Source organism: Callospermophilus lateralis, chromosome 13 (assembly GCF_048772815.1).
Source record: "Callospermophilus lateralis isolate mCalLat2 chromosome 13, mCalLat2.hap1, whole genome shotgun sequence".
Taxonomy (NCBI): domain Eukaryota; kingdom Metazoa; phylum Chordata; class Mammalia; order Rodentia; family Sciuridae; genus Callospermophilus; species Callospermophilus lateralis.
The window spans coordinates 60,288,449-60,360,537 of NC_135317.1; the positions used below are offsets into that span (position 1 = coordinate 60,288,449).

General features: G+C 37.6%; 3 pseudogenes; all 3 read right to left on the reverse strand.

Annotated features, from left to right (window-relative positions):
- Positions 1 to 2,278: 2,278 nt before the first annotated feature.
- LOC143412080 (sphingolipid delta(4)-desaturase DES1-like) lies at positions 2,279 to 15,044 on the reverse strand (annotated as a pseudogene).
- Positions 15,045 to 24,982: 9,938 nt separating this feature from the next.
- On the reverse strand, positions 24,983 to 26,326 carry LOC143411996 (zinc finger protein 639 pseudogene; annotated as a pseudogene).
- Positions 26,327 to 60,198: 33,872 nt separating this feature from the next.
- LOC143412004 (lysine-rich coiled-coil protein 1-like) lies at positions 60,199 to 60,971 on the reverse strand (annotated as a pseudogene).
- Between the last annotated feature and the right edge of the window lie 11,118 nt (positions 60,972 to 72,089).

The window sequence follows — 72,089 nt, forward strand, 5'->3', positions numbered from 1 at the left end:
AAAGCTACAGAACACTAAAGAAAGAAATTGAAGAAGATCTTAGAAAATGGAAAGACCTCCCATGTTCTTGGGTGGGCAGAATTACTATTGCCAAATGGCCATTCTGCCAAAAGCACTATGCAGATATAATGCAATTTCTAGTGGAATTCTGATGTCATTCTTCATGGAAATAAAAAAGCAGTCATGAAATCCATTTGGAAAAATAAGAGGCCCAGAATAGCTAAAGAAATCCTCAGTGAGAAAAGTGGAGCAGGAGGCATCCACTTAAATTATACTACAGAGCTATTGTAACAGAAATGGCATGCTATTGGCATAAAAAGACATGAAAACTAATGGAACAAAATAGAAGACACCGAGACAAACACAAACGCAGGTATCATACTAGACAAAGGTGCCGTGAAAATACATTGGAGAAAAGATCCCTCTTTAACAAATGGTGCTAAGAAAACTGGAAATCCATATGAATGAAATTGAACCCATATCTCTCACTCTGCACAAAACTAAAATGGGTCTAGGATCTAGGCATTAAACCAGAGACCCTGTGCCTACTAGAAGAAAATATAGGCCCAACTCTTCATCATATTGGCTTAGGAACTGACTTTTTCAATGAGACTCCTAAAGTGCAAGAAGTAAAATCAAGACTCAATAAATAGGATGGTATCAAACTGAAAAGCTTCTTCACAGCAAAGGAAACAATCATGAACGTGAAGAGAAAGTCTGCAGAATGGGAGAAAATCTTTGCTGCCTTCACCTCACGTAGAGCTTTAATCTCCAAGATATATAAACAACTCAAAAAATTTAATACCAAAAAAATCCAAATAGCCCAATCACTATATAGGCAAAAGAAACTGAACAGACACTTCACAGAGGAGATACAAATGGTCAAGAAATATGTGAAAAAAATTTTAATATCTCTAGCAATTAGAGAAATGCAAATGGAAACTATACTGAGATTTCATCACACTCCAGTCAGAATACAAGTAACAGGCCTGGGGTTGCGGCTCAGTGGTAGAGTGCTTGCCTGTCATGTGTGAGGCACTGGGTTCAATTCTCAGCATCACATACAAATAAGTAATTAAAAATAAGGTTCTTCCACAACTAAAAAATATACATAATTAAAAAAAGAATATAAATAACAATAAATGTTGGAGAGGATGTCAGAGAAAAGGCACACTCATATATTGCTGCTGGGTCTGCAAATTGGTACAACCACTCTGGAAAGCAATATGGAAATTCCTCAGAAAACTTGGAATGGAACCACTATTTTACCCATTTATTGCACTCCTTGGTATATACCCAAGAGACTTTTTAAAAAAAATACCTTTATACTATTTATTCATTTGTATGTGGTGCTGAGGATCAAACCCAGGGCCTTTCATGTGCTAGGTAAGCACTCTATCGCTGAGCTATAGCCCTAGCCCCACCCAAGGGACTTAAAAGTAGCATACTACAAAATTGCTTCCACATCAGTGTTTATTACAGCTCAATTCACATTAGGTAAACTATGAAACCAACCTAGATGCCTATCAACAGATGAATGGGTATAGAAAATGTGGTATATATACAAACGGAATATTACTCATCCATAAAGAAGAATGAAATTATGCCATTTGCCTGTAAATGGACGGAACTGGGAACTATCATGCTAAGTGAAATAAGCCAGTCCCAAAAACCTGAATGCCAAATGTTCTTTCTGATATGTGGATGCTAACACACAATGGGGGAAAGGGGAGGGAAGAATAGAAGTTAATTGAATTAGTCAAAGGGAAGGAGGGGGAATGAGAATAGGAATGACAATAGAATGAATTGGACATATATATGTTTATATATGAATACATGACCAGTGAAACTCCACATCATGTATAATCACAAGAATGGGATTCTAATTAGAACAAGTTATACTCCATGTATCAATAATGTAACAAAATGCACTCTACTGTCATCTATATCTTTAAAAAAAAGTGAAAATAAGTAAAGTGTAGCAATGGTATAATTTATGTTTTGTGTATTCTACCACAATATTATGAAAAAAGGAAAAAAATCTCCAAAATTATTCAGACCAAAGTTTGGACATCAAGCATTAACTGCTATAGTTTGGAACCATTGTGACCTAACCACTTGCTGCTGGACCTGTCCCAAATAACAGCTCCAATATCCCCTGGCAATGAGAACCAGCACAACTAAAGCCCACCCAGGGCAGAAAGAGCTGTGTCTTTCTCCTGTGATCTCCAAGCCAGGACACAGCCTGGGAGTAGGCTGGCAGATAAACTCAGAGAACCTACCTGCTCCAGTCACACAGGCCATGCAGATCCCGTCTTTCATCCCCATGGCTGCTCTGCCTCCGACTGCACTCACAGACCAGAGCTCTTCCTGTGCCCTGTGACTGGGTTTGACTGCTGAGGCTTGTTAAACAGCAGCTGTCATCCTCCTGGTCATGAGGAGTCATCTGGTTTAGGATCTCACAATGTACAGCTGTCCACCTTTCTTTCTTGTTGACAACCTGGGCCTCCCTGGTTTGGCCTCTTTTCCTGGCATGGCAATTGGATGACGGAAACTTGGCTTTACAGACCTGTGGAGTTTGGAAAACCCATGTGTCTAGGCTAGATCTGAAAATGTTTGGTTAAATGTGAGCTCCAGGCCACAAGCTCCTGATCTGACTTCTGATTCTGTATTTTCTGAGCAATTGAGTGTGGAAAGAGCTTGGGGAGTTGACTGCACAACCCATGATACACTCTCACCCTTGCTGAGAGCCATGGCTGGCCTGCTGCCCTTATTCCTGGGAATGGTGGAACTGATACTATGACTACAAAACTCACATGTGCTGGAGTCTTTAGGAAGAATACTCTGAATTTGAGGAAAATGTTCATTGTCAGATCCTTTCTGCAAATTAACGGAGTTTAAATTTCGACCCTGGATTTGAATTATAGCTATTTGGCTTTAGACAGGTTGCTTATTCTTTCCTATTATTTTCTTTGGTTGCATAATGAGGATAATACCTGTGTGAGGGTTAAACAGACCATAGGTAGACTGACACAGTGGTTGGCACAGGGTAGAAGTAAGGTACTTGAGTTCCCAGTTAAAGTTCTTTGAAGATAAGCTGCACATTTCTGTACCTAGTGCTTTAGTTAAAATAGTTTGGATCTTTAATATATAATTCTGTGAGGTAGGTTAAAGTTCTCTCTACACCCTTGTTATGTATGAATTTACTCAGCAAACTTTTCCAGAGCCAAGGTAACCTTCAGGGCAGCCAAGTCCAAACAGGCCTGGAGCAGTGTCACTGTTTTTCCTCCATTGCAGCCATGAGCTTGAGCTGGTTACAGGGAATAGCTCACTGTATCTCCTGGACTGTGGGAAGACAAACAGGAGTGAAGGGGCCCAGCCCTCACCACAGAATATTCTCCCAATTGTACCATTTCTGACTGAAACTTCTCGATTCCCACATGGATACATTATTGCCCAACTCCTCACTGCATACATGAACAGACCGAGGTTCTTTGTAGACACAATTGAAGGGGGATGTAAGAGAATTTTGGCAAGGGCTTGGGCTTAGAACAGGGTGGTTCACTTCATGTTTGGATTCTGCCTCCAGCGTCAGATCAAACTGGCAAGTAACAAATTCTTGGATTCTTTCTTTAAAGGGGGATAAGATAATTTATTTTCTATTATATAAATTAAAAAGGACATAATGGTGCTAAATTGGATTGAATTAGGATGGTCATTTTCCTATATATGAGTACACCTGTCTGAATCTGTGAAAAAGGAGACAACAGAGGAATTAAAGGGATGCATCCATATGGTTCTCCTATGGTCAACTCAGGGAGCTTCTCCAAAGTGTCCAGGGGATTATGACTTGAGTGTGTCCAGAAACACATAGTCAGGTAACTCCAAACTGATTTGCTAAGAGCCAACTCATTTCCCAAAGGACTGAGGTTTCTGAGATTTTCCTATAACCCTCTCCTCTGCCCAGCCCCAACTCCTAGTGGAAACAAAGGGCTGCAGACTGCTTTAAGCAGTCAAAATCTCCCCTGATGGTCCCAGGGCTGGGCTGGAGCTGAGGAAGGACAGAAGCAGGTGCTCTGAGGGAAAGCACACCTGGGCACACAGAAAACATCATGCAGCAGGGATATGAGGCCTGAGGGGCAATGTTCATGTGGGTTGAGTTTGTCATTTAGTCTTGATTTTTGATGACCTGACTTGTTTTCACATATGTACTTTTGAGAAGGTAACAGGAAATAAAGAATTGCTATTACAAAATTGAAGGGTGTTAGAATTAAATTAGAATCTGAAGTTGTTCTTTTCACTCGAAAAGAGTTCTCAAAGTGTTTGTGGCGGGGATTGTGAGGAGATGCCAGACTGATGTATGATCATGTCTCTGTAAAGTTAGCCCCTCATGATCCGGGGTACTTTCCTGGGGCCTCTGACCCCTTGGGTTGAGAATCCTTGGATAGTGAAGTGTAAGGAAGATTCCCCAGGGACTCCACTCTGGGAGGCAGCGGTGGGTGCAGAGGGAAGAACTCAGCCCTGAGAGGTGGGGATTCAGAGTTTAGTGAGTGTGGACAGGGAGGCCTCTAATAGGGCTGTGTGAGCAGGCAGGGCCTTCTCCTTGTTGGTGCTGAAGCAGACATGAGCTTAAAAATAGGAGAGATCACATGAGTGTGTTTCTTCTGAAGAAGATAGAAAGGAACCCACTTTCTGGCTTATGGAATGCCCAGCCTGGAGGGGAAACAGGTTTCTCAGTGTGTGGTTATGGCCAAGAGGGGGATTACTGTTCAGCATGGGAAGGGAAAAGGGGGTGGGGTGGAGAGGGTGACACCCTCTTATGCCAAAAGAATTCTTGGTTGCTCATGTGAGGCTCACACCACTACCTGGACAAATGAAGGGTCATTCTGGGTCTTATGAAACTCTCCCCAAAAGTTTGTTGGGGCAGCCTTTGAGAATAAGCTCACAGGGGAGGGGATTACAGAGGCCCTGCTTGGATTGGAGATTGCTGCTCCACAAGGATTTAACATCTCACTGTTGACATTTGGATTCCTCCATCTTTCACACAGTGTCCATTCAGTCCTTTCCCCCAGGAACTGCAAGGACAGAGATGTGTGCCTACTAACCAGTGGTCTGCTTGTGATATAGGGCACCTTGTGTTTCCTTGAGTTCCACCTTCCTTCCCAGAAGGTGCTGTTTATACTAGCAGCCCCACCCAGCCACAGTTCCTGAGGATCTCCTAATTGTACTTAGCCTTTGCATTGGGTCTTGTCGCCAGTTCACGTTTGTGAGAGCCACTGCCTTGAAAACTACAGTGAGGTGTCCACTCAGTGCCACCTGAAACCTCCCCTTGGTGGATTCCAGTTACTGGCTTCCTGAGCCATCTGTCAAAACAGTTGAAACTTGGCAGAATTAAAGTTGTCCCTTTTTGGATGATACTCCCAATTCTTGTTCCTGTGTTATTAGTAGCTTTCCAAGCAAAGCAAACAGTACCTCCCTGATCTGACCTGTATATCCACATATTGTCCAATCCTACACCTCTTCCCTAGTCAGGAATCCCCAGCTGTCCTAATTTTCCGTTGCTAATGCTCCCCACCCACTGCTGACACTATAGCCACTGCAGGGCTCTTAGCTAATCAGCCTCAGGCCTCACCTCCAGGTGGTTCAGTGCCCTCTCTTCCCTCTACAGGCTTCTGCAGACTGGTCCTTAGTCTCAGAACTGAATACAGAAAGGATCTAAGGTGATCGGCACACTTTTGGGTTTCTTCCCAGCCTTAGGTCATCAGACTGTTCTTGCTTCATTACAAATTATTGAAGCTCCAGGAAGATTTGCCTAACAAGAAACAGCACATTTCCTTGTACAATGAAAGTCCTTCCAAGTCAGCAGGGCAGGTAGCATAGAAGAGGAGTGTTAAGGTTTGCCAGACATGGGTTTTGGCCCTGGCTCCCATCCTGTGTCCTCAGGCTAATCACCTGTCCATAGAGCTTCAGTTTCTTTAAATGGAAAGTGTGGAGCTAGCTTATTAGTCTGACAGGAGTTAGAATGCTAATCTATATGTACTGGCTGGCAGAGAACTAGGTCCAGATATGCACCCTCCACCCCATCATAACCACATGTCATCTCTCCCTTTTTCGTGAAGTCCCTTATTGCTGAATTCTGAACAGGACATGCATTTCCCAGCACTAAAGCCTCAGTTCCTTTGTTTGGCACCCCCCTTTATGTTCTCATTCTCTAGTGCAATATTTGGTGAGGAATATACAAAATGAATGAATGAATGGATGTGCTTTTACTATGGATTCAAACATGACTATTTCATAGTTGAATTTTATGTTTGAAGGATATTAAAATAACATCCCCAAAGACAACTCCCAGAGAGAAAGGAAGACATTGTGGCCTGGGAGGAGAGAGGGGGCGATGAATGCAAATATTCATCCCTTCCCATTGACGATGAGTCCTGAAGGAAGGAGTGAATATTGAACACTGGGCCCTGAACTCTCACCTTTTCCCATTGCTGATGAATCCTGGAAGGAGAAAACCAAATAGTGAAGCTCTGGGTAACAGTGGATCCCAAAGGAAGAAGGTAAGCAATGAGCTTCATGCTCTGGGCTTTTATTCTTTCCCAGTAACATTGAGTCCTGAAGGGAAGGCAAACAAATGAACTCTGGGCTCTAAATTTTTACCCCAGGGACAATAAATTTCAAGCTTTTATAGTTGTTTTCCTGAGTTAAATTTTTAATCTGCACAACTATTCCTGACTGCCTAATTGCATGTCTGCAGTCTCTAATGATTAAGTTACACTATTTAGTGTAACTAAATCTGCTAAGATTAACTCTCAGTGTAACCTATGAAAACCCAGACCCCTTCTGTTGTAAGGGTCGGGCGAAGCGTCGGAGGGAGAGACCACAAGAGACCGGCTCCATGCAATTGGCAGAAGGGGTTTTATTGATTCAGCATGCTGAGGCTCCAGGCTCACTCAGGAAGATAGAGCAGCCCAGAGCCCAGAGCAGAGGTCAGGCAGAGCTTAAGTACACTTTTTGGAGAGGGCGGGGGGCTTTGCATACATCAGAACAAATCATCATGAGGCGCGGGAAAATTGAACAACAACTCTGAGACCTGATTAGTAGATTCATTGGCGGGAACAGATTGGACAGGGGTGATTGGTCACTTCTAAGCGGGGTGCACATTCAAACTGATTGGTTTTAGGTTCTGCGATGCCTCCGTGCCAGCTTCACAGAACCCCAGGTTATTAGACAACCAGAGGAGTCAGTGAGAATATTTACTGGGCAGTTCGGGTATTGTCCTAACAGCTACAGAGATTACAGGTTCCGGGGGTAGCAGAGGAATTTAACAATACTTGGTCTTTTACTTTTTAACCCAAGCCTTGCAGCCTAGAAACTTCACAATGTCTGGTCTTTTACCCTTTAACTTGGGCTCTGCGGCTTAGAGTCAGCTTAAAAATTTTACCTTTACACTATAACCAGGGGTCATTTTCTACCCAGAAAGTGAGCCCCTCTGATGTCTGACTTTGCTGATGAATAAAAGGCATTGCTGATCCATGAAGTCTGCTCCTGTCCTGGTTATTTGTGCTTTCATTATGGTATCGAAACTGTTTTGGTTATTTTTGCTTACAACATTGTTAAGCATTGAGGAAAAAAACAGACATCTATACAGAAATGTTTTTCTATGGGAAGTCAGTGGACTGAGTACCTGTTTGATAGTGGGGCATGTGTTTGATCATCTTTCTCTTTTGTATGGGGCTTGGAAATGAACCCAGGGGTTCTCTATCACTGAGCTACATCCTCAGCCTTTTTTATTTTGAGACAGGGTCTCATTAAGTTGCTGAGAACGTGGCTAAGTCACTGAGCTGGACTCGAAAATTTTATCTTCCTATCTCATACTTGCTGGGATTACAGTGGTCAGCAAGGCAGTGGGAATGAGCACCTATTTAGTAAAGAACATGAGGTTTTGATTCTCTTTTCCATTCCCTGGGCTAACCAGACAAGCCATGGGGAGCCTGGTCAAGAGTTTTGATTTTGGAGTCTCAGTGTGATTTTCAGATTCTGTTTCTGCAGAATCTGATGTACTCAGTGTGACCTTGGACCAGTTACTTACTCTCTTAGCCTTGGTATTCTCATCTACAAAATGAAAATATTAATTCATCATAGAATTGTTGAGACTTCAATAAGATTATGCAGGTAATCACTTGGTATAGGTGAAAAGTAAGGATTCTCCAGAAATCTCTGTTGTTTTTAATATATACCCTCCGTTTGGACTGTTTTAGATAGAGCTTCTCAAGTTCAAGGACTCTCTCTGGTGGTCTCAATCATTTATCAAGCAATTACTCCAAGTCCAGCACTGACCTTGTGAGGTTTCAAAATAGAGAAACAGAAGATCCTTCCTTCCCTTGAGGAGTTACAACCTCAGGGGAAAACAAACAATGTCTATTTACAGAAAGTGTGGTTGAAGACAAGACAAAAGAGATGTAAACATTGTCCTCAGGGTCCAAAAAAGTGGTACCTGCTGTATGGTGGAGATGGACCAGGGAAGGCCTTGAGGCTTGAGACAGGATAATCAAACCAGAAATGGGGAATGAAGCTGAGATAGAAGGGAGCACTAGTGTACAGCCACTGCATGATTTCTCAAGCCTTGTTCCTTAAAGGTGTCAGGGCCCAGCCTTCTCACTGCCCCAACTGGCAGACTTGAGTTGGCATGGGATCCAAACTAGTTAGACCTGGGAGAAACTCTGAAACTTCCACCCATCAAGAGTGATAATGTAAGGGGAAAAGAAATTATGAGCAGGTATGCTAACGTACACTATGTACCTAGCAGGTGGTGGAATTCAGAGAGATTTGGGAGTTTTCAGCACAGAGAATTACAGTAGTTATTGCCATTGACTAGAGTTTTATAGGTGAGGGGAATCGAGGGGTAGGGGAGAATACGATCTGTTTAAATGTAGTAGTAAATCCATGGATATGTTTCACAGATACCTTTTTAGTGACAGAGTAAATCTGAATTGCAAAGTTGGTTCTATTAGTCTTCTATACTTTAGATCAATGGTTATTTAAGACTCAATGTTTCTAGGAATTTCCCTAGGCTAGGGAGTAAGGAAAGGAAAGCAAAGCACTTAGGCTGAAACTGGTCATGTAAAGCAGGTTTGCTAGTTCCTGGAGGATTCTACTCTTCACACTCAGCTGCCTGGGAGTTGCCTGCCACTACAGGAAACCACAATTAGCTGATATATATGTAATTTTCTAAAGATATTTATTTTTTAGTTATAGTTGGACAAAATACCTTTATTTTATTTACTTTTATGTGGTGTTGAGGATTGAACCCAGGGCCTTGCACATGCTAGGTAAGTGCTCTATTATGAGCCACAACCTCAGCCCTAGCTGCTATACTTTAACAATAGTTTCCCATATTATATTATATTTACACAAGTGACCCATCTGAGAAAACCAGGACTGCTGGTCTAATAGCCCATGATACTGGCTCCTTAAACTAAATACCTGCCATCAGCCTACAATCAGTTAAGCCTTTACTAATGTGTGAGAGTGTCGGTATATCTGAAAGGAAGTTGGATGCTGGCCATGATTGAGTTCAGTAAGTTCTTTATTCATGAGTTAGACTGTACAGAATTCAGCAGAATCTAACTGAGTTCTCATGTACAACAATGAAAATTTAAAATAAGTAGCTCATCTAGGTTGGCTCCACAGTTTAGCTATTGTGAATTGTGCTGCTATAAACATTGATGTGACTGTGTCCCTGTAGTATGCTGTTTTTAAGTCCTTTGGGTATAGACTGAAGAGTGGGATAGCTGGGTCAAATGGTAGTTCCATTCCCAGATTTCCAAGGAATCTCCATACTGCTTTCCATATTGGCTGCACCAATTTGCAGTCCCACCAGCAATGTATGAGTGCGCCCCCCCCCCACCGCATCCTCTCCAACACTTATTATTGTTTGTCTTCATAATAGCTGCCATTCTGACTGGAGTGAGATGATATCTTAGAGTTGTTTTGATTTGCATTTCTCTAATTGCTAGAGATGATGAATACTTTTTCATATATTTGTTGATTGATTGTATATCCTTTTCTGAGAAGTGTCTGTTCAGGTCCTTCAGTGGATGAATGGATTAAAAAAGTGTGGCATAATACACAATGGAATTTTACTCAGCAATAAAAGAGAATAAGATCATGGCATTTTCAGGTAAATGGATGGCATTGGAGAAGATAATGCTAAGTGAAGTTAGCCAATTCCCAAAAAACAAATGCCAAATGTTTTTTCTGATATAAGGAAGCTGACTATAGTGGGGTGGGGAGGGGGAGCAGAAAGGAATAGATGAATTCTAGACAGAGCAGAGGGATGGGAGGGAAAGGGAGGGAGAAGGGGATTAGCAAGGATGGTGGAATATGATAGACATCATTATCCAAAGTACATGTATGAAGACACGAATTAGTTTCAACATACTTTATATAGAGAGAGATGAAAATTGTGCTGCATACACTGTAATGTAATTGTAATGCATTCTGCTGTCATTTAAAAAAATCAATAAAAAAATAAGTAGCTCATCTTATTGCTTAAGACATTTCCATCTCAATCTTTTATACTATATTAACTTGGACCTTTCTGAAATTATTGCTTTTTTCTTTTTGGAGTGAATTTTTTTTTATTATTTCACATGCATTACAATGATCTTGGCAATTCATATATTTGAATCAATTGGGGTATAATTTCTCTGGAGTGAAATTTTAAAGAAACTTTCCCCTAATACCCAGGTAACCATATTATAAAGACACTGAAATACAAAAATGCAACAAATACTAATATACTGTGATTAATAGCTCAGTTCATTAGCTGTTTTAATAAAGTAAAACTTTATAGTGAAAATAATGTACTATAAATATTCTTCATGATATGTTTACAAAATGACAGAAATAGGTGAAGACCCTCCAGGTACGACAATACAGTGAGTGAGCAAAGCTGAGCATGAAGAGGTAAGGCTGCCTGTTGAAGCCTGAGTAGCTGCTGCTGCTGCTGCTGCTGCTGTTGCTGCTGCTGCTGCTGCTTTTGTCTCTTGATGGCAGGGACTGAACCCAGGGCCTCAGGCATGCTGCAGGCAAGTGCTCCATCACTGAGATACATCCCCAGCCCCAGTTTAGTTTCTGAACAATAGAAGATCCTAGTTTGAAATTGTGTCATGATAGCTTCAAAGCATCACTGATCTTCAGTTTAATAACGCAAAAATTCCACTTTGTCAGCTATTTTAAAGCTTCAGAGAGGAATTCCTTTGGCTGTGGTGATATTTACCCCAGTACTTCCTTCCCTTTTGGATGTCTCTTCATTCTTGAGTAGGGACTTATTGTATCATCCATCACAAAATCGTACAGTACTCTCACCCAGGAATTGTACTGGGGGAGGTTGTCATAGTATTCAGCTGCTATTTTCCTCACCTGGAAGGGATAAAATACAGCAAGATGATAGCAAGTGTTACACTAGGGCCTATCAAGGATGACTGGTGAATGTCTGACACAAACAGAAAAGGATGAAATATCAAACCCCCCTCCAAGGGGAGGTAACTTTGATCCTATTCCTTCCAAACTTCCTAAAATTCTTTTATAAATAAGGATGATCTATAGTCCATACACATATAAGAACACTTTGATCATAATCCATAGTGAACTTATGTCAAAGCCATAAGTGATCAGTTTAACTGCTAGAACAAAAAGATACCATTTTTACAAAAATGTAAAATGACAGTGACAGTTTAGACCCTGAATAAACAATAGTCGAGATACTCCTGAACACTAAAATCATACTGCAATACTATGATCATAATGAAAATTAAAATTTGATAGTTTGTAAGAATTTCAAAGACATGAAGTGAAAAATCAATAAATACTAAGAGTTAGAAACCCTAAGGAATTTATCTGCCATGTATTGAATTTAAACATTGATAATAAATTCCTGATGTTTCTGTACTTCACAAAATTGTGAGAAAATGGGAAGATAAACACTTAGAATGTTTTGTGAATAGCAATGCTCAGTAAAAATAAGCAAAAAATTAACTTTAAAAAATGAGAATATTAAATGAAAGACAGTGATAAAAATATTCCACAATTGGTAAGTAATATTTGCGTAAGTTTGCATATGCTAAAAACCACTGAATTATATACTATTAATGGGTAGATTGTTATAATACTCAGTTATAATTCAGTATACCTGTTAAGAAACCACTTTATTATGTGTATCTATTAATGATGTAATAGCTATATACAATGTAACTACTATAATTTAACTATGAAATAAACACAGGGCAGTAACTGAGGAAACAAAACAAGATGTTCCTTGAAACACTGCACAGAAAGATCTGGAAAGGCAGAATTAGCAACTTTACCACTGTTTGTTATAAACTAACAAAGGAATAAGAGACCATGGAAGAGCGAGGGAAGTCTTCATTGATATACCATGTAACTTAAGCCAAGTGATGTGGATGGAACTAAGTTTTTGTTATTGGGAATGTTCCAGAAATTACAAGTAAGAGTATGTGGTTTATAATGGAAAAAATTGTATTGTTTTAAGGGTTACTGGCCTTCTCTTTAAACCATATCCCCTGAAAAATGATAAAAAAAAATTCACTTCTCCAGTCACAGAGGAGGCAAACAAAAGCTACATTCTCACTTCAGAGCAAAATGATACCCAGGAGCTGGGAGCTACCATCATCATTTCAGACACTAGGGTGCTGTTTTTTCCATTTTTATTCTGAAAATATGAAACCTACTGAAAAGTTTAAAGAATAGTATAATGAACTCATATGCCCTCACCCATTTTACTAATGATTAACCCGGTGACATGCTTTCTCTCTATGTATACTATATCATTTATAAAAACACACACTTTTTCCTCCTTTCTAAATCTTTTGAAGGTAAATTGCAGACATTATGTGACAACTTACCTCTAATATTTCACCCCTAAGTATTTCAACATGTATCCCTAACAGCATTCTCCAAAAAAGCACAACAAACACCATTACAGTAAAAGTACAATATACTAAGTCTGTTGTCAAGGTAAAGAGATAGTCCCTGCCTGGGGGAATTTATAGTATTGGAAACTGCCATCGATTAATTTTGCAGATCAATTATGCAGAATAGCTGTACTTTTTTTTCCCTTTGGTACTGGGGTTTTAGCCCAGGGGCTCTCAACCACTGAGCCACATCCCCAACCCTTTTTATTATTTTATTTAAGATAGGGTCTCCCTGAGTTGCTTAGGACCTCACTAAGTTGTTGAGGTTGGCTTTGAACTCACGATTCTCCTGCCTCGGCCTCCTGAGCTGCTGGGATTATAGGCATGGGAAACCATGCTGGACAGGTTTCTGTACTTTATCATAAACAAATATATAACTCTTAGCAAAGCATATAGGATTAATAGCAATGAAGGTTCCATGAACTGTGCCTACTTTGCAGGGTTTTTCTGAATTATTTTACCAGATAATAGATATTATATATCCTTCAACACTTTTGTACCATGAATTTTAAGGATCCATGAGAGAGAAGCCTTTGTAAAATTAAGCTGGCAGGGCTAGGGTTGTAGCTCAGTGGTTGGCGCTTGCCTCACATGCGTGAGGCACTGGGTTCGACCCTTAGCACTACATAAAAAAATAGATAAATAAAACAAAGATATTAGGACCAACTAAAAAAAATGTTAAAAAAAATTAGGCTGGCAGACCCAGGATTTTTTTTTTTTTTTTTTTTTTGGAGGTGGGGTGTACCAGGGATTGAACTCAGGGGCACTCAACCACTGAGCCACGTCTCCAGCCTTGATTTATATTTTATTTAGAGACAGGGTCTCACTTAGTTACTTAGCGCCTCACCATTGCTGAGGCTGACTTTGAACTTGTAATCCTCCTGCCTCAGCCTCCCAAGCTGCTGGGATTACAGGTGTGTGCCACTATGCTCAGCTCAGGCACAGGATTATTTTTTAAATATTTTTCCTTCTTAGTTGTCAATGGACCTTTATCTTATTTATTTATATGTGGTGCTGAGGATCGAATCCAGTGCCTCACACATGCTAGGCAAGCTGTCTGCCAGTGAGCCACAACCCCAGCCCCAGACACAGGATTTATGTTTTTACTTTTTATTTGTTAATCTTTGCAATAGTGCGGATTGAACCCAGGGTCTCACACATGCTAGGGAAGTGCTCTGCCACTGAGCTACATACCAGTCCAACTCCCTTTTTTTCTTTTTTGTAGACCAGTAGTTTAAACTGACAAAATATACTAGATTCTTTAAAATGAGTCAGTCAAAACTAATTTTCTTATATACCCATCATAAATCAAAATATGCATCAAATCTTTTACTTACAGGTGGGAGGATTTTTCCAGGAACATTAGGGAAGTCATGATGTTCATTGTGGTAACCCACATTGAAGGTGAGTGAATTCTAAGGCCCATAATATGAGTAAGTTTCATGCCCCTTTAAGAACATGTAATGTTCAGCTATGAAATGTCCAGAAATTGGGTGCAAACCCAGACCAAGCAGGGATGCTGCCAACAAGTAGACTCAAGATTTAATTCCCAAAACGTAGTAAACTATAATGTCAAAAGTGATCTGGGCCACAGTATTGATAATTTCCAGATGAGAAATTGGTTTGGGGTTGATGAGCAGAGGTCGAAAAGCATAAAAGAGAGGCTGAAGAATAACCCATCTGAAAGTGGTACAGAAGAACCAGCCCTCAAAATCAGTAGGAATATCCACATTGATGCCGTCAGCTCCAAGATATCGATGATGATCCATGTGATACCTCTTAAAGGAAATTGAATATGGAACCCCAACAGAAAGATTGGCAAACATTCCAAACCAGGGATTCCACAGTGCCTTGTGGTGGCCAAAGGCAAAATTGTGGGAAATCTCATGAATAGTCAGTCATTGAGTGGTTAATGCAGCTGCCAAAGACGTAGGCCCAAAATATGACCCATTTCCAGTCCAAGTCTTTTACTAAGTAAAATGCAACCAGCTGGGTGAGAACCATTATAATTATAATCCATATCAAGTTGGAATCAGGTTTCATCAAGGATTTTTATCTCTGAATACTTTGCTGTAAGAAAAAAAATCAGGAATGTAGAAAAGTACCTAGTTACTCATGAATTATAATAACACATTATATTATATAATAACACATTAACTAGGCTTTTTCATCTCCAAATGACAATATTCCCTCTATTCAAGACTTTACCAAATGTTTACCTACTACAGGGAAGGATTGTATTCTGATAGTAAAGTTTGTAAAATACTATGACATCACAACTCGATATTCATGCAAGAAAAATTAGCCCCCAAATATAGAAGTGCTACATTCTAATGTATTAAACACGTCTTACCTTTGGTTATATCTCCAGCATATTTATCTTATGTAAAACATGATTAAATCAACACATGTGACAAAGGATAGAACACAATATATATTCTACAGGTATTTTTAAGACTATGAAACTTATATTTTTATAGTTCTCTCAGACAAATCACCCCAAGCAATTCTGTAGTGAAATTTCACAAGCAATAACAGTACATAAAAGTCAGAAGTACAAGGAAGTCATTATAATAAAATGGAGAAAGAACAATCTTTTCAACAAATGATGCTGGAACAACTGGTTATAAACATTGCAAGAGAATGAAGTTGGATGCCTTCCTTAGATCATATGAAACAATTACTCAAAATGAATCATAGACCTAAACTGAAAAAAGCTATAAATCTCTAAAGAAAACATTGAAGTACATCTTCATTGCTTTCATGGTTTCTTATATATTATATCAAAAACACAAGTGATGAAATAGTAAAGTAGATAAAGTGTATCAAAATCTCTGCTGTTGTAAATGATACCATCAAAAAAGTGAAGAGAGTCAGGTATCAGGTAATATAATATCTCCAAAATAATGCAGTTTTCTAGCAACAGATTCCAAAGAAATCAATAAGGATGAAATGCCCGGTAAAGAATTTTAAAGAATGGGGCCAGCTGGGTGTAGTGGGTGGCACACACCTGTAATCCCAGTACTCAGGAAGCTGAGGCAGGGGGATTCCAAGTTTGAGTCCAGCCAGGGCAATTTAGAGAGGGCCTATCTCAAAATTTAAAATAAGGCATGGTGGTGCGTGCTTGTAATCCCAGCAGCTCTGGAGGCTGAGGCATGAGGATCGCAAGTTCAAAGCCAGCCTCAGCAAAAAAGAGGCACTAAGCAACTCGGTGAGACCCTGTCTCTAAATAAAATACAAAGTAGGGCTGAAGATGTGGCTCAGTGGTTGAGTGCCCCTGAGTTCAATCCCTGGTATACACTACACACACACACACAAAAAAAATTTGAAATAAAAAAGGGCTGGGGATATAACCAAGTGGTAGAGTATCCTTGGATTCAATCCCCAGTATCACACACACACACACACACACACACACACACACACACACACATAAACACATACATCCTAAAACTGAAAATACAATCCACAGAATAGAGATTTTGTTTGAATGATCATTTATCTCACAAGGGAATTGTGTCCAGAATATACAAAGTAGTCTTAAAATTTTACAATTAATAAACCAGCTTAAAAACAGGCAAAGTATCCAAATGACATTTCTCCATAAAAGCCATATACATGGTCCATAATCACATGAAAGATATTTAACATCATTAGTCATTAGGAAAACAGAAATTGAAACCACAGATTCAATTTCACACCCATTAGAATGGCTATAATAAAAAGAAGATAAGCAATAACAAGGATGGGGAGAAACTGGAACCTTCCCAATTGCTAGTAAGAATGTAAAATGGTGCAGCTGGGTTGGGGTTAAATGTCAGTAGTAGAGCACTTCTCTAGCACAAGGCCTTGGGTTTGATCCAGCACTACAACAAAAATTGAAAATTGGAAATACAGCTGCTTTGGAACATAATTTGGCAGTTCTTTAAAATGTTAAGCATAGAATTACCAATTGCTCAGTAATTCCACTCCTAGATACCTACCCAAGAAAAATGAGAACATACATCCATTCAATACCTTCCACATGAATGTTCATAGTAGCCTCAGAGAGCAAACAACCCAAATGTCTGTAGAATAAGTGAAATGTGTACAGCCATACAAAAGAATTAATATTTGACCACAAAATGGATGACATCCTGACACATACTAGAACATGAATGAAACTTAGACTACATATTGTATGATTTTGTTTATATGTCCCCAACAGGCAAATACATAGAGAGAAAGTAGATTTGTTGTTCCCTAAGACTGGCAAGTAGTAGTAGAGGGATATAAGAATTGCTAACGGGTTCAGAATTTTTTTTTTTTTAAAGATAACGAAATGTTCTAAAATTCAATGGAAGAGAATTAAAATGCAAATCAATTGTTTAAGAACACATTTTGGCCAGGTGCTGTGGTGCATGCCAGAATTCCCACCTGCTTTGAAGACTGAAGCAGGGGGATCACTTCAGCCCAGGAGTTCAGGAACAACCTGTGCAAAATAGAGAAAACCTACCTCCTAGAAGAGAATAAAGGGAGGGGAAAAGGACATACTGGGGACTGAAATTAGAGCAAATTATAGTCCATGCTTTTATAATTATACCACAATAAAGCCTAATGTTATGTTTAACTAAAAAGAATCAACAAAAAGATGGAAAAAGTATAAATAAAATTAGATGGTGGTGTGATGCTCTAAAAATTCTGTGACTATACTAAAACCCAGCAAATTGTAAACTTTAAGTAGGTAAATTTTATATGTGACTTATATTTCAATAAGGCTGTTAAAAACATACTATTTCTCTGTGAAAGTATAGCAGTAAGGGAAGTATTGTGATTCATTCTTTTTTGGGGGGGTTTACTGGGAATTGTACTCAGCGTTTTACACCTACATGCCAGGCAAGCACTCTACCACTGAGTCACATCCCCAGCCCTCTTATGATTCATTCTTCTTTTACCCACTAATAATGGTCTAGTCCCTAGCTCTTACTATTATCAAACAAATGCCCTTTGAGTTGTTTTTCCCCTCCCATCCTAGTTTACTGCTGACATTTATAGCCATTGCAAAACAAAATGAACTTTTGGTCTTTCTTCAGAAAGCACAGTAGCTCAGTATTTTCAAATGATACAAGGATGTAATAATACCTGAGAGATTAAGTGTGCATCTCTTGAGAAGATGACTCACCTTTTGCCAATTTATCAGTCAGTAAATATTTATTGAGTCTTATAATATGTGAGGCACTGTGTGGTATAATGAGGGCGTATAATTAGTTTATTCATTTACAAAATGTTCTTGAGTATCTTTTAAGTGACACCTCTATCCTAGAGCAAAAGGAGACAATGTACATGAGATATCAATGTATGAAACTAGTACATAACTATAAAAAGAAATGCTTAACCATATTCTACATAGTATCATGTAGATTATTAAAAAAAAAACTCGTAATTACCTATGCACGGACTAAGACATGTAATGAGGGGAAACAAAAATACAAAGCATGAAAGGTATAACTAAACATTCTAACAACCTAAGAATTAATTAAGCATAGACAAATTAAATGAAATTTCTAAGTATAAAACTGATGGTTCTGAGTGGTAGTTTTGATATTTCATTGAAAAAATAAGTAAAACTAAAATATATACACATACACACATGTGTATACTTACACATACCCCCACACTTCTCTTTCTACAGCTACCTATTTCACTTAATCTAATTCTCCAATTCCATCCATTTTATACAAATGGCACAGATTCTTTCTTGCTTGTGGCTGAAGAATATTCTATTGTGCATATATTCCACATTTTCTTTATTCATTCATCTGATGATGGGAACCTAAATTAATTCCATATCTTAGCTATTGTGAATAATGTCATAATAATCATGGTGTACAGGTATCTCTTTGGTATGCTGATTTCATTTCCTTTGGATATATACTCAGTGAGATAGTTGGATCCTATGCTAGATCTAGTTTTAGTTCTTTAAGACTTCTCCATACTATCCTCCATAATACCTGTACTAATTTACAATCTCGACAACAGTGTATAAGATTTCCTTTTTTTCCACATCCTTGCCAGAATTTTTTTTAAAAAATAGCATATATATATATTTTTATAATAGCAAGTCTAACAGGTAAGATGGGTCTCATTTTAGGCTTTTTTCCTTTTTGGTCTTTTTATTTTTTTTGGTATCTTCTTAAATTTCTTATATCAGTGTTTTGTAATTTTCACTGTTGAGGTCTTTTATTTCCCTGGTTAATTTTATTACTAAGTATTTAACTTTTTATAGTAAGGTGAATAGAATTGCTTTCATATTTTCTTTCTTATCAAATTCATTGTTGGTATATAAAAAAGCTACTGATTTTTTTTGTTATGTTGCCCAAGCTGTTCTTGATCCTTCTAACTCAGACTTTAGAGCCTCCAGCCACTATACTCATGAGCCATCACACCCAGCTAAAAAGCTCCTGATTTAAAAAAAAAATAGTTGTAGATGGACACAATACCTTTATTTAATTTATTTTATTATTTTTAATTTTTTGTTTGTTTTAATTAGTTATATATGACAGCAGAATGCATTTGTTTCATTGTACACAAATGGAGCACAGCTTTTCATTTCTCTGGTTGTACACAGTGTAGAATCGCACCATTTGTGCAATTGTACATGTAATAATGTCCTAGAGTAATAATGTCCTTCTCATTCCACTATCTTTCCTACCCACATGCCCCTTCCTCTCCCTCCCCTTTGTCTAATCCAAAGTTCCTCCATTCTTCCCTTGCCTCCACCCTCCATTATGGATCAGTATCTTCTTATCAGAAAGAACATTCGGCCTTTGATTTTTGGGAATTGGCTTACTTTGCTTAAGCATGATATTCTCCATTTACCTGCATATGCCATAATTTTATTCTGTTTTAATGCTGAGTAATATTCCATTGTGTATATATACAACAGTTTCTTTATCCATTCATCTAGGTTGGTTCCACAGTTTAGCTATTGTGAATTGAGCTGCCATAAATATTGATGTGGCTGTATCACTATAGTATGCTGATTTTAAGTCCTGTGGGTATAGACTGAGGAGCAATTGTACATGAGGATCAGGATAGCTAAATGGTGGTTCCATTCTAAGTGTTCTAAGGAATCTCCATACTGCTTTCCAGAGTGGTTGTACCAATTTGCAGTGCCACCAACCATGTGTGAGTGTCCCTTTTCCCCCCGAATCCTCACCAACACTTATTGTTGCTTGTATTCTTGATAATTGTCATTCGGACTAGAGTAAGATGAAAAAAAAAAAGAATCAATAAATGGGATGGATTCAAACTAAAAAACTTCTTCTTAGCAAAAGAAATGATCAATAATGTGAAGAGAGTGCCCATGTAGTGGGAGAACATCTTTTCTACACACACATCAGAGCACTAATTTCCAGAATATATAAAGAACCCAAAAAACTTAACACCAAAAAAATAATAATAATAACCCAATCAATAAATAGGCTAGGGAAATAAACAGACACTTCTCAGAAGAAAATATAAAAATAATCAACAAATATATGAAAAAATGTTGAACATCTCTAGAAATTAGAGAAATGCAAATAAAAACTAAGATTTCATCTCACTCCAATCCGAATACCTTTATTTTATTTATTTATTTTATGTGGTGCTGAGGATTGAACTCAGTGTCTCATATGTGGTAGGAAGTGCTCTACCACTGAGCCACAACCCCAGCTCCCAACACCTGATTTTTTAAAATATGATTTTGTATCCTGCTACTTTACTGCATTTGTTGATGGGTTCTAACAGTCTTTGGAGTCTTTAGGCTGTTCATGTATAGAATCCTACCATTGGCAAATAGGGATAATTTGACTTCTGCCCTTCTTATTTGTTTATATTGTATTTCTTTTTCTTGCTTGTTTTGGACAAAATTTTTTAGTACTTTATTGAACAAGAGCAGTGACAGTAGCACTCTTATCTTGTTTCTGATTTTAAAGGAAATTCTTTTAGCTTTTCCCCATTCAATATGACAAAGGCTATGGGTTTGTCATATATACCCTTATTATGTTAAGGTCTGACTCTTCTATACCTCATTTGTTTAGGCCTTTTATCATGAAGGGATGCTGAATTTTATCAAATGCTTTCTCTGCCTCTGTTGAGATACTCTTTTTTTTCCCTTCATTCTGTTGACATGACGCATTGTGTTTACTGATTTGCATATGTCAAACCACATTTTCATTTCTAGGATGAAATCATCTCAATCATGGTGAATGATCTTTTGTGTGTGTGTGTGTGTGTGTGTGTGTGTGTTGCTGGGGATTGAACCCAGAGTCTTATGCATGCCAGGCAAGCACTCTACCAACTGAGCTATATCCCCAGCCCGTGAATGATCTTTTTGATGCATGTGGAATTAGACTCCTTAGGATTTAGTTTTGTTGAGGGTTTTATATCTATGTTCATTAGGGATATCGGTCTCCAGTTTTATTTTGTTGTTGTTGTATCCTTTTCTTGTTTTTGTAATAGGGTAATGTTGGCCTTACAGAATGAGTTTGGAAGGTTTCCTTCCTTTTCAATTCTTTGAAATAGTTTTTAAAAATTGGCATTAGTTCTTTTTTAGAAGTTTAGTAAAATTCAGCAATGAAGTCATCTGATACTGAGGTTTTTCTCTGTTGGGAGATTTTATGTTACTGATTCAATCTCATTACTTGTAATTGGTCTATCCAGGTCTTTTATATCTTTATTCAATTTGCTAGATCACATGTGTCCAGAAATTTATCAATTTCTTCTAGTGTTGACAGCCACAACCGAAGGGGCCCCAGCAAACTTCCAGCTGCCAGCAAACTTCCAGACTGCCGGCTGATGATTGGCTCACAGCGGCCCCAGCAACATCTAGCTGATTGGCTCCTCTGCGGTGATGCTCATTGGGCTGTTTCCCTGCCCTTTCAGACCACGGAGCTGCTCATTGGGGGACTTTTTTGGCTCCGCCCATGAGACCCAGCCATCAACCTCAAGAGCAGGAGGATTGTGGGAGGAAGAGGCTGGGTTGGAGTGTGTGGCTTGTGGGAAGCCGGTGGTGGCAGTTGGGCTCTGAGGGTTTTTTCCTGAGGAGCTGTTTTGTTTGGCGTGTGTAGTTCTAAAAATAAAGTTAGTTTCTTTTGACAAGTGGCTCCTGAATTGTGCCCATCCAGACTGCGGCATTCTAGGTTTCCAGTTTGTTAGTATATAGTTTTTCATAGTAATCCTTAATGATCCTGTGCATTTCTGTGGTATCAGCTACAATGTCTCCTGTTTCATTTCTGATTTTATTTATTTGGGTCTTGTCTGTTTGTTGGTTAGTTTAGCTAACATTTTGTCACCTTTCAGTATATCAACTTTTGTTCCAGTGATTTTTTTTTGAGAGTACAAGGATTCTAACCTGAGGCTTGCATAGCCATACTAAGTTATATCCCTCAACCTTTCATTGATCTTTAGTATTCTATTCTGTTAGGCTCTATTTTGTTTATTTTTGCTCTCATTTTTGTTATTTCTTTCCTTCTACTAGTTTTGGATTTGAGTTGTTCTTGTTTTTCTAAGTTCTTAAGGTGCATTATTAGGTTATTTGAAATCAATTTTTTAAAAATGTAGGCTCTTATTGCTATCCGATTTCTTCTTAGTATTGCTTTTGCTGTATCACAAGTTTGGCATATTATGTTTTCATTTCATTCAAGAAATTAATTTCCCCTTCTGACTTTTTTTGATAACATCTCATGTGTTTAAAAGTGTGTTGTTCAGTCTCTGGTTTTTGTTATGTTTCCAAAATTTCTTTTGTTGCCGAGTTCTAGTTTTATTCCATTGTGATCAGAAAAGATATAAGATATGATATCGAATTTTTTTGAATTTTTTAAAGACTTGTTTTGTGGCCTAATACATGGTATATTCTAAAGAATGTACCATGTGTTAATGAAGACAATGTATAATCTGCAATTGTGGGAATGTTCTGTAAATGTAAAGTCCATTCAATCTATAATATAGTTTAACTCTGGTGTTTCTTTCTTTAATTTTTTTTTGGTATATTGGGACTTGAACCCAGGGGCATGCTTAACCAATGAGCTATATCCCTACCCCTTTTTATTTTATATATTGAGGCAGGGTCTTGCTAAATTGCTGAAGCTGGTCTTGAACTTGCAATCCTCCTGCCTCAGCCTCCTGCGCAGCTGGGATTACAGGCATGTGCCACCATATATGGCTAACACTAATGTTTCTTTGTTGAATTTTTGTCTGGATAATCTGTCCATTGATGAAAGTGGGGTTTTGAAGCCCATCACTTTTATTGTATTGGAGCCTTTCTCTCCCTTTGGAGCTAATAGTGTTTGTTTTATAAAATTGGGTGCTCTGACATATAAATTATAATCATTATATCTTCTTGTTGAATTGATCCCTTTATCATTACATGGCACCATTCTTCATCTCTTAGTTTTTATCTTAAAAGTCTCTTTTGCAACCAGGTGCAGTGGTGTACATCTGTAATCCCAGCATCTGGGGAGGTCAAGGCAGGAGGATTGTGAGTTCAAAGCCAGCTTTAGCAAATTAGCAATGCCCTGAGCAACGTAGTGAGACCCTGTCTCAAAATAAAATATAAAAAGGGTTGTGAATGTGGCTCAGTGATTAAATGCTCCTGGGTTTAATCTCCAGTAACTGTTCCCCTGCAACCCCCCAAGTCTCTTTTGTCAGATATAACTACAGCTTTCTGTTTTAGGTTTTTATTTGCTTAGATATTATTTTCCATCCACTCACTTTCAGTTTGAATATTTATTAGTAATACTAGTTTGTTATAGGTAGAATGTTTTGTTTTGTTTGTTTGTAATCCTTTCAACCAATCTACATCTTTTTAAAAAATTTTTTTAGTTGTTGATGGACCTTTATTTTATTTCACTATTTAAATGTGATGCTGGGAATCGAACTCAGTGCCTCACGCATACAAGGCAAGTGCTCTACCACTGAGCCACAACTCCAGCCCTTAATCTACATCTTTTAACTGGATAATTTAGTCTATTTACCTTTAATGTTATTCAATAATAGGGACTTAATCCTGTCATTTTCTTCTGATTGTTTTGAACATTTTTTGTTCTTTTACTCTCTTGTTCTTCTTTGTGATTTAATGGTTTACTATTGTGATGTTTGATTTTTTTCTAGTTTTTTTTCCAGTATCTACTATTCTAGAGGGATTTATGATTTTTATATGCTTTCATGATGATAGTTATCTTTCACTTCTGGATGTAAGACTCCCTTAAACATCTTTTGTAAAGTTGATCTGGCAGCCATGAATTCCCTTGGATTTTGCTTGTCTTGGGAAGTCTTTATTTCTTCCTCATATCTGAAAGCCTTGCTAGGTATAGTAATCTTGGTTTTTAGTTATTTTCTTTCAGGACTTGGAATATATCATTCTATTTCTTCCTGACCTTCAAGGTTTTCTGCAGAGAAATCTTCTTTTTTTTTAATTTTAATTTATTTATTTTTTAGTTTTCAGCGGACACAACATCTTTATTTGTATGTGGTGCTGAGGATCGAACCCGGGCCGCACGCATGTCAGGCGGGCGCACTACCGCTTGAGCCACATCCCCAGCCCGAGAAATCTTCTTTTAGTCTAATGGGGATCCCCTTAAATGTGACTGGGTACATTCTCTTACAGATTTGAAAATGCTTTCTTTCTCTTGTACTTTTGACAATTGGAAGATAGTACACCACGATGGAGATCTTTTCTGGTCATGTCTACTTGGAGTTCTATAAGCTTCCTGAATTCGGATATCCGTATCTTTCCCAAGGTTGGGACAGTTTTCATTGACTAGGTAATCCATTCTTTTATTTCATTGAATAGATTTTTTCTGTGCTCTTAATTTTTTCTCCTCACCTCTTGGTATTCCAAAATTTTTGTTCATTTAATGGTGTCTCAGAGGTCTTGAATGTTCTCTTAATCCTTTCTTTTTTTTTAACATCTCAAAAAAAGTTGAATTTATTATTTTACAAAAACATTATAAAAATCAAAATCAAGTTGTTACATAGACTGGAAGGTGACATATTAATTCTTTTCATTTCCAAACTTCATCAAGCAGTCACTACATTTATGAGGTAAGTGAGCAGAATGCTTGAAATCTAGATGAATTTTAAGATTTTTTTATCTGTCCTGTTGAATATTTGTAATATTGACATAAATAAATCCCTTCGGATAGATGTGAATTTAAATGCTTGCAATATTCAAGCATACTTGAAAAGCCTTTTCCATAGTCATCACAAACATGAGCAAATGTTTTAGTATGTTCAATAGCAAAATGTCTGTTAACATTTGTATGAAATCTACTCTGAAAACCACATACTTGACGTGCAAAGAAGTTGTTACATTTGCCAAAGGTAATTTTGCTTAAGAGGCTATATTGTCCATGTTCTCCATTGTTCTGGAGAACTTATCGTTTCGTTCTATTAATTTACATGCATGCTCATTTACCACATGGCTATGTAAGTCTTCTGGATCATTTGTTTCATGTTCATGGAACTGACACAAGTACTGTTCGTCACAGCTATGTTCGAATGGCTCAGTGGTAGAGCGCTCACTGAAATGCAGGTAGAGTTCACTGTTTGAGGAGAACTGCATGTCACACTGCTCACACCAATACAGGTGATCACTAAAGTGAGTGTCTGCAGTGTGTTGGTAGAGGTTCTCAAAAATTACTGTCCTATAATTTCAGTATTTACAAATGTAGGGATCCTCTTGTAGTTTGGCATGTTTGATCAGAAGCATGTTGGTAGAGAAAGCTTTCCTTGCATATTTGACACACATTTGAATCAGTATGTTTATGCTTCAGTATCAAATGCTGCTTTAAATCAGAAAAATATTTACTATTGAATTCACAAAGTTCACATTTATAGAGACCACACTTATTAGCTCTCAGTAAAGGCCATTTCTGCTGGGCAGTCACATTCAGAGCTTGGCTCTTGTCAAGAATTTTACAAAGTTTAGCTGGTGGTTCTTCATCCCTTTAGTCTTGGAGGCTCTCTGAGGAATTGTTTTCTGTCTCTATGTCATAATTTTCAGAAATCGCATGTACTTCTACAGGAATGGGGACATCTTCAGTGTTGTGAACTTGTATAGGACTCTCCTCTTGAGTTTGCTGGTTAATTGATTTGGGTGAGTCACATTCTTCATCACAAATTTCTATATAAGCAGATTTTTCTGTAGAAAAGGCAGTGTGGTCTATCATTCTAAGTATAGGACTGGGAACCAGATAGTTCTGATTTCTGTTTCTGGCCTTGATTCCATCTTCAATTTTTGGCAAGTCATTTGATGTCTCGGTATCAGAATAATCATCTTTGTTGTCAAAATACTTTAGTCTCATACATAGAGCAGACACTGTAACAATGATCAGATAAAATCCATTGAACCCATCTGCAGTTCTGCTTATTCCAGAGGAATCTGAAGAATGAGAAGGGTGTAAGGCCTTCCTTTTCCTTTTTTAGTATACTCATTCATACCTTTTCAATTTGGTATAATTCTTAATATTGCAGTGAGGAAAAATGAATTACAAAGTTTCCACAGAGAGCAAAAAACAAAACGAAACAAAACCACACCTCAATTTTACTGATGAAGAAACATTCAGTGAAAGTCAAGTCAACTAAGAAATGGCAAAACCAGAGATGCAAATATGGCATCTGATTCCTGGGCGTTGAACTGTATGTGGGAATGTCCTCATGGCACTGCCACCAGCAAGTTACATCTTGTTTCAGTTCTTACTCAGCCAGCAATTAGAAGGAAGGGAAGACAGTCACTGCCTGCACTGCTCACTTCAGAGGCCCCTCTTCTTTTTTTTTTTCCTTTTCTTTTGTCTGTCTGACTGGGACATTTCAAAAGACCTGCCTTCAAGTTCAGATAGTCTTTCATTTGATCTCATCTGTTGTTGAGGCTTTCAACTGTATTTTTAAATTTGACTTACTGAGCTTTTCATTTCCAAGATTTGTGTTTGATTTTTTTTTTTTTAGAATCTCTCTTTGTTGAGAGACTCATATCCTGAATTTTCTTTCCAATTTCATTTAATTGCTTATCTGTATTCTCTTGACTCTCATTGAGCTTTTTCATATCCTTTTTTTTTTCTTTTTGTGGGAACCCAGTGGTGGTCTACCACTGAGCTACACCCCCAGCTCTTTTTATTTTGAACAAGGTCTCACTAAATTGCATAATCTGGCCTTGAACTTGCAATCCTCTATGTCTCAGCCTCCTAAGTAGCTACAATTACAGGTGTGTGCCACCATGTGTGCCAGCTCCATCTTTTAAATTCTTTTTTAAAAAATATATTTTAGTTGTAAATGTACCTTTATTATTTATTACTTATTTATTTATATATATGGTACTGAGGATCGAACCCAGTACCTTACACATGCTAGGCAAGCGCTCTCCCACTGAGCCATAATCCCAGCCACCAATTCTTTTTTTTTTTTTTAAGATTTATTTTTTAGTTGCAGATGGACACAATACCTTCACTTTGTTTAGTTATTTTTAATGTGGTGTTGAGGATTGAACCCAGTGCCTCACACATGCTAGACGAGCGCTATACCACTGAGCCATACCCCCAGCCCTCCATTCTTTTAAATTCTTTACTAGGCATTTCATTCTTATTGATCTCCTTAAAATCTGTTGCTAGACTACTATGTTATTTTGAATGCATCACATTACCTTATTTTTTTCATATTTTTTATGTTCCTATGTCAAGATTTTTGCATCTGGTGTTTCAGGTATCCCCAATTTTGTAGGGTGGTCTTCTTGGACTTTCTCCTGAAGACATGCATTGAGCTGTCATTTCTTATTATGCAATATTGGCTTTATTTCCAGCTGGGCACCCTAGTGGAGTCAGTCTATGATTTCTTTTCTTGTGATTAATGACTTTGGGTACAGTAAATACGGTGGCAGCATCAAAGAAACCCACTGTCTCTGGTGGCCACATAACAGTGGGTATACTCTGCAAATTCAGATAAGTGTGGTGTAACAGCATGGATGTGGGCTGCTCACTGTGTGGTTATTCCTGCATAGGAGTCATGGCTCCTATCAGGCAACAGGGGCTTCCTCCTGCACTGTTGATGTTAGCCTACCAGGAGCAAGGGACTGTGGCACTGACAGCCCTAGCAGTAATAAGGGGCCTGAAGTACTTTTCCTTCAATCACTTTGAAGTTTGAGCCCAAATGCGCATGAAGAGGCAGTGGTAGGAACCAGAGCACCCCCTCTTTGGCACTCACAACCAGCCCTGAGAGCAATGCAGGGCTGGACGAGATGCAGGTATGGAATGGCGGGAAATAAGTTGGAGGGGCAGCAGCAGGAACTGTGTTGTTCCTCTCTACCACTTCCACGCCAGTGGGTGCCCAAGGGCAGAGCAGCTGCTGGAGCCATGAGTTTTACTCCCAGCTCCTTCACTTGTAATGTATAACCAGGAGGGAACCTTGACTGAGCCTGTTGAAGTTCCTCTCTATCTGCTTTGTTCATGAACAACTGGGAGCCAGACTGCAGGTGGGGCCATAAATGACTTATAACATGAACTCTAAATGTAAAGTTAAAGTACACAGATGTTGACAGCTAAACAGCACATCTATGTTCTATCAAGCTTCTCTATCCATGCCCCTAAAAAACAGGACAGAAATTTCAAAAATGTCTCATCATTTAAACACAACATAAATAAATCTTCAGATTCTTATCTTACACCCCTGAAATGAAATGCTGAGTATTACTTACACCTACTTGGAAAATGTTATATCTTCATTGAGAAATAGTATTCCTTTTAACTTTCTAACTGAAATTGTTCAATGAAAATAAGTTTGTGGGGAATAAAAAGGTTCAGTGTTGAGATAAGCAAAAATTAGCACCCTCTTGCTTCTTTATTTCCTGACTATTTGAATAGATGGCTAAATCTCTATATGAGAGTCAACTTTTACAAGGATGGACTTCAGATAGTTCCTATACAACATGTACATAAAATATAGATAAAATGTAATATATGCATTTTCAAATTAAGTATGTGTGATTTGCAAAAATATATGTTTTAATTAAGAAAGAGAAGAATTTAAGAACCCAATACTGATTAACCGCTGCCTTTAAAAAGCAACTGTAAAGGTTAACCTACCCAATTTAGTGATCCAATTGTTAAAATCTGTTTCAATGGGATCTACTAACGCTTATTTGTGAAAACACAAATTTTCTAACTTTACTCCTGCAAAATGTAGAGGTTGTTTTTTCTTCTTACCCAGCAAAGGGATGTTGAAAAGAAAAACTATGGAAATAGGGTTTATGAGGGAGAATTCCTCGTACCCAGTGTTCCACCCAATAGTTTCTTCAATTGTTAAAGAAATAACGAAATTAAAAGCATATTATTTGGAGGAAATCTACCCCAGATTAGAATCCTTCTTTTAGCATTAATTTGTTTGTTCTTATCTCATCTTTTAGAATGCTGACCTATTCAAATTACCAGGAGGGAGGATTTATTGGGTAATGTTTGCAAAGTACTCAACCCAATGCTTCACATATCATCAAAAGCAGGCTGCCTGTGATGAAAGAAATCTCTGTTACCTAGAACCCCCAAGTAATCTAGAAAGTTGGTCTAAAAGGCCTAAATTAGTAGTTGGGAGATCAGCTAAATTGCATATCTTGCCTATTTGGCAAGTCTTCCACAGTTCAGTTTTTTCATCCACAAAATAAGGATAGATGAAAAGTGTGTATGAATTTATCCCTTTTGCCTAGGACCCTTTCTGTCCTTCAAACTCCTAGTCACACTGTCGGGTTTGGGTTCCTCAGCAGGAATGCCTGCTGCATTGGACCATGTAAGCGGGGTTCTAGGGGATCCCGGGATTCCCCCATCCTCACCCCAGGATCAGGTCCTGAGCCCCACACGCTGGCAGCTAGGCTTCGCCTTTCGGGAGGAGGCAGTAGCTACTGCGCCCACCCGAGGGAACAGGATCTTCCAGCTGGAGGCAGGGGACCCGTGTGAAACCAGTCTCAGCTGGGTCCCTCCGCACGTTTCTAAGAGCGGGAAACCGAGCAGCGGTGGGATGTACCGGGAACCCACAGGTAATGGGTTCCAGGAATCCCTGGCGATCTTGCCTAAAAAGGGGAGCCAGTTGGTCATCACCCAGGATCTGCTGGCTCCAGTCAGTGTGGGGCTCATCGATGTAGACCCACTGGAAATCATCTCGTGACACGTGGCCCCCTGGGCATATGCCACTCCCTCTGGCCAAGTTTTATTTTAATTTTATTTATTTTTTGTACGGGGGATTGAACTCAGGGGCACTCAATCACTGAGCCACATCCCCAGTCCTATTTTGTATTTTATTCAGAGATAGGGTCTCACTGAGTTGCTTAGTGCCTCGCTTTTGCTGAGGCTGACTTTGAACTCAGATCCTCTTGCCTGAGCCTCAGGCAAGAGGCTGGGATTACAGGTGTGCACTGCTGGGTCCATCAAAGTTTTATTATTTTTATTTTTTGTGGTGCTGGGGATTGAACCCAGGGCCTTGTACATGCTATATCCCCAGCCCAAGTTTTAATTTTTAATAGTGCATTTTCTATTATACCATTTAAACTGCCTTTTGAAACTGACACATGCGTGGAAAATGTGGAATGGATGACAATTAAACACCAATTAAAAAAAAAAAGAAAAAACATTCTTGTGGGAGGGGAAAATAATGTGGAATTTATGACTCTAATGTAACCATTTCATTTACAATAAGATTGTTCAGCTTTGCATGTATGTGTAACAAGTTATATAATAACCCCAACCTCTTCTTGAAAGAGGGAACATTTTGTTTCAAAATCAATTACCATTTCTGTTCAAAAAAAGAAAGAAAGAGTGCAAATAGAAATATAACCAGACATGATTGCCTCCTAATGAAAGAACACACACACACACACACACACACACACATACACACACACCATATCACAATATAAATTGGTCAAATCCCTGGATCAAACTGCTAACCTACAGAAAATAAGGATAGAGGAACATGTGAAAGTACACCACCCGGATGCATTCAGCAAAACATATCAATGAGAAACTATGCGACAAAGTCCTAGGTTTTGGTTTTGCAGCACTGGGGATGGAGTCCAGGGCCTCACACATGCTAGGAAAGTACTAAAGTGCTCTACCATTGAGCTACATCCCAGACTTTATTATTATTATTATTATTATTATTATTATTATTATTATTTTATTTGTTTATTTTAGAAAGGGTCTTGCTACATTACCAGGCTGGCCTCCAACTTGTGATCCTCTTGCCTCAGCCTGTGGAGTATCTGGGATTACAGGCATGTACCACCATAACAGGTGTAGGTTCCTTAATAAATAAAATGCAAGGAGGAAAAAAAAATAGAAAGGAAATCTGTAAGACTTCCCTTAAAAAAAATCAGACATATGCAATGTGTTGACCTCATTAATATTCTGATTCAAAAATTTTTTAAAGAAATTGAAATGAGGGGGCTGGGGATGTGGCTCAAGTGGTAGCGTGTTTGCCTAGCATGTGTGAGGCACTGGGTTTGATTCTTAGCACCACATAAAAATAAAATAAAGATATTGTGTCCACTTAAAACTAAAAAATAAATATTAAAAAAAATTGAAATGAGATCATTTAATTAATATATTAATTATATTGTAAATTTCTTAAGTGTGATAATAGCACTGTGACTATAGTGCCTTTAAAGATTTTCTTAGAGATAAATACCAGGGAGTATATCTAAACTAAAACAACTAAATTATGGTATGTGCAATTAACCATGCAAAGTGATGCTAAGCCACTACTATAAATGCAGAAGTTATATATATTAATACAAATTGATTTTCAAAATTTACTCTTAAATGCAAAACAGCAGGAGGTGTATGAAGGGATATATAATATAATATAGTATATATACATAATATAATACATGCAGACTTTGAAAAAAATGTAGATTTTTTTAAAATGTGAATTTTGGCATTCTGACAAAAGGCGAAGATCTTGAGCTACAAAATTGTAATGTGGATTGATGCCTATTTAAATTACATTTAAGCATGCTTTTCAAATTTTTCTCAAATTTTTTTTATTAAAGGTGTACACCTATAATCCCGGTGTCTTGGGTGGCTGAGGCAGGAGGATCCCAAGTTTGAAGCCAGCGTCACCAATTTAGAGATACCCTAAGTGATTTACTGAGACCCTCTCTCAAAATAAAATATAAAAATTGCTGAGGATGTGGCTCAGTTGTTAAGTGCCCCTGAATTCAATCCCCAGTACCAAAATAAATATGTAAATGCTCATTTTTTCTTCTTGTATCTGGAGTCAAGTCTAATCTCTCTGCACTATTTTTTTTTTTTAGCTGTAGATGGACACAATACCTTTATCTTTTATTTATTTATTTATTTTTTTAATGTAGTGCTGAGGATCCAACCCAGTGCCTCACATGTGTCAGGCAAGCATTCCATCACTGAGCCACATCCTCAGCTCCTCTAAATAAAGTCTTCCTTGCCAATTTAACAAGAATCAGAAAAAAATTAAAAAAAACTTTTGAAGCTTTATAATTATATATAGTAATTGGGTTTATTTTGATAAATTATACAAGCAAGGAATTTGATTTTAAGCCCTAATCCCCCACCTTTCCTCTCCTCCTCCCTCCCGCTATTGACCCTCCTCTTCTTTCTTAAATTTTCTTTTTTCTACATATAAAAATGAAATTCCCTTTGGTAACTTTATATATGAATATAACATGATTTTGTTAAATTTATTCCATATTTCTTCCCCTTTCCCTCACTATCATTCGCTTTCTTCTACTCCACTGATATTTCTTGTATCTATGATATCTGGTCCCCCCTTCCCACCTTCTTTCCTTTATTTTGCTCTAGCTTCCATTTATGAGAAAAACATTTGACCCTTGATTTTTCTGAGCCTGGCTTATTTTACTTACCATGATTTTCTCCTTTTCCATTCATTTACTGACAAAGGCAACTATTTCATTCTTCTTTATGACTGAGTAAAACTCCATTGTGTGTAAATAGACACATAGATACTACATTTTCTTAATCCATTTATCCATCCATGAGCATCTGGGTTGATTCCATAATTTGGCTATTGTGAATTGTGCTGCTATAAACATTGAGATGGCTGTGTTGCTATAGTATGCTGATTCTATATCTTTTAGATAAATACTGAGGAGTGCGATAGCTGGGTCATATGGTGATTCCATTCCTAGTGTTTTGAGGAATCTCTACACTGCTTTCCAGAGTGATTGTACTAATTTGCAGACCCTCCAACAATGCATTAGTGTACCTCCACCCGACATACTCACCATCATTTATTATTATTTATGTTATTGATAATTACTTCCCTGACTGAAGTGAGATGAAATCTTAGTGTAGTTTTAATTTTTCATTTCCCTAATTGCTACAGATGCTGAACATTTTTCACTTATTTCTTGGCCATTTGTGTTTCTTCTTTTGATAAGTTTATCTTTAGTACTTTTGCCCATTTATTGAGTGGACTATTTGGTTTTTTGGTATTGAAGTTTTTTTTTTTTTTTTTTGAGTGTGTGTGTGCTGGGGATTGAACCCAGGGCCTAGCGCATGCAAGGCAAATACTCTACTAACTGAGCTATATCCCCAGTCCTTGAGTTCTTTATATAATCTAGATATTAATCTCCTGTAACAGTAGCTGACAAAGATTTTCTCATTCTGTAGGTTCTTTCTTCATGATCTTAATAATTTCCTTTATTGTGCAGAAGAAGCTTTTTAATTGACGGCATTCCACTTATTGATTCTTGGTTTATTTCTTTTTTTCCATCTTTTTTTATTGGTTGTTCAAAACATTACAAAGCTCTTGACATATCATATTTCATACATTAGATTCAAGTGGGTTATGAACTCCCATTTTTACCCCAAATACAGATTGCAGAATCACATCGGTTACACATCCACATTTTTACATGATGCCATATTAGTAACTGTTGTATTCTGCTACCTTTCCTATCCTCTACTATCCCCCCTCCCCTCCCCTCCCCTCCCATCTTCTCTCTCTACCCCATCTACTGTAATTCATTTCTCTCCTTGTTTTTTTCCCCATTCCCCTCACAACCTCTTATATGTAGTTTTGTATAACAATGAAGGTCTCCTCCCATTTCCATGCAATTTCCCTTTTCTCTCCCTTTCCTTCCCACCTCATGTCTCTGTTTAATGTTAATCTTTTCCTCCTGCTCTTCTTCCCTGCTTAGTTGCTCTCATTATATCAAAGAAGACATTTGGGATTTGGTTTTTAGGGATTGGCTAGCTTCACTTAGCATAATCTGCTCTAATGCCATCCATTTCCCTGCAAAGTCCATGGTTTTGTCATTTTTTAGTGCAGAGTAATACTCCATTGTGTATAAATGCCACATTTTTTTTATCCACTCATCTATTGAAGGGCATCTGGGTTGGTTCCACAGTCTAGCTATTGTGAATTGTGCTGCTATGAACATCGATATGGCAGTAACCCTGTAGTACGCTCTTTTAGGGTCTTCAGGGAATAGTCCGAGAAGGGCAATAGCTGGGTCAAATGGTGGTTCCATTCCCAGCTTTCCTAGGAATCTCCATACAGCTTTCCAAATTGGCCACACAATTTGCAGTCCTACCAGCAATGTATAAGAGTACCCTTTTCCCCACATCCTCACCAGCACTTTTTGTTGTTTGACTTCAAAATGGCAGCCAATCTTACTGGAGTGAGATGGTATCTTAGAGTGGTTTTGATTTGCATTTCTCTGACTGCTAGAGATGGTGAGGTTTTTTTCATGTACTTGTTGATTGACTGTATGTCCTCCTCTGAGAAGTGTCTGTTCAGGTCTTTGGCCCATTTGTTGATTGGGTTATTTGTTTTCTTATTGTTTAATTTTTTGAGTTCTTTGTATACTCTGGATATTAGGGCTCTATCTGAAGTGTGAGGAGTAAAAATTTGTTCCCATGATGTAGGCTCCCTATTTACCTCTCTTATTGTTTCTCTTGCTGAGAAAAAACTTTTTAGTTTGAGTAAGTCCCATTTGTCGATTCTAGTTATTAACTCTTGTGCTATGGGTGTCCTATTAAGGAATTTGGAGCCCGGCCCCACAATATGTAGATCAGAGCCAACTTTTTCTTCTATCAGGCGCAGAGTCTCTGATTTGATATCAAGCTCTTTGATCCATTTTGAGTTAACATTTGTGCATGGCGAGAGAAAGGGATTCAGTTTCATTTTGTTGCATATGGATTTCCAGTTTTCCCAACACCATTTGTTGAAGATGCTATCCTTCCTCCATTGCATGCTTTTAGCCCCTTTATCAAATATAAGATAGTTGTAACTTTGTGGATTAGTCTCTGTGTCCTCTATTCTGTACCATTGGTCCACCTGCCTGTTTTGGTACCAGTACCATGCTGTTTTTGTTACTATTGCTCTGTAGTATAGTTTGAAATCTGGTATTGCTATGTCGCCTGATTCACACTTCCTGCTTAGAGTTGCTTTTGCTATTCTGGGTCTTTTATATTTCCATATGAATTTCATGATTGCTTTATCTATTTCTACAAGAAATGCCATTGGGATTTTGATTGGCATTGCATTAAACCTATAGAGAACTTTTGGTAATATTGCCATTTTGATGATGTTAGTTCTGCCTATCCATGAACAGGGTATATTTTTTCATCTTCTAAGATCTTCTTCTATTTCTCTCTTTAGGGTTCTGTAGTTTTCATTGTATAAATCTTTCACCTCTTTTGTTAGGTTGATTCCCAAGTCTTATTTTTTTTTGAGGATATTGTGAATGGCGTGTTTTTCTTCATTTCCATTTCAGAAGTTTTGTCACTGATATACAGAAATGCCTTTGATTTATGCGTGTTGATTTTATATCCTGCCACTTTGCTGAATTCATTTATTAGTTCTAGTAGTTTTTTTGTAGACCCTTTTGGGTCTTCTAGGTATAGAATCATGTCATCCGCAAATAGTGGTAATTTAAGTTCTTCTTTTCCTATTTTTATGCCTTTAATTTCTTTCGTCTGTCTAATTGCTCTGGCCAGTGTTTCGAGAACTATATTGAATACAAGTGGTGATAGAGGGCATCCCTGTCTTGTTCCAGATTTTAGAGGGAATGCCTTCAATTTTTCTCCATTCAGAATGATGCTAGCCTGAGGCTTAGCATAGATAGCTTTTAAATTGTTGAGGTAAGTTCCTGTTATCCCTGGTTTTTCTAATGTTTTGAACATAAAGGGATGCTGTACTTTGTTGAATGCTTTTTCTGCATCTATTGAGATGATCATATGGTTCTTATCTTTGAGTCTATTGATGTGGTGAATAACATTTATTGATTTCCATATATTGAACCATCCTTGCATCCCAGGGATGAATCCTACTTGATCATGGTGAACAATTTTTTTGATGTGTTTTTGTATCCGATTCGCCAGAATTTTATTGAGGATTTTTGCATCTAGGTTCATTAGAGATATTGGTCTGTAGTTTTCTTTCTTTGAGGTGTCTTTGTCTGGTTTCGGAATCAGGGTGATGTTGGCCTCATAGAATGAATTTGGAAGAGCTCCCTCTTTTTCTATTTTCTGAAATAACTTCAAAAGCATTGGTATTAATTCCTCTTTGAAGGTTTTGTAAAACTCCGCTGTATACCGATCCGGTCCTGGGCTTTTCTTGGTTGGTAATCTTTTGATTGCTTCTTCTATTTCATCCATTGATATTGGTCTGTTCAAATTGTGTGTATCCTCTTGACTCAGTCTGGGCAAATCATATGACTTAAGAAATTTATCGATGTCTTCACTATCTTCTATTTTATTGGAATATAGGTTTTCAAAATAATTTCTAATTGTCTTCTGTATTTCTGTAGCATCTGTTGTGATATTGCCTTTTTCATCCCGTATGTTAGTAATTTGAGTTCTCTCTCTTCTTCTCTTCATTAGCATGGCTAAGGGTCTGTCGATCTTATTTATTTTTTCGAAGAACCAACTTTTAGTTTTGTTAATTTTTTCAATAGTTTCTTTTGTTTCAATTTCGTTGATTTCTGCTCTGATTTTAATTATTTCTTGCCTTCTGCAACATTTGCTGTTGTTTTGCTCTTCCTTTTCTAGGGCTTTGAGATGAAGTGTGAGCTCATTTATTTGTTGATTTTTCCTTTTTTTGAGGAATGACCTTGAGGTGATGAATTTCCCTCTTAAAACTGCTTTCATTGTGTCCCATAGATTCCGATATGTTGTGTCTGTATTTTCATTTATCTCTAAGTATTTTTTGATTTCCTCCTTTATGTCTTCTGTAACTCATTGATTATTCAGTAACATATTGTTCATTTTCCAAGTGATGTAGGATTTTTCCTTCCTTCTTTTATCATTGATTTCCAGTTTCATTCCATTATGATCAGATAAAATGCATGGTATTATCTCCACCCCTTTATATTTACTGAGGGTTGCCCTATGGCATAATATATGGTCTATTTTTGATAAGGATCCATGTGCTACTGAGAAAAAAGTATATCCACTTGATGATGGTTGATATATTCTATATATGTCAGTTAAGTCTAGGTTATTGATTGTGATATTGAGTTGTATAGTTTCTTTATTCAACTTTTGTTTGGAGGATCTGTCCAATGGTGAGAGAGGTGTGTTGAAGTCACCCATAATTATTGTGTTGTGGTCTATTTGATTCTTGAACTTGAGGAGAGTTTGTTTTATGAACATCGCAGCACCCTTATTTGATATATAAATATTGATAATTGTTATGTCTTGTTGGTGAATGGTTCCTTTTAACAGTATATAATGTCCTTCCTTATCCCTTTTGATTAACTTAGTCTTGAAGTCGATTTTATTTGATATGAGGATGGCCACCCCTGCTTGCTTACGAGGACCGTGTGCGTGGTATATTTTTTCCCAACCTTTCACCTTCAGCCTGTGTATGTCTTTTCCATTCAGATGTGTCTCCTGGAGGCAGCATATTGTTGGATTTGTTTTTTTTAATCCATGTTACCAGCCTATGTCGCTTTATTGGAGAGTTTAAGCCATTAACGTTTAGAGTTACTATTGATATATGGTTTGTACTTCCAGCCATGTTTGATTATTTATCTTTTTTATTTTTAATTTAGTTTGTTTCTCCATGATTAGCTTTCCCCCTGCCCTCTGTCTTTACTGAGGTACTTCCTCATGTAGTGTTTTGCTCAAGATGCTTTGCAGTGCTGGTTTTCTGGCTGCAAATTCTTTTAACTTTTGTTTATCATGAGAGATTTTTATTTCGTTGTCGTACCTGAAGCTTAATTTTGCTGGATACAAAATTCTTGGTTGGCATCCATTGTCTTTCAGTGTTTGAAATACGTTGTTCCAGGATCTTCTCGCTTTCAGCGTCTGTGATGAAAAATACGTTGTTAACCTTATTGGTTTACCCCTGAATGTAATCTGCCTCCTTTCTCTTGTAGCTTTTAATATTTTCGCTTTGATCTGCATATTGGATATCTTCATAACAATGTGTCTTGGCGTTGGTCTACCGTGATTTTGTATGCTCAGTGTCCTGTATGCATCGACAATTTATATATCCGTTTCCTTTTTAATTTCTGGAAAGTTTTTCTATAATTGTTTCATTCAGCAGGTTGCTCTTTCTCTTGGTTTGAACCTCTATACCTTCCTCTATCCCAATGACTCTTAAGTTTGGTTTTTTTATGTTATCCCATATCTCTTGGATGTTTTTCTCGTGATATTTTACCAGCCTTTCTGAGTTGGCTAGACTCTTTTCAAGATGATATATTTTGTCTTCATTATCTGACGTTCTGGCTTCTACTTGCTCCACTCTGTTAGTGATACTCTCATTTGAGTTTTTATTTTGGTTTATAGTTTCCTTCATTTCTAGAATTATTGTTTGATTTTTTTATAATCTCTATCTCCTGATAAAGATGCTTATTTGCTTCTTTTATCTGTTTATGTAATTCATTTTCAATGTGTTCTTTCACTGTTTGAATTTGCTGTCTCATATCCTCTTTAATATTCCATTCCATCTGTCTAAGGTATTCCTTGAGTTCTTTATTTGGTCATTTTTCTGATGCCTCTAGGTCCTCCTGAATATTTAGGTTGTCCTGCATTGTTTATACTCCTTTTCTTCCTTGCTTTTTCATGCTGCTCATGTTACTTCTTTTTCTGTTTGACTGCTGAGTTACTGTTTACTCCTATAAATTTATTTGATGCTGTCGCCGCTGGTTTCAATGAAGTTATCTCCTCTGCCACATTCTGGTGACGTCAGTTCTCTGCCATGGTGGTATCCCATGCAAATGGTGACAGTTCGTTCCCTTTGCCGGGTGACCAATGCAACAGGTGGGTCCTGACTGGCTCTCCCAAGCCCCGTCTCAATCCTGTGGCCACTGCCTATGAAGGCTCGGTTGGTATTAACCTCTGAAGGTTCAGAAGGGCCAACCAGTTGTTTCATCGGGATCGTTTAGTGCTGAGTCACAGCAGTTTGTCTGCGAGACACAGGTGAACAGGAGCTTGAATTCAGCCGATCCGGGCCTGGTGTGTCTTCTGAGGGGCCCAGACTGTTCGCCCCAGATCCACGTCAGCTCAGCATTGCCTAGTGATCCTGAGCAAAAAGCATTTAGATGGTTTATGACACCCTATGCCCGCGCAGCTGAAGAGGTCAGAGATTTGATCTCTCCGCGCCCGCCGCCATGTTGGATCTCCCTTGGTTTATTTCTTGAGGTTTCTGGGTCTTGCTGAGGAAGTGCATACTTGAACCAATATGATGGAGTGTTGACCCTAAGTTTTCTTCTAGCAGTTACAAGGTTTCTGATCTAATTTCTAAGTCTTTGATAAATTTCAATTTGACTTTTGTGCAGGGTGTTCATTCCCTTTCCATTTCATGTAATAATTTGAGAAAGATTGGGATTAGTTCGTATTTAAAGATCTGGTAGAACTCTGCTGACAATCAATCTGATCCTGGGCTTTTCTTTGTTGGTAGGCTTTTAATTGCTGTTTCAATTTCATTACTTGATATTGGTCTGTTTAAGTCCTCTATATCTTCCTGGTTCAGTTTGAGCAAGTTATCATATCTATAAATCTATCAGTGTCTTCTAGAATTTTTTTTCAAGTTTTTTTTTTTTTGTGTGTGTGTATGGTGGTGGGGATGGAACACAGGGCCTTGTGCATGCAAAGCAAGCACTTTACTAACTGAACTATATTGTCTTCTAGAATTTGCAGTTTATTGGAGTATAAGATTTCAAAATAGTTTCTAAGGATCTTCTGAATTCTAGAATTGTCTGTGATAATATCTCCTTTTTCATTTCTAATCTTGTTGACTTGGGTCTTCTATTTCTCTTGATTAATTTGGCTAAGGGTTTATCAATCTTATTTATTGTTCCAAAGAACCAACTCTTTGTCGTGTTGATCTTATTTTTTTAAGTTCTCAATTTCATTAATTTCAGCACTGATTCTTATTCTTTTTTGTCTTCTGCTGACTTTGGTGTTATCTTGTTCTTCTTTTTCTAAGGCTTTGCGGTGAAGTATTATTTATTTGGGATCTCTCTCTCACTCTCTCTCTCACTCTCTCTCTCTCTCTCTTTGATGTAAGCACTCAATGCAATGAATTTTCCTCTTAGTTCTGGTTTCATACTGTCCCAGAGATTTTGATATTTTGTATCATTTGTTTCTAAAAATTTCTTGTCTCATTTCTTCTTTGATCCATTCTTCATTTAAAAATATTGTTGAATCTCCTATATTTATGTGGTTTCTATTATTTTTTTACTGTTAATTTCAGTTTGATTCCATTATGGTCTGATAGAATGCATGGGATTATATCAATTCTTTTGTATTTCCTAAGACTTATATTGTACATAGAATATAGTTTTGAAAAAGGTTCCTTGAGCTGCTGAGAAGAAGGTGAATTCAGCTGTTTTGGGGCAAAATATTCTATAGATGTCTGTTAGGTCCATTTGATTTATAGTATTTTCTAGGTTGGATATATCTTTATTGATTGTATAAGCATGATTTTTTAGTTTGTACTTTTAAAATTTCTTAACATCTACTAAGAACAGAAAAGTAAACTAAGAGAAGTATAAATAAAATACCTTGGAGTTTCAAAAGTTCTTAATGTATTATCCAGCCTTCATATCTTCTTGTTGGTCTTGCCAAATGATTTGTAATCATACCAGTTATTCTGGAACACTCTAGCCAGTCTACTATTAAAAGCTTCGATAAATCTGAATAGACCTGGATGACATTAGGAAATTTCAGATGAGAGTAATCATACTTTTGGAATGCATATGCTTTTCTAGATAGATATTTCCCTTTGCATTTTTAAAAATTTTCATGTAGGCAATTCACTTTTATGATCATTTCAGTAATTATTCACTTGAGAGCTAAAAATGGTATTGACAGGTATAAGCTTATGGGAAGCTTGGTCAGATTTTAATTCCTAAAAGTAAAAGAAAACATTCTTTATTAACTTCAACCTTTTAATCATGATAGTTACATGGATAAAAGGTCTATAAAAATAAATAGAATGTCCAGAAATAAATCCTGTAAGTATGGGAACTATAAGTTCAGTGAAGAAAAGGAAAAATTTTCAAATTAAATTGAACCCACTTCATACTGAACAATAAAGATAGTTCAACTTACTTTATAATTTAAATGTAAAACAAGAAACTTTTGGATTTAGGAGACTATATTACTTAGAAAGGTTTAGGAGGGATGCCTTCAGGTGCAAAACATCATGAATACATATTTTTGGTTGGGGATGTAGCTCAGTGGTACAGCATGGGCTTAGCATGCACAAGGCCCTGAGTTCAATCTCCAGCACTAAAAACAAGCAAAAGATAAAATGTATTTTAAAAGTAAACTACTTCTTTGAATTTAAGAACTGTTAAATATGACACCATAAACAAGAATGAAAAGATAAATCAAAAACTGAGAGAAGATATTTCTAATACAATCAAGGAAGAAGTAGTAGATAAAATGTGAAGGACTCTTAAAAAACCAAGAAGAAAATAGGGGCAGAAGAATATGGGGAAAATAAGCAAAATAAAGAAAGATTTAACAAAAAGGGAGGCATTAATGCTGTCTCAGTCAAGGTCTGACCAAAAAAAACAGACACTGTGCCAGGTATTTGTAACAGAAGGAACTTATTGCAAGGCACTGAATACACAAGGGGCAGGATTGTTGAGAAGCAAATGGGGACAGGGAGGACAATTGCCAGAGTGCACAGTCCATTCCTGATCCATCCTCAGGTAGGAGAATATGCTGCACTACCCAGTGAAGGCAGGAGTCATGGTGGTCAGACACAGCCAGAACTGGAGCAAAAGCAGGTGAAGCCTAAGGTAGATAAAGGAAGGGAGAAATCACTGGCGTCTCCATCCCTTCTTTTCTTTAGTGTCTCCCATTATCCATACTCATCCAGAATCCATCAGGCATTGGAGAATGGGAAATAGAACCTACAGAGGACCAGGACCCTCTGCAGTGCAGACAGGAAAATATTGAGGCATGGGGTCTGAAGGCAAACAGGCACAGACTGGTGCAAATGGCCCAGGATGATGTAAAAAAAAATACCCACCATTATTACTGATCAAGGGTATGTAAATCAAAGGCACAAACCAGTAATATTTCAGCAATACTTCTAGAATGAAGGGGTAAGTAGCTCTGTGGATCCATCATAACTGGTGAAAATTTTTACAAAACTACTATAACAACTACTTAAAGTCTCTAACAATTGTCCTAAGTGAATACAGTAAAAGTGTCTATGGCACTTGCAGCATGACACTACTCTTTCTCCCCTCAACTCCAGCTTAGCATGACAGATGCTCCACTCCAGGAACGTGTGACCTAAAAGATAAAGCTCCTTATCCCCCCACCTCCCTGTCAATGACCACAGTGTCTCCCTGGAAGGATAGGTTGCCAGCGTTTCTCATCCCTGTCTACTTGCTCTGTGTCACAGAGGCTAGAATCCAGGGGAGTGAAGCCACGTAGTAAAGGGCCTCATTCACCTTCCCATCCTTGACTCATTCATAAGTGGAGGCTCTACACTGATTGTGGCAGGCTGAGTCCTCAGACATCATCACTGCTACGATTTGGATGTGAGGTGTCCCCCAAAATCTCATATATGAGATAATGCAAGGAGTTCCAAGAAGAAATGACTGGCTTAAGACAGCCTGAACCCAATCTGTGAATCGATCACCTGATGGGATTAATTAAGTGGTAACTGAAGGCAGGTGGGGTGTGGCTGATGGACGTGGGGCATTGGGGACATGGCTTTAGGCATATATTTGTGCCTAGTGAGAAATCGCTCTCTGCTTCCTGATCATAGCTGACCAAATCAGTCACCTTTGCCCCAATTGCCCATGGAATGGGTATGCCAAGAAGACAAGAGGCAGCCAGCTCAACCTAGCACCCTGCTTATAAAGCCAGGCTGTCCTTAAGAGGGACGCAAGCCACTGCTCTTCCCTTTATTTTTCCACTGGTAGACTAGGATTGTGCTGAGACAGAGAGGCAGGCCAGAGGAAGAGAGCTTCAAAACTCACCCCAAAGAACTCACTCTATAGAGGACAGGATGTGGGTATTTCAAGCTGAAGGGGTGCATACAAAACAGTGAGCCTTTTGGTGGTAAGCAACTAAGAGGGGGCTGGCAGTTAGCACTAGAACAAATTTTGCTGAGTTAATAAATTGCCTTATTAGAAAAAGGTTGACCAGGGACTGGGGTTGTGGCTCAGTGATAGAATGCATGCCTACCACATGTGAAATACTAGGTTCAATCCTCAGCACCACATAAAAATAAAGTAAAGGTATTGTGTCCACCTGCAACTGAATATATCAATATATCTATATACATATACATATATAAAGTTTATTTTAAAAAGGCCAACTATATGAAATGTTGATGACCACATGGAACAACTGGAATGCTCATACATGCGTGACAGGAGGTAAAATGTTCTAATTATTTTGGAAAAAAGTTTGGTGTTTCTTATGGAGCTTTACATACACTTGCCACATGACTGACTCAGCCATTCTTCTTCAAGGTACTTTTTCTAGAGAAGTAAAAACATGTTCATGAAAATATTATTTATGACTGTTCATGGCAGATTTATTTATATATACTCAAAGGTAGAAACAACATACGTGTCTATAAGTAGGTGACGGGATAAACAAATTCTGATCCAGTGTATCCATAGGATAGAAAACTACTAGTGATGAGATGCATCCACATGCTTGAACCAAAAATTATACATTAAATGGGAGAAGCCCTACTCAAAAAAATACAAGGCTGTCTGATGTCTCCTTCTTCTTCTTCTCCTTCTCCTTCTCCTTCTCCTTCTCCTTCTCCTTCTCCTTCTCCTTCTCCTTCTCCTTCTCCTTCTTCTTCTTCTTCTTCTTCTTCTTCTTCTTCTTCTTCTTCTTCCTCTTTCTCTTCTTCCTCTTCTTTGTACTGGGGGTTGAACTTGTGGATACTCAACCACAGAGACATCCCCAATCCTATTTTATATTTTATTTAGAGACAGGGTCTCACTGAGTTGAGACCTTGGAATTGCTGAGGCTGGCTTTGAACTCATGATCCTTCTGTCTCAGCCCACTGACCTGCTGGGATTACAGGGATGTGCCACCAGCCCTGGCCTGACTTCTTTCATATATGAAAATGTAGAAAGACAAATCTAATCTATAGTGATAAAAAGCAGATCAGTGTTTGTCTGAGGCTGGAGTGAGTCTAGGGATAGGGTCTGGAGATAGGGTCAAAGTAAAACTTTTGGGTGGAAAAAAAACCATGTTTCCTGATTGTGGTGATGTGGGTATATTACATTTGTCAAATTTAAAGAACTATATACTAAAAATGGCCACATTGTATTTGATTAATGTATTCCTCCATAACAGTAATAAAGATGATAAGATAACCATCAGTTCTTTTAAAGTCTCTTTTCTCCATACCTCAATCAAGGTATCAAGATTCAGTTATAGTAAATTCATATTATTTTCAAAAGAATGAAATTTATGCCAAGCACAGTGATACATGCCAGTAATCCCAGTAATCCAGGAGGTGGAGGCAGGAGGATCTCAAATTTGAGGACAGATTGGGCAATTTAGCAAGATTCTGCCTCAAAATTAAACAAACAAAAAAGATAATATATATATTTTTCTTTTTATTAATGTCTTAGTCTATTTGGCTTGCTCTAACATATCACTATAGACTGGGTGGCTTATTCACAACAGAAATTCATTTCCTCTGTTCTGGAGGCTGAGAAATTCCAGATCAAGGCAAGAACAGAATTGGGGTTTGGTGAAGGTTGCCTCTTGCCATCTTCTGACTATAACCTCACTCAGCAGAAAGGGTGAGGGAGTTTTCTGAAGTCTCTTTTGTAAGAGTACTAATCTCTATCACCCTCCAAAAGTCCCATTTCCTAATATCCCATCTGGGGAATTAGACCTCAACTGTGATTTTTTTTTTTTTTGAACCAGTGATCAAACCCAGGGGCGCTTAACCATGGAGCCACATCCCCAGCCCTTTTTTATGTTTTTTTATTTAGAGGCAGGGTCTCACTGAGTTATTGAGGCCGGCTTTGAACTTATGGTCCTCCTGCCTCACCCTTCCCAGTCACTGGGATTACAGGTGTGGGCCGCTGCATGCTACAACATATGAATTTTGAGGGGACACAAACATTCAGTCCACAGCAGTTAGTTTAATTTTTGAATAGTTAATTATTTCTGTAGTTCAAAAATAGGAAAAAAGTATAGGAATGTAGATCAGTGGTAGACTGCTTGCCTGGAATTACACAAGAGCCTGGGTTCTTCTCCCAACCACCCCCCCCGCCAAAGTTATCTAGTGATAAGCCAACATACACTACATGTGACTCATCCATTCCATTTCAGCTACTCTCCCTAGAGAACTGAATGCGTTCAAGTCTAGTACATAACTATACGTGGCAGATTCAACTGATAATGATCTAGAAATAACACTCCTATCTGTTAGCAGGTGAGAGGATAAACAAGTTCTGGTATAGAATATCCACATGATCAAATATTTCCTCGTGAAATTGTATACATAAGTGTGTAATGTATAGTAGTGCACATTAGCTATCTCTGAGTCTTAGCACTGTGAATGTCAGAGAGAGCAATGGAAAGAGGAGTGGAAGTAAAAGAATTGATGATTTTGTTATCATCTTTTTAAATTAATATTGAAACATACCCATTTTTAAGGTGCATTCTTTAATGTTTATTTATTGGTGCTGGAGATTGAATCTGAGCCTCACTCATGCTAAGTATGTGTTCCTCCACTGAGTTCTGTCCCAACCCCTCATTCTTTAAATGGGACAACTGCAATATGCCCATATCACCACCACCACAAAGCATAGAATGTTTTCCTCATTACCAAAGGTTAACATATCCCCCTTGTTATATTGCCCAGCCCCAAATATAACCATTGTTATCAACTTATGTTTATTAAAATACACTCTTGAGTATTTTCTCCAGAGTTCTTTATGCATATACATCCAACTAGATAGCAGTATACTATTTCCCTCTTTTTAGCACAAATATCTGTAAAATCTGCTACTTTCAGATGTTTGTTCAATGTTTGAATAGAAAGCCTTGGAGATTTTTTCCTTACTAAAATAAAAAGTACTTTCTCATTTTACAGCTACCTAGTATTCTCTTTAAAAGATTAAGCATAGCATATTTACCAGACTCTTATTGATATTGTATTTTTTATAGTCCTTATTCTCAAATTTTGGTGATTAGTCTCCTACTAGGTGGGGATTTTAATAGAAAAAATTTTCTATGACACTAAAGGTGATGAAGCTGTTTCCAAATGCTTGGGTTGGCTGATTGCCGTGACTTCTGCTGGTCTCAGAATAAAAGCTGTCCCTGACCAATGCTAAATTTATTATTCTTCCAAACTTTCCCCACTCCACCCCACCTTTCTTTATGATTGCTGCATACATGGGGAGCTAAGAGTTGGTTAGGGTTTAGTTTCAAAGTAGCAGGAGTATCCAACACTAGCACTCCTCAAATTCTAAAGTTCACTACTTGGTGATCTTGTTAAAATGCAAATTTTCATCCAGAATGTGGCCTGAGAGCCTACATTTCAGAGAAGCTCCTAGATGACTCAGGCTGTTGTTTCAGGGACCACACTTGAAGGGGCAGTGATCTACAGGGAACTTCTGTGCTTTTCTCAGAAATATCTATAGCATGAAATTCACCGAGCTGCTTTGTGTGACTTTGGCCTTCACCATCTCTAACAACAGCAAGTTCTTAGAACATTTGTGAAGTGTGTGTGTCACCTGCAGAACCCCAACCTGGCTTGGGGTAATATATTGTGAAAAATATTTTTAAGTTTTAAAAAAGTATGGTACATCCCAAATGTGGTGAACAACTACCACATTTCTAACACACAGTTAGTTGTATCATGCGTATGTTTAAATTGTCACAATAATGAATTTTATACTATTTTTTAAGCCTTTATGCGAATATGGGTGAGGAAGACTCTTTTTTTTTTTTAATCTACCTGTTTAGCAAACAAAGCTGCTATTAGAACATGGAACTACCTATATTCTCATTTTAACTCGTTTTCCAATTTTGTCTTCGTGTTCTACTTGTGATTTCCTTAACTTTCCCCTCCTACCTGTTTCATTTAGGGTTTCTTTGTTGTTTGTTGTATTTCGTTTGTTTTGTTTTGTTTTTTGGTGCCAAGGATTGAACCCAGGAACACTTAAACACTGAGCTACATCCCCAGCCCTTATATTTTGACACAAGATCTCACCAAGTTTCTTAAGGTCTCACTAAATTGCTGAAACTGAACTTTTGATCCTCCTGCATCAGCCTCCCCAGTCACTGGGATTGCATGTGTGCAGCACCCTACCTGGCTATTTTATTTAGTTTAAAATTTTTCTTCCAGCAACTGCTCTGGGTAAGCAGTGAAAGCACACAAAAGAGAATACAAAAAGAAAAAGAAAATGGAGGGAGACCTCATAGACCAGTGATGCTTTATTCAGCACTGGAAGGGCACATCTTGTAGGTAGGGAATGGCGGTGGGCCACTGTGAGGCTCTGGGTTTTTTAGGGCCTTAGCAGAGCCAGGTCTTGGGAGGAGTTTTGGTGGTGGGATTAATTTAGGGTGGGGCAGGAGGGCAGGTAGGGAAACAGTAAGGGAAGTTTCCTCTCTGGAGCCGATTGTTCATATCCTTGGAGCAATTTTATTTTACCTTTTGTGGGGTGAAGCAACAGAGATCAGAATTTACATATTTCATGAAAGTCAAATTTAGTGGTGACAGCCTCATTTCAAAAGCAGCTAGAAGCCAGGCACTAGTAATCCAGTGATGCAGGAGGCTGAGGCAGGAGGACGGCAAGTTTGAGGCCAGCCTTAGTAACTCAGCAATTTATTGAGACCTTCTAGAATTTAGGAAGATTCTGTCTTAAATAAAAAGAACAGGGATGAACCTTATTAATGAAATGCCCCTGAGTTCAACCACCAGTCTGGGGGTTGGGAGCAGGAGAAACAAGAATGTCTGATGAAGAGCTAAAGAATTGCTTCTCCTTTCTTGACTCTCTCCAATAATAATAATAAAAATAAATAGCAACTATTAAAGTGCTAAAAGCAATCCAGTTGTCTTTTACATGTTCATTTAGAAATCTATAATAGGGTCATAATTCAAGTATAATGATGAATGAATAACCATGCACAGAAATCCTTGCCAAGGAGCCAAGTGCAGTGGCTCATAGCTGTAATCCCAGCAATTTGGGAGGCTGAGGCAGGAAGAATTCCAAATTCAAGGCCAGCTCCAGCAACTCAGCAAGACCCTGTTTCAAAAATAATAAAGGGTTGCAGATGCAGCTCAGTAGAAGAATGCCCCTGAGTTTGATCCCCAGTACCACCAAAAAGAAAACAAAAATAAAAATAAAAACCTTGCTAAGGACTAAAATGCTGACAAAATATTTGTGGAAAAAAAAAACCAAAACACTTGTTTTTCTCTTCTGGAGATGGAACCCAGGGCCTCATGCATGCTAGGTAATCATTTTATCACTAAGTTACACCCCCAACACTCCTCCAAAAAACACCTCATTTGAAAAATTAATTTAATTTTTGTTTTGTTTTATGACTATACCAACTTGAATTGCTTTTGGAATCAGAGAAATTTGATCAATGAAAGAATTATGCATGGACACATGAGGTAGGATAGAAGACATAGGTAGAAAGGAAGAAACAAGAGTGGTCATGATTCAAAGTTCAGATATGAAGTCTGCTTTTGCATGGATTTAAAGTCCAGATTTAAAAGTCATTTTCAAATGCCTGATCACTACAGTTTCCACAGATGCACAATTAGGTACAGTCTAAATTCACAAAGTGGAATAATCAAAGAAGAAAATGACCCCCTACCCTGTCCTGGTAATGGTCAACCTATCAGTAAATGACCTGCATCCCAGTAAGAGTCAACATGGCCACATAATAACACAAAGTAGAACTAAAAACATCTCTTAGATCATGTCCCTGCACTATGATCTTACATGTATAAATAGGCCTTGATAAGGTGAAATTAACACATCCTCTCCAATACCCACACCCTATACTACCTCTGAGTGTGGACTTCTTTCTTTCTCTCAATAAATTCAAATTGTGCCTCACTTTGACTCATCCTTATATTCCTTTCTCTGACAATGTCAAGGACCTTCATTACCTGAGTTGAGGTCTACCTCCCTTTTAGGGGACCACTCCTCAGACCACTCTCATCCTGGCATCCTGGTGACTCACAGGCAAGAGGATATATATATATATATATATATATATATATATATATATATATATTTTATTTATTTTTTTTTTTTTGCTAATAAAATTTAGTTTCATCAAACTGTTTAAATATGTTTTATTCAGGGGCTGGGGATATAGCTCAGTTGGTAGAGTACTTGCCTTGCAAGTACAAGGGCCTGGGTTCAATCCCCAGCACCACACACACACACAGTTTTATTCAGAAATAACATGTATATCCAGGTGTGGTGGGTGATTCATGCCTATAGTTCCAGCTACTTGGAAGGCTGAGGCAAGAAGATCACTTGAGTCTTGATGCTTGAAGCCAGCCTAGACAACATAGCAAGACACTGTCTCAAAGAAAGAAAAATAAATAGCTCACGTATATAAAATTTATTATTTTAAAGTATAATTTAATGGTGTTTAATATATTTAACAGAATTATAAAACCATTATCACTATCTACTTTTAGAACATTCATATCACCGCAAAAAGAAAGCCTAAACCATTATCAATGACTTCCATTCTCTAGCCCTGGCCAACAACTGTTTCTATGGATATGCATATTCTGAACATTTGGGTTTTGTTTTGCTTTTTTGGAAGGTATAGAAAACAAGCCCAGGGCATTACACATGTGAAGCACATGCTCTACTGCAAATAAGTGGCAAAATGGCTGCTTGTCTGAGCTGTTGGTTTTATTTATATCAATAGGTTACATTTGGTCACAATGTAAGATGTTTTGCTTAGGATTAGATGGGTGCTCTGGCCAACCATGCATTGGTTATCTCAAGAGTGCCTGGGAAAGACTGCAAAATATTCCAACTGTGGGAAACAAGGCACCTGTTACCGCCCTCCCCAGAAATTTGCTCACCAGAGGAACGCTGCCTTGTACATCGCCACAGTCAGAACCTCTACACTCTATCACTGAATTATGAAATCACATGTCTGAAATCATAATGTTTGTGTCTGACTTCTTTCACTTAGCATATATCTCAAGGTTTGTGCATGTTTTAGCATGTCACTGAAATAGCTGTGGTTTTGTTAGGGACAACATTGTATGTGTAGATCACTTTGGGAGGACTGCCACCTTAACAATATGAACTATTTTAATCTTTGAACATAGAATGTCCTTCCATTTCTTTTAAGTCTCTTTAATTCTTTCAACAATATTTTGTAGTTTTTGGTGTCAAAGTATCATGCTTCTCTTGTGGTATTTATTACAAGTATTTTATTCTTTTTTATGTTATGATAAATGAAATTGTCTTTTTAATTTTATTTTCAGACCGTTCATTACTAGTGTCTACATATATAATTGATTTTCATATGATGATCTTATACCCTGAATGTTCACTGATCTTGTTTATTTGGTTATTTGGTAATTCATTAGTGAATTCCTTGCATTCAATAGCATGTCATCCTTGAACAGAAAGTTTTACTTCCTCTTCTTACACTTGGATGTCTTTTATTTCATTTTCTTGTTAATTGCCCTGGCTAGAACCTCCAGTAAAATGTTGAACAAGAAGTGGCAAGACTGGACAGATGACAATAGAAATCACTTGGAATGATCTGTGTGTCCTTTGCTACAAAAATTTGAAAACCAGTTTACATATCAACTCTGTTTTAACAAAAATTTTAAAGTTAAAAAATCAAAAGCAAAAGCCGAAGGTGTAAATTTATGCCATTGTTCACCATGTCATAACTTGAAAGTTATGCTTCAACTTGTTTCTTAATAAAATTATTTTTATTTAAATTTTAGTTGTAGATGAACACAACACCTTTATTTAATTTATTTATTTTCATGTGGTGCTGAGGATCCAACCCAGCGCCTCTCCTATACTAGGCAAGTACTCTACTACTGAACCACAACCCCAGCCCCTCAACTTGTTTCTGACATAGATTATGGTACCTTTCCACTTTCAGAAATCCCTGATTCAAAATTCTCTGTCAGAACAAGTCCATTCTTTTAGCAAACTTTTGAGGAGAGGGAGACAGAATTTTAAAACTTATAAACAAATAACCAAATTAATAGGAGACTTCTAATAGCTGAGTTTTCTGGGCTAGTATTGGTGTCTGAATCTTTGAATCTGTGCATGTGGGCAAATCACTTAAGCCATGTAATTCTTAGGATATTTCATTAAGAAATTAATACTGAGGCTGGGGTTGTAGCTCAGTGGTAGAGCACTTGCCTAGCATATGTGAGGCACTGGGTTCAGTCCTTAGCAATGCATAAAAATAAATAAGATAAAGGTATTCTAACTATATACAACTAATTTTTTTAAAAAAAACTTAAAAAGAAATTAATACTACTTGTGGGCAAAAGAGTATCTTTTAATTAACATATTTGCTGAATGTTCTGAATCAGAGATTGTAGCCCTTAAATTCAGTAAAACAATGTCTTTGAAGATTCTCAATAGTTTGAAACAATAAAAAATTTTCCTTTTAGCTAAAACTATGCTCTCACACTTGAGTCTAAACTCTCACAAAGTTTATATTTTCTATAATTAGAATGAAAATTCTTGGTGTTTAATCAAAAGTCTTCCAGGCGAAGGGAAGATGGCAGCGAATGGAGTGCATCACCCCCGTGTACCACGTCACTGTGCGGGTGAATGACAAGTTAGAACGGCTAAAAGCTATCTTGTTAGGAATTTCCAGCAAAATTGGGGTGCACTAAAACCTAGAGGAAGGATTTCCATCGCCCGAGGATTGGTTACTGGGGCTCAACCACGAGCGATTTGTCCGCATGGAGAGTCAAGCTGCTTATTCAGTGACTCTCCCTGCTGCTAGAGACTGTGGCGCGCGACGGGAAATGGTGAGCTAGCAATGCAAAGATATGGCGCTGCTGATTCTACAGGCTCCTGCCGGCTGTTCCCTCACTGTGCTCAGTGCTGAATTCTGGGTTTGAGATGGGGGAAGGAAGCAGTCCAGTTCAGTTCTCCACACCGGTCAGACCACCAAGGAAGCCAGGGGCCACCATCTTGGAGAGCTGACGTCACCATCGCCAGTTTTCGACTGATTGCAGCTCATTCAGTGATAGAACAGGTCTGTGACATTAAGACCATCTTCCATACAGCAGGGAAATCACATAAAATCTCTCCCCTGCTTTCTGGGGGCGTGATTAACAGAGTGAGCGTGAGTAAAGGCGTGGGGGAAAGGCAAAGGCACCTGACCCCCAACTCCTCCCTCCCACCAGCGGCGAAAACGAAACCTGTTTCGCCAGCTCTAGGAGGAGGGGCTAGCGGAGGGAGTCAAAACAATAAGGTTCCCAAAAGCTGCGGCTCCACGTCCTGGAAACTGCAGGCACAGAGTGTAGTTTGAACTGCCAAGAAGTATCACACGGGGATAGACCTGGCTGACAGGAGAAGCCAGGGGACTAGAAACCAGGAATTAACCTAAGCTAACAGGTTTTGAGAGACACCAGTGGGGGGAGGAGGGAACAGCCTCACATGGACTGTTTCCTACAGCCGGAGTGCAAAATCTTGGCCCGGAAGGCACAGCACCACCTACTGGAAGCGAAGAAAATAGAAGCCTAACAGTGTCCCTTTTTTCTTTTAATTTTTTTTAAAAATTTTAATTTTTTTCTTTTCTACAGTTATACTATTATTTTTTTAAATGTAATTTCTATTTTACTGCATTTTATTTTTTATTATCATTTCCTTTTCTTTTCTATTCTTTTCTCTTTCTTTCCTCTCTCCCTCTCTCTTTCTTGGTTTACTTCTTTACCTTTTCCCCATCTTTCCTTTTAAGCATGACCACCTAGATTACATACAACTTACTAAATGCAAATAGATGAATACTACAAATATTTCCATAGTCCGCCTAAGCCCTTAACTACCCCCAAGTACTCCTGTCTATTCTCTTGTTAATATCTGCCTGCATTTGAACAACCCCACCCCAAAGAAGCTAACATATACTAACCTCCATACCATCAAAGCGCCCGACCCCAACATAAAATCCTAAGTTCAAACCTCAATTCTATACATGCCATCAAATTCTGTAGGCCTCTAATGAAGCTAATGAATTTACCTTAAATCACAATTAAATCCAACATCTCTAAACATTGTCTCCCAACACAAAGGAGAGATATTGGAACTATAAAAACCAAAACAAATTTAAAGAAGAAAACAGAAACACAACAGTCAAACAGAGTTGGAAAGCAATGTGAGCACCATGAAAAAACAAGGGAAAAAAGAATTACAAACAATGCAGGATAACTTAAATTCACAGGAGCACCTAGAGGCTTCAGAAAAATGGTCAGAGAAAGAACTCAAGGCATACCTTACTCAGATGGAACGGAATCTTAGAGAAGACTTTAGACAGCAAGTCCAAACTATGAAAGTATACTTTGAAAATGAATTAAATAGGTAAATTCAAATGGCAAAGAATGAGCTATACCAGGAGATAGAGATTTAACAAAAAAAATCAAACAGTAATCCTAGAAATGCAGGAAACCATAAACCAAATTAAAAACTCAAAGGAGAATATTACAAATAGACTAGATCAAATAGAAGTCAGAACATCAGATAATGAAGACAAAGTGTATCAACTTGAAAAGAATATAATCAACACAGAAAGGATGGTAAAAAATCACCAGCAATCTATCCAAGAGATATGGGATGTTATAAAAAAACCAAACTTGAGAGTCATTGGGATAGAAGAAGGCATAGAGGTTCAAACCAAAGGAATGAACAACCTATTGAATGAAATAATCCTAGAAAACTTCCCAGATATGAAAGATGGAATGGATTGCCAAATCCTGGAAGCCTACAGGACCCCAAACATACAAAACCAAAATAGACCAACTCCAAGACACATATTTATGAAGATATCCAACATACATAACAAGGAGAGAATATTAAAAGCTACGAGAGAAAGAAGGCAGATTACATTCAGGGGTAAACCAATTAGGTTAATGGCTGATTTTTCATCACAGACATTGAAAGCAAGAAGATCCTGGAACAACGTATTTCAAACGCTGAAAAATAATGGATTCCAACCAAGAATACTGTATCCAGCAAAATCAAGCTTCAGATTTGACAATGAAATTAAAATATTTCCGATAAACAAAAGTTAAAAGAATTTGCAGGCAGAAAACCAGCACTGCAAGGCATTCTGAGTAAAATACTACAAGAAGAGGAATTGAAAAACAGCACCCAAAACTAACATTGGGAGGTAACTCAGTAAAGGGAAGAACAAAAAATATAACCAAAAAGGAAAAACGAGCCAAACTAAAATAAATAAATAAATAAACATGACTGGAAGTACAAACTGTATTTCAATAGTAACCTTAAATATTAATGGCTTAAATTCACCAATCAAGAGACATAGACTAGTAACCTGGATTAAAAAAACAGATCCAACAATATGCTGCCTTCAGGAGACTCATATGATAGGAAAAGACATACACAGGCTGAAGGTGAAAGGCTGGGAAAAATCATACCATTCATATGGTCCTCAGAAGCAAGCAGGAGTGGCCATACTCATATCGAATAAAATGAACTTTAAACCTAAGTTAATAAAAAGGGATAAAGAAGGCCACTACATACTGTTAAAAGGAACATCCACCAACAAGACATAACAATTATCAATATGTATGCAACAAACAATGGTGCTTGCAATGTTCATAAAACAAACTCTCCTCAAGTTCAAGAGTCAAATAGACCACAACACAATAATTATCAGTGACTTCAACACACCGCTCTCTCCATTGGACAGATCCACCAGACAAAAGCTGAATAAAGAAACTATAGAACTCAATAACACAATTAATAACCTAGACTTAACCGACATATATAGAATATATCAACCATCATCAAGGGGATACACATTCTTCTCAGGAGCACATGGATCCTTCTCAAAGATAGACCATATATTATGCCATAGGGCAACTCTTAGTAAATATAAAGGTGTGGAGATAATACCACACATCTTATCTGATCATAATCGAATGAAACTGGAAATCAATGATAAAAGAAGGAAGGAAAAATCCTGCATCACCTGGAAAATGAACAATATGTTACTGAATGATCAATGGGTTACAGAAGACATAAAGGAGGAAATCAAAAAATTCTTAGAGATAAATGAAAATACAGACACAACATATCGGAATCTATGGGACACAATGAAAGCAGTTTTAAGAGGGAAATTCAGTGCCTGGAGTTCATTCCTCAATAAAAGAAAAAACCAACAAATAAATGAACTCACACTTCATCTCAAAACCCTAGAAAAGGAAGAGCAAAACAACAGCAAATGTAGTAGAAGGCAAGAAATAATTAAAATCAGAGTGGAAATCAACAAAATTGAAACAAAAAAAAAACATTGAAAAAATTGATAAAACTAAAAGTTGGTTCTTCAAAAAAATAAATAAGATCGACAGATCCTTAGCCATGCTAACAAAGAGAAGAAGAGAGAGAACTCAGATTACCAACATATGGGATGAAAAAGGCAATATCACAACGGACACTACAGAAATACCGAAGATAATTAGAAATTATTTTGAAAACCTATATTCCAATAAAATAGAAGACAGTGAAAATATCGATAAATTTCTTAAGTCATATGATTTGCCCAGATTGCGTCAGGAAGATACACACAATTTAAACAGACCGATAACAAAGGAGGAAATAGAAGAAGCCATCAAAAAGACTACCAACCAAGAAAAGCCCTGGGCCGAATGGGTATACAGCGGAGTTTTACAAAACCTTCAAAGAAGAATTAATACCAATACTTTTCAAGTTATTTCAAGAAATAGAAAAAGAAGGAGATCTTCCAAATTCATTCTATGAGGCCAACATCACCCTGATCCCGAAACCAGACAAAGACACTTCAAAGAAAGAAAACTACAGACCAATATCTCTAATGAACATAGATGCAAAAATCCTCAGTAAAATCCTGGCGAATTGAATACAAAAGCATATCAAAAAAGCAGTGCACCATGATCAATAGGATTCATCCCTGGGATGCAAGGCTGGTTCAATATACGGAAATCAATAAATGTTATTCACCACATCAATAGACTTAAAGATAAGAACCACATGATCATCTCAATAGATGCAGAAAAAGCATTCGACAAAGTACAGTATCCCTTTATGTTCAAAATACTAGAAAAACTAGGGATAAAATGATCTTACCTCAACATCGTAAAAGCTATATATGCTAAGCCTCAGGCTAGCATTATTCTGAATGGAGAAAAATTGAAGGCATTCCCTCTAAAATCTGGAGCAAGACAGGGATGCCCTCTATCACCACTTCTATTCAATATAGTTCTCGAAACACTGGCCAGAGCAATTAGACAGATGAAGGAAATTAAAGGCATAAAAATAGGAAAAGAAGAACTTAAATTATCACTATTTGCAGATGATATGATATTATATCTAAAAGACCCAAAAGGGTCTACAAAGAAACTACTAGAGTTAATAAATGAATTCAGCAAAGTGGCAGGATATAAAATCAACACACATAAATCAAAGGCATTCCTGTATATCAGCGACAAATCTTCTGAAATGGAAACGAGGACAACCACCCCATTCACAATATCCTCAAAAAAAATAAAAGACTTGGGAATCAACCTAACAAAAGAGGTGAAAGATTTATACAATGAAAACTACAGAACCCTAAAGAGAGAAATAGAAGTAGACCTTAGAAGATGGAAAAATATATCCTGTTCATGGATAGGCAGAACTAACTTACCCAAAGTTCTCTATAGGTTTAATGCAATGCCAATCAAAATCCCAAGGGCATTTCTTGTAGAAATAGATAAAGCAATTATGAAATTCATATGGAAAAACAAAAGACCCAGAATAACAAAAGCAATTGTAAGCAGGAAGTGTGAGTCAGGCGCCATAGCGATACCAGATTTCGAACTATACTACAGAGCAATAGTAACAAAAACAGCATGGTACTGGTACCAAAACAGGCGGGTGGACCAATGGTACAGAATAGAGGACACAGAGACCAATCCACAAAATTACAACTATCTTATATTTGATAAAGGGGCTAAAAGCATGCAATGGAGAAAGGATAGCATCTTCAACAAATGGTGCTGGGAAAACTGGAAATCCATATGCAACAAAATGAAACTGAATCCCTTTCTCTCGCCATGCACAAATGTTAACTCAAAATGGATCAAAGAGCTTGATATCAAATCAGAGACTCTGCGCCTGATAGAAGAAAAAGTTGGCTCTGATCTACATATTGTGGGGTCGGGCTCCAAATTCCTTAATAGGACACCCATAGCACAAGAGTTAATAACTAGAATCGACAAATGGGACTTACTCAAACTAAAAAGTTTTTTCTCAGCAAGAGAAACAATAAGAGAGGTAAATAGGGAGCCTACATCCTGGGAACAAATTTTTACTCCTCACACTTCAGATAGAGCCCTAATATCCAGAGTATACAAAGAACTCAAAAAATTAAATAATAAGAAAACAAATAACCCAATCAACAAATGGGCCAAAGACCTGAACAGACACTTCTCAGAGGAGGACATACAGTCAATCAACAAGTACATGAAAAAAACCTCACCATCTCTAGCAGTCAGAGAAATGCAAATCAAAACCACCCTAAGATACCATCTCACTCCAGTAAGATTGGCTGCCATTATGAAGTCAAACAACAAAAAGTGCTGGCAAGGATGTGGGGAAAAGGGTACTCTTATACATTGCTGGTAGGACTGCAAATTGTGTGGCCAATTTGGAAAGCTGTATGGAGATTCCTAGGAAAGCTGGGAATGGAACCACCATTTGACCCAGCTATTGCCCTTCTCAGACTATTCCCTGAAGACCTTAAAAGAGCGTACTACAGGGATACTGCCACATCAATGTTCATAGCAGCACAATTCACAATAGCTAGACTGTGGAACCAACCCAGATGCCCTTCAATAGATGAGTGGATAAAAAAATGTGGCATTTATACACAATGGAGTATTATGCAGCACTAAAATATGACAAAATCATGGAATTTGCAGGGAAATGGATGGCATTAGAGCAGATTATGCTAAGTGAAGCTAGCCAATCCCTAAAAAACAAATGCCAAATGTCTTCTTTGATATAATGATAGCAACTAAGAACAGAGCAGGGAGGAAGAGCAGGAGGAAAAGACTAAAATTAAACAGAGACATGAGGTGGGAGGGAAAGGGAGAGAAAAGGGAAATTGCATGGAAATGGAAGGAGACCCTCATTGTTATACAAAATTACATATAAGTGGTTGTGAGGGGAATGGGGAAAAAAACAAGGAGAGAAATGAATTGTCGTAGATGGGGTAGAGACAGAAGATGGGAGGGGAGGGGAGGGGGGATAGTAGAGGATAGGAAAGGTAGCAGAATACAACAGTCACTAAAATGGCATCATGTAAAAATGTGGATGTGTAACTGATGTGATTCTGTAATCTGTATTTGGGGTAAAAATGGGAGTTCATAATCCACTTGAATCTAATGTATGAAATATGATATGTCAAGAGCTTTGTAATGTTTTGAACAACCAATAAAAAAAGAATGAAAATTCTTATTTTATCTAGAGGCTTCGTTAATATTGAGTTTACAATGGCCAGGTCCTTTAGATTAGATATTGTCATACTCTCCAAAATATCTTGATGTGTAGCAGAAAGACAACTTAGTTGAATCTTTTTTTTCCCAGAAACTAGAACACTTTATTATAAAAATTTCCAGAATATTAACTTATTTCTTTAATATTTTTTAGTTGTAGATGGACACAATAGCTTTATCTTATTTGTTTATTTTTATGTGGTGCTGAGGATCGACCCCAGTGCCTCACATATGCTAGGCAAGCACTCTATCATTGAGACACAACCCCAGTCCCTATTAACTGATTTTGAGACTCTTCAAAACTTCACAAACTATACGTAAGTTTATTACTATAATAATGTATCTCATTTCCACTTCCCAACCTAGAAAATATACTGCCAACTTAGATCTAACAAAGAAAAAAATCTAAATTGCTGAATAGAGAAAACAATGAACTTAAAAAATCCCACTCAAAACTAAGACAATCCCAACCAAGTAATATATTCTGCAAAGTTTATTCATCCTCCAATTTAAAATAAATTATCTCCCAAGGAAAAATAATCACACTATCATGGCAATTTGATGAATAAAAGCAGATCCACTTTTTTTTTATAAACATTATATGTCAGAAAAAGGTAATAAGTGCTTTTAGAAAATGAGGAAATGCAGTAACTCCTATGTTGGGGAGCAGGCACCCAGAATGCTTCATGTTCCTGTGGCCTCTATTAAAGTATTTTTTCTATTTTTTAAAAAATATCTTTTTAGTTGTCAACGGAGCTTTATTTTATTTTTTTATTTAAATGCAGTGCTAAGAATTGAACCCAGTGCTAGGCAGGTGCTCTACCACTGAGCCACCACCCCAGTCCCTCTGTTAAGGTATTCTAATAGTACCTATTGACAAAAGAAAAGCAATACAGATATGAACACCATAAAACCCATCTCCTCAACTCTCTTTCTTTCTTTCTTTTCTTTTCTTTTTTTTTTCCAATTTAACCTCAGGAGAACCAGCTATAGAGTTTCAAAATCCAAGGATGGACTGGTCCCAAAACATTTCACCCTCTGTCCTTTCCCTGCCTTGGTCCTTTCTTGTTTTTCTACGCTTATGATCTTCTTCCTGAGAGGCTATATCTCAGCACTTTTTTCTCTGTTCACTAAGCTTTTCTCCACTGACCTGTGCAGTTTCTGTCTTCACCTTTGTTTCTTTCTTTGGATGCTCTTGGGCCTGTCTAAATCTAGTTCCTCAGAACCACTTTTCCTCTGATGCTTGGGCCGCTTCTCCTCTGTTTTTTCTCTGCCATCTTCTGGGTGCCTTTTCCTCCTCTGATGGAACTGTTTATGGCTGGCTGGATGGGCACTGGGATGATTTCTTGAGGAGAGGTGCTGTGAACGCTGAATTCTACCTCTTATGAACCATAATTATATTCTTGCTATATAAGGCTCATGGGCACTGGTTTCTTTGAGAAACAGTCCTTGGGGAACTGATGGTACTCAGAGAGTCTAGTCTCAGTTTGCCATCCTGAGCTGGTAAGCACTGAGGTAACTGGTTTCCCATTGTTTGTGAAATATTGCATGATCTTGGGTAGGTCTGGACAGTTCCAGATGGGAGTTTTTGATCAAACATTCTGTATCTGGGTCTGGAATCAACCTCTTCTCTGTACCCATGGGTTTCCAAATAGTTCTCTATCATCTTCCTGGAACAAGTCTTGACTCTAAGCCTCTGTCTTTCTGTGCTTTAATATAATCTTCAGGTTCATCTTGAAAAGAGTCATATGACTTCTTGGAATGCTTCATTAGGTTGACACAAAAGGATTCTCCTTATCAGGTTGAGAACTTGGTGCAGATATGTCTTCATATTTACTCATTAATTATATCAGATTTTTAGCGTGAACTTTCTTCAGATAGTGAGGCTGTGTAAGAACCAGGGGGCTCAAAATGGGAACTCACTTATGATTCAAACAGAAGCATTATTCCACAGATGCCTTTTATAAAAAGTATATGTCTTTGGCCAGGCATGGTGGCACACGCTTGTATTCCCAGTGGTTGGGGAGACTGAGGCAGGAGGATTGCAAGTTCAAAATCAGCCTCAGCAACTTAGTGAGACCCTAAGCAACTTAACAAGACCCTGTCTCAAAATAAAAAGGACTGGGGATGTGGCTCAGAGTTTAAGCACTTCTGGGTTCAATCCCCAGTACCAAAAAAATAAAAAAGAAAAAGAAAACAAACAAAAAGTTCAGTCTTTGTTCATTCAATGTATTTTCCTCTAGGAGGACAACCATAACCCCATCCCAGCCACCATCTGGAGCAGGTGGGCCCAGAGCAGGAGGCAGAGACATGGCCTCTAGGCCTCTGGAGGGGAAGATGCCACCATCACCAGGATATGACTGGGTACTATCCTACTTGGAGTCTTTAAGGAATATGGAGTTTTTATACAGTACAAGTTAAGGATCAGAAGTCAAAACACTTAATTTGAGTCCAACTTATAAATATTTAGGGCAAGTCAGTTACCATTTGAAGACCTGGGTCAGTCATCTGTACAAAGTGTATAGCATCTAACTCATAGAGACATCATTCGGATTAAATGAAATAATACATGCTGAATCACTTGGAATGCGACATAAATTGCTAGTCAAATAAAGTTTATCTTAATACTCATTTGAAATCTTTGCTCAACATGTTATTGCTATATTTCTGAGATATCTTGACATCTTCTCTTCATTAAATCTAGTATAAAATATGTTTTTTGAATCCTGAGAATTCTATTCTGATTCAGAATCATTGATAATATTTTATTTTAGATTCTAGGAACCCCTGGGACAATACTTTGACAATCAGTACTCTAATCCTGAATAAACTATATTGCCACAAACACCAGAACTAAACTGAAGAGAATTTTTTTTTTTTTCAGTACTGAGGATTGAACCTAGGCGCACTCTTCCACTGAGCTACATCCCAGCCCTTTTTAGTTTTTATTTTGAGACAGAGTCTCACTAAATTACCAAGGCTGGCCTTAGACTTTGATCCTCCTGCTGCAGCCTCCCAGCAGCTGGGACTGTAGGCATGAGCCACAGCATCTGGTAAGAGAAAAATGATTTTATAGTGTTATTGGAGGATGGAAAAGGGAGTGTGTCTGTATGTGTGAGATGAGGTGAATAGAAGTGGTGAAATTTTCTTTTTCACAATAGAAACATGAGACTCTTTCATAGTTAACCAATAATATTAAATAAAAGATTAGTCAAAATGTAAGGAAAGAACAGAATGCAGGAAATAAGGAGGAGAGGCGGCTCAGCAGCACACAGATTTATTTGGGATAAACCTGCAAAAGGGGGTCCCAGTGAGACTGAAGTCCATCATGTACTTACAGCCTGGGGAAGTTATAGGACAATAAAGGGGTGGGAAAATTTTTGTGCTTTGGATGTTGCTAGGGGGATCTAGGGAAGGGGTCTTGTGGTAGTCACCATCATTCTTTGTGGTGGTCTCTGTTCCATGTTGAACAGGATGTTTCTCAAGATTTCAGTCCCCCAAATCAGTTCTTGTTACAGGGTATTGTCTAGGGTTTAGGTCAGACTGACTGTTGCTCTGGGTCAGAGTGACCATGAAGTGACCTTAGAATAGTTGCTCTAAGGTGGAGAATATATTTCAAAATGGCATTGCCTAAGTCAAGTTCTCTCTAATACAAATAACTTGAAAGGGTGCCACTGAGGAGTACAAATTAGAGATTGTAAAAACCATTTCATGTGTTAAAATTATTTCATGTTTATAAGTCATCAAGTAGAAAGATAGCTATTAATAAGAAAAAAAACGGAGGCACCCTCTAACACAAACTTGTAGAAAAACATTTCTTGTAATTTTATTTATTCATATGTGGTGCTGATAATAGAACGCAATGCCTCACACATGCTAGGCAAGCGCTCTACCAATTGAGCTGCAACCTCAGCCATGAAATAACTTCTTAACAAGAACTTATTTATAAAGAAAAAATTAAGAGCTGGGGTCATGACTCAGTGGTTAGAGCACTTGCCTAGCATGTGTGAGGCACAGGGTTTGATTCTCAGCACTGCATATAAATAAATAAAGGTCCATTGACAACTAAAAAATATTTTTAAAAATTAAGGTCAACTACAGTTATAATTTTCTAGGTACAGTTGAAGTGTTTTATTATTTGAGTTTTGCTGCATTGAATCTAGCCTGTTCTAAGATTTGTGTAGCTTTTGTTAATCATCTAGAAACTCAATTGCTTACGAATGCTTACTGGTTTAGTTTGAATATGTAAGACTAGGTAATGAGGGTATGAACAATCACTTGAAGTCAACTAAGAAAGACCTCACATGACGAATGATCTGAAGTAGACTTTGAAGAAGAGAGGGAAGGACTCCCTAGCTACAGATGATGATGCAGGTAAAGACACAAAGTTCAGGAAGGAGAAAAGCATTAGCTTAAGAACTTCTGAAGAGAAATCAGGTGTATGGGCATAGGGGAGAGGAATAGAATTTCCTGTGATTTAAGCCTGGAGATCATGATAATGAGAAAACATTTCAGAAAGAAAAAGATGCACTCATCTTTTGAAAGATCTGACACAAGGACAGTGGTTATTTACTGTAAGCACTCTAATTAGGATTGAAGATACAGTTCTGCAGATAGCTGAAATCAATGTAGAGTATCCCAAGGGAAGAAGTCAAAGATAAAGGAAAGACTTATAAAGGAAGCTTCAATGGACATTTATGGTTCAAACTGGTAAAACCAGTTCAAACCAAACCAGAAAGGAGAAGTTCCCAAAGACAATTAAAATAGCATCCCAAAGGCCAATATAAAATATGCAAAGCAACAGTCAATACTGTCAAACAAACACAGCTTTCACTGTGGTCCTCCTCCTTTCATGGATGTTCAGGAAACACTGATTGACAGCACAAACACAAAGACTAAAAAGAGTTTGTTTAGGATTCAGAAAGAAAGTGACCACAGAAATAGAAATCCACTGAATTTCCCCAACAATTAGTAACCAGTGCTAGAGATGTATGATAACTTGCAACTCAAAAATATCCCATTTAATGGTCAGTTTTAAGTTTAAGGGTATTTTAAAATAAATCCTCAAGGCTAGTGGGAAGAGATCTTATTTCTGTGGTTGTTAAAACAAAACAAACATCCTGGCAATTTGACAGTTTACTCAAGATGGTAAGATAAAAATCCAGAGCCTGGTAATAAAGATTATGGCTGTAAAAAACTATCAGGGCTCACAGTGGTGCTAAGTGGAGCTGGAAAGAGAAAAAGCAAGGAGAAATGGGAAAAGGTTATCAGTGGGCACCAAATTACAGCTGGAGAACGAATGTTTGGGATGCTATTGCACAGTAGGGTAAATATCAGTAACAATAATGTACTGTACATTTCAAAAAAGTGGCCAGAAATTATTTGAAATCTTTTCATTATATAGAAATGATGAAAGTTTTGAGGTAGAAAAGAAATAAAAGATGTGTAGAAGGAAGACAAAGGAAGGAAGAGAGACTGCAGCTGTAAATCTAGAAGCCCCAGGATCAAGGGTACTCACACCTTTACTCCCCAGGCCTGTCCTCCTTCCTGCCCAGTCACTCCCAAATTCTTGAGAAATCTATAAATCTTAAAAGTTACTGTAAGTTCTCTCATCTATGGGAAATTACCTTGTTTTAATGCTTATGAGCCCAGTTAGTTAGCTTATACAATGTGTTTTCAGATTAGATAAAGTAAAGGGGAATGAATTTTACAAAATCTATTGTAATAGGCACATTCCAGACATTATCTAGATAGATGAGACATGTCAACCTGATGATCCAGGAAGAAAATCAGACCTCCACACACTGCCTTGTGATCACCAGGCTGATGCCATCCCCACAATCCTTCCCAGGCCCACCCCTCTCAAATTCTCCTTTAAAAGAAGAGATTGAGACCCCAAAAGTGCTGCTTTGTGCTCTCCATATAGACCACATTCTGCCCTGAAAATATATCTTCACCTCTCACTTTCTAAGTCCTTCTTTGCTAAAGCCTGACTCATCCTTATATTCTTTGCTGTGACATTTGAAAAGCCTGAAAGTTCCCAGGAGAGGTATTTTCTGCCTTGAGAGGGACCTCAAACCCCTTATGGTGACAATTTGAGGAGATAGATGCATTTACCCAGATTTGAACATCGTACTTTGCCACCTCTTACATAAGAATAATTTTAAAACAATTTTTTTTCAGTTGTAGATGGACATAATGCCTTTCTTTCTTTTTTTCTTTCTTTCTTAATTAATTAATTATATGGTGCTGAGGCACTCGCCAGTGCTTCACATGTGCTAGGCAAGTACTCTACTACTGAGCCACAACTTCAGCCCTTGCATAAGAATACTTTGAAGCTTTATAAAAAATTCTATCTACCTTGTATGGATAACTAAGATTAGTTTGTTACTATATTGTGGGTGTGTATATGTAATCTTCAATTATCTGCAGGTACAATTACAACAAATTTTACATTCTTTGTGTATCTGACCAGGATATTTTCTTGGGAAAAAAACATAAATTCATTTAACATTAGCCTGAGAAAAACAGAAAGAAAAGTCTGTTCCCAGAACTCCTGTAATGCACCCTATAAAGAGAATAACTATTCTGATTATTGTGTTTTTTATTATTTGCATTATTATTTTCCTCATTAATATAGAGATTGAATGTTGATTAAAACGAAGAAGATCTGATGCTCTATTATAAATAGCTATCCTGGTTCATCATACGCTTACTTCAGATCATTTTATCAATTTTTAAGAGTTTTCTTGAATCACTCATTTTCTTAAAATGTCCTTATACTCTGTAAAAGACATGAGGTGAACTAAAAACTTAAAAGTTTTCTGGTGGAGCTTTCTGGGTCTTCTAGGTACAGAATCATATCATCAGCAAATAGTGCTAATTTAAGGTTTTCTTTTCCTATACATATCCCTTTAATTTCTTTCATCTGTCTAATTGCTCTGGCTAGTGTTTCAAGAACTATGTTGAATAGAAGTGGTGAAAGAGGGCATCCCTGTCTTTTTCCAGTTTTTAGAGGGAATGCCTTTAAATTTTCTCCATTTAGAATGATGTTGGCCTGAGGCTTAGCATAGATAGCCTTTTTGATGTTGAGATATGTTCCTATTATCCCAAGTTTTTCTAGTGTTTTGAACATGTAAAGGTGCTGTATTTCGTCAAATACGTCTATTGAGATGATCATATGATTCTTCTCTTTGAGTCTATTGATGTGATGAGTTACATTTATTGATTTCCATATGTTGAACCAAACTTGCATCCCTGGGATGAATCCCTCTTGATCATGGTGCATAATCTTTGTGATATATTTTTGTATTTGATTTATTGAGAATTTTTGCATCTATGTTTATTAGAGATATTGGTCTGAAGTATTCTTTCTTTGATGTGTCTTTGTCTGGTTTTGGGATCAGTGTGATATTGGCCTCATAGAATGAGTTTGGAAGTGCTGCCTCTTTTTATTTTTCCCGAAAATAAATTGTAGAGTATTGGTATTAGTTCTTCTTTAAAGGTCTTGTAGAACTCAGCTGTGTATCCATCTGGTCCTAGACTTTTCTTGGCTGGTAGGCTTCTGATGGCATCTGGGCAAATAATATGACTTAAGAAATCTGTTGATGCCTTCAGTGTCTTCTATTTTATTGGAGTATAAGTTTTCAAAATAATTTATAATTATCCTCTTTATTTCTCTAGTGTCTGTTGTGATATTACCTTTTTCATCACATATGGTAATTTGAGTTTTCTCTTTCTCCTTCTCTTCATTAACGTAGCTAAGGGTCTGTCAACTTTATTTATTTTTTCAAAGAACCAACTTTTTGTTTTGTCAATTAGACAGATGAAAGAAATTAAAGGGACACAGATAGGAAAAGAAGAACTCAAATTAGTCCTATTTGCTGATGAATATGATTCTATACTGAGAAGACCCAAAAAGCTCCACCAGAAAACTTCTAAGACTACTAAATGAATTCAGCAAAGTAGCAGTATATAAAATCAATACCCATAAATCAAAGGCATTTCTGTATATCAGTGGCAAATGCTCTGAGAAGTAAATAAGGAAAACTACCCCATTTACAATAACCTCAAAAAAAAAATAAGATACTTGGGAATCAAAAAACAAGAGGTGAAAGATCTATACAATGAAAACTATAGAACTCTAAAGAAAGAAATCAAAGAAGACCTTAGAAGATGGAAAGATCTATCTTGCACTTGGATAGGCAGAATTAATATTCTCAAAATGACCACACTACCAAAAGCACTATACAATGCAATTCCAATCAAAATCCCAATGGCATTCCTTATAGAAATATAAAAAGCAATCATGAAATTTATCTGGAAAAATAATAGACCCAGAATAGCTAAAGAAATCCTTAGCAGGAAGAGTGAAGCAGGTGGCATCACTATACCAGACCTTAAATTATACTACAGAGCAATAGTAACAAAACAGCATGGTATTGGTACCAAAACAGACTGGTAAACCAATAGTATAGAATAGAGGACACAGAGACTAACCCACAAAATTATAATTATCTTATATTAGACAAAGGTGCCAAAAACATGCATTGGAGAAAAGATAGCTTCTTCAACAAATGGTTCTAGTAAAACTGAAAATCCATATGCAACAAAGTGAAATTAAACCCCTATCTCTCGCCATGCACAAAACTCAACTCAAAGTGGATCAAGGACCTAGAAATTAAACCAGAGACTCTGTCTAATAGAAGAAAAAGTAGGCCCTAATCTTCATCATGTGGGATTAGGCCCCAACTTCCTTTTTAAGACTCCTGTAGTGCAAGAATTAAAGCCAAGAATCAATAAATGGGATGGAATCAAACTAAAAAGTTTCTTCTCAGTAAAAGAAACAATCTGTGAGGTGAATAGAGAGCCTATATCCTGGGAGCAAATTTTTACCCCTCACACATCAGAGAGCACTAATCTCTAGAGTACATAAATAACTCAAAAAGCTAAGCACCAAAAAAACAAATAACCCAATAAAAAATGGGCCAAGGACCTGAACAGACACTTCTCAGAAGAGGATATACAATCAATCAATAAATATATGAAAAAATGCTCATCATCTCTAGCAATTAGAGAAATGCAAATCAAAATGACTCTAAGATATCATCTCACTCCAGTCAGAATGGCAGCTATTATGAAGACAAACAACAATAAGTGTTGGCGAGGATGTGGGGGAAAAGGTACACTCATACATTGCTGGTGGGACTGCAAATTGGTGCAGCCAATATGGAAAGGAGTGTGGAGATTCCTTGGAAATCTGGGAATGGAACCACCATTTGACCCAGCTATCCCTCTCCTCAGTCTATATCCAAAAGACTTAAAAACAGCATACCACAGGGACACAGTCACATCAATCTTTATAGCAGCACAATTCACAATAGCTAAATTGTGAAGCCAACCTAGAAGCCCTTCAGTGGATGAATGGATAAAATTTTAAAAAAGTGGCATATATACACAATGGAATTTTACTCAGCAATAAAAGAGAATAAAATCATGGCATTTGCAGGTAAATGGATGGAGTTAGAGAAGATAATGCTAAGTGAAGTTAGCCAATCCCCAAAAACCAAATGCCAAATGTTTTCTCTGATATAAGGAGGCTGACTCATAGTGGGGTTGGGAGGGGGAGCATGGAATGATGGGAGGAATAGATGAATTCTAGATAGAGCAGAGCAGTGGGAGGTAAAGGGAGGGGGCAGGGACGGTGGAATGTGATAGACATCATTATCCAAAGTACATGTAGGAAGACATGAATTGGAATCAACATACTTTATATACAACCAGAGATATGAAAAATTCTGCTGTAGATGTGTAGTAAGAATTGTAATGCATTCTGCTGTCACTTATTTTTTTTAAAAAAATCAATAAAAAAACTTAAAAATTAAAAAAACTTTCTAATCTCAAAGGTAAATAATAAGTACCAATTTTCAGCACTATTATAATTTTTACAGAAAACACTTTCATTTTACCATAATGTATTTTCTGTTGTATACTTAGAGGAGTGAACTGTTTTAAGAACTTTCATTCATTCAACAGATAAAGTGCTTACATTGTACCACAGACTACTAAGGCCTTAAGGATTCATGATGAAAGAAGGAGTATAAGCTCTTCCAAAAATAATTCCAATATCGTAAGTACAATAATGATGCAAAGGGAACTTAGGTAAGAAACATAGAAGGCTTTCCTGAGGTTTCAGCACTTGAGGTATATGTTGAAAGTGCAGATGTTTCATAGGAGAGGAAAACACAAGAGAAAATAGGTACTCTAGAAGGCCTACGATGGTTGGGAAGCTCAACAACCTCATGTTTGTTTCACTCAGTCTTAAATGCAAGATGCTACAAGCAGGTGGTTGGGAGGAACATCTCTTCAACTGTTATCTTTGGCTCCTAGACTCGAAAATTACGAAATAAGATTTATATGCGTAGACCTTCCATTTAATACAGTATATATTTCAATTTATACCAGAGTTTATCATCTTTCTATTACTGTCACAAACACCTGAAATAATCAACTTTGGAAGGTAAAGGTTTATTTTTATTCACCATTTTGGAGTTTCCAGTCCATTGCTGGCCTGATCTATTGTTTTTAGGCTGCTGATGGCCAGTGGAGGGGGGAGTTGTGGGAGCCACACATCCTGGCAGAAGAGGGTGAAACAGCAGAACTATTACATCATGGCAGGAAAGCAAAATAGGGAGAAAGAGACTAGGGTCTCATAGGCCCTTCCAGGCCACACGCCCAATGAACTAAGACCTCCCACTAGGCCATGTCTGTTAAAGGTCCTACCACCTACTAACAATAGCACTAGGCTGAGGAAAAAGCCTTTAACACCTGGGTCTCTGGGGGACACTTCAGATCCAAACTATAGCATAGGATGATATGGCCAGTTTCTATTATGAATTGATGACAATGCTAAGAAACAGAAGTTGTTTGGGTTTTTTATTTGCACCCTCCATCAAAATTTGCCAACCCTGGAGGTTCTTAAAAGCAGTTTCTTACATTTGATTGATATGTGAAATAAGAGAGTCAAGGGTAAAGGGAAGATGGACCAATAATCCAGAACATTTTAAACTTTACATTTTCAAATTTAAGCTCATCCTAATTCCTCTGGGTCACCCCTCTCTAATCTCTTCATTACTTTGCCTTTTTTTTTTTCCTGCTAGGAATGTTTTTTCACTTTGATAAGAATTCATTATCTTACAGAGTGTGGTGGTGAATACCTGTAATCCCAGGGGCTCTGAAGGCAGAGACAGGAGGATTGCAATTTCAAAGCCAGCCTCAGGAATTTAGCAAGGCCCTCAGCAATTTGGTGAGACCCAGTCTCAAAATAAAAAGGACTGGAGATAGGGCTTAGTGGTTAAGAACTGCTGGGTTCAATCCACATTACCCTGGAATTTCAGATCAAAAAAGCACTAATTTATCTCTTTGTGGAGGAGGAAATTATTGTTTAAGTTGCAATATATTTATTAGAAACATGCATTTCATTATTTCAAGTTAGGTTTGTATATGAACAGTGGTCTTACCTTTGTGTCTTATAAGAGCTCTCAATTTCACACTTAAATTAACTGTTGGAAATGATTTACCTAAAAAATGGAGACTCTGTAGAGAAGTCAGGAATGTTCATAAGGAGCCTCCTGTCAGGCATGGTGTGAGGCTTGCAGTGCTGCTGGTACCCAGAGACTAAGCACAAAAGCAGGCAGGAGACTTTCTTTGAGGAGACTCAGGAAAGAAGGCAGTGTCCTTTGAGAACTGCAATAGATATGAATGGGGGAGGGCATTTCAGAGGAAGACAGAGCTGAGAGCACAGAGAAGGAGGCTTGAAGCTTCTGGATCTTTTAGGGAACAGCAAGACATCTGGTAACTAGTGTTTTGGGGGCTGGGAGAATGTGGGAGAAATCAAACTAGAAAGGAAGATGGTGAGGTCCTAAGGGCTTTTCTGCCATGGTTAGAAATGTAGCGTCCATTGTGCAGGAAGGAGCAGGAGTTGAAAGAATGGACTTGTGTTTTAGGCAGATAACCTTGGCAGCATTATAAAGGGAGGTTTACAAGCTGGACCAGTTAAGGGCTTATGTTTTCTTGAACTGATGGTTAAGGTAATCAGAGACAGACTTGATGGAACTTGTACCTGTTTAGAGGGAAGGGAGAAACCAGTCTGCTGTTTTGGGGTGGGGTTGGGATTTTGAAACTGGGAATCCTGGAGGAAGAGCAGGTTTGAGGCTAGAACTTTTCATGAGCAAAAAGCTTGGAATTTTAATAACATCCACTTTGTCAATTTTTTATTTTTTTTTAAAAAAAGGGCTCTTCCCATCTCATGTTAATTACATTTTAAAACTATTCTATTTCATTTATATAAGTTTTTTCCCCTCCATTCACCAGATGTCGTTGATTCTGCCATTCTGTGCCTAGATCAGCTGGTTAAAACACTCTTTGTGGGTTTGCTATCCCTAGCAGACTGTCTTGCCATCTTGAAACACAGAAGTGAGTAAAGGAGAGGGCATATTTTCAGATATGTTTCTCTAGATAGCTACAGTTATAACAGGTAGGAATTCAGATAACTAAATTCTTTTCTGTAATTCTTAATTTTATCCAATTTAGGGGCTGGGGATATAGCTCAGTTGGTTGAGTGCTTGCCTTGCATGCACAAGGCCTTGGGTTCAATCCCTAGCACACACACATACACACACACACAAAAAAAAAAATCTAGGGAGAGGTTGACAGACTCATCCTTGGCCAAATCCAACATTTATATCTCTCAATGAAGATGAACTGTTGTTGATGATTGAAGACACTGTCCATTTTTATCTTTATTTAGTCAATAAAAAGGTAAGCTAAATGAAGGTGTGTTAACTTTTTATCACTGTGACCAAAATACCTGACAAGAACAACTTAGAG